Source organism: Mangifera indica, chromosome 14 (assembly GCF_011075055.1).
Source record: "Mangifera indica cultivar Alphonso chromosome 14, CATAS_Mindica_2.1, whole genome shotgun sequence".
Lineage (NCBI taxonomy): Eukaryota > Viridiplantae > Streptophyta > Magnoliopsida > Sapindales > Anacardiaceae > Mangifera > Mangifera indica.
In genome coordinates, this window is record NC_058150.1 from 14,438,173 (window position 1) to 14,502,774 (window position 64,602).

The 64,602-nt window shown below is 32.2% G+C and overlaps 4 protein-coding genes, 1 long non-coding RNA gene and 1 pseudogene across 17 annotated transcripts in view; 3 read left to right on the forward strand and 3 right to left on the reverse strand.

Moving 5' to 3' along the window:
* Nucleotides 1–13,395: 13,395 nt before the first annotated feature.
* On the forward strand, nucleotides 13,396–19,195 carry LOC123195451 (putative disease resistance RPP13-like protein 1). Of its 2 annotated transcripts, none has more exons than XM_044609138.1 (7): nucleotides 13,396–17,682; nucleotides 17,766–17,805; nucleotides 17,942–18,039; nucleotides 18,153–18,222; nucleotides 18,342–18,371; nucleotides 18,486–18,581; nucleotides 18,680–19,195. In XM_044609138.1, exon 1 carries the CDS (start codon nucleotides 13,505–13,507, stop codon nucleotides 17,633–17,635), a length of 4,131 nt encoding a protein of 1,376 aa, XP_044465073.1. In that variant the 5' UTR covers nucleotides 13,396–13,504; the 3' UTR covers nucleotides 17,636–17,682; nucleotides 17,766–17,805; nucleotides 17,942–18,039; nucleotides 18,153–18,222; nucleotides 18,342–18,371; nucleotides 18,486–18,581; nucleotides 18,680–19,195. The 2 variants fall into 2 exon arrangements, with proteins under 2 accessions (XP_044465073.1, XP_044465074.1); XM_044609139.1 differs by having other exon boundaries at nucleotides 18,699–19,195.
* Nucleotides 19,196–19,225: 30 nt separating this feature from the next.
* Nucleotides 19,226–19,775, forward strand: LOC123195452. The gene is made up of 2 exons (XR_006497458.1): nucleotides 19,226–19,315; nucleotides 19,402–19,775. It is a non-coding gene; the product is annotated as an uncharacterized LOC123195452 (long non-coding RNA).
* A 646-nt stretch (nucleotides 19,776–20,421) lies between these two features.
* On the reverse strand, nucleotides 20,422–23,330 carry LOC123195453 (poly(ADP-ribose) glycohydrolase 1-like). 6 transcript variants are annotated; one of them, XR_006497460.1, is made up of 4 exons: nucleotides 22,991–23,330; nucleotides 22,559–22,605; nucleotides 20,927–22,446; nucleotides 20,422–20,729 (listed from the first exon to the last, which is right to left on the reverse strand). XR_006497460.1 is itself a non-coding variant. In XM_044609142.1 (3 exons), the coding sequence occupies exons 1-3, from the start codon at nucleotides 23,129–23,131 to the stop codon at nucleotides 21,475–21,477; spliced, it is 231 nt and encodes a 76-aa protein (XP_044465077.1). In that variant the 5' UTR covers nucleotides 23,132–23,328; the 3' UTR covers nucleotides 20,422–21,474. The 6 variants fall into 6 exon arrangements, 3 of the variants coding, with proteins under 3 accessions (XP_044465077.1, XP_044465075.1, XP_044465076.1); XR_006497461.1 differs by having other exon boundaries at nucleotides 20,422–21,503; nucleotides 22,386–22,446; nucleotides 22,991–23,328; XM_044609142.1 differs by lacking the exon at nucleotides 22,559–22,605 and having other exon boundaries at nucleotides 20,422–21,503; nucleotides 22,386–22,446; nucleotides 22,991–23,328.
* Nucleotides 23,331–46,190: 22,860 nt separating this feature from the next.
* LOC123195701 lies at nucleotides 46,191–49,736 on the reverse strand (annotated as a pseudogene).
* A 5,403-nt stretch (nucleotides 49,737–55,139) lies between these two features.
* Nucleotides 55,140–60,006, reverse strand: LOC123195454 (poly(ADP-ribose) glycohydrolase 1-like). 5 transcript variants are annotated; one of them, XM_044609145.1, is made up of 11 exons: nucleotides 59,643–60,006; nucleotides 58,941–59,132; nucleotides 58,568–58,671; nucleotides 58,129–58,333; nucleotides 57,930–58,034; nucleotides 57,595–57,713; nucleotides 56,848–56,991; nucleotides 56,372–56,498; nucleotides 55,975–56,169; nucleotides 55,616–55,678; nucleotides 55,140–55,430 (listed from the first exon to the last, which is right to left on the reverse strand). In XM_044609145.1, exons 1-11 carry the CDS (start codon nucleotides 59,886–59,888, stop codon nucleotides 55,305–55,307), a joined length of 1,626 nt encoding a protein of 541 aa, XP_044465080.1. In that variant the 5' UTR covers nucleotides 59,889–60,006; the 3' UTR covers nucleotides 55,140–55,304. The 5 variants fall into 5 exon arrangements, with proteins under 5 accessions (XP_044465080.1, XP_044465079.1, XP_044465083.1 ...); XM_044609144.1 differs by having other exon boundaries at nucleotides 55,975–56,175; XM_044609148.1 differs by lacking the exon at nucleotides 58,941–59,132 and having other exon boundaries at nucleotides 55,975–56,175.
* Nucleotides 60,007–62,120: 2,114 nt separating this feature from the next.
* Nucleotides 62,121–64,602, forward strand: part of LOC123196894 (inactive glucose-1-phosphate adenylyltransferase small subunit 2, chloroplastic) — a 3,573-nt gene continuing 1,091 nt past the window's right edge. For 2 of the 3 annotated variants that reach the window (XM_044611041.1, XM_044611043.1), the window contains exons 1-7: nucleotides 62,121–62,693; nucleotides 62,784–63,074; nucleotides 63,178–63,447; nucleotides 63,535–63,702; nucleotides 63,801–63,904; nucleotides 64,030–64,141; nucleotides 64,265–64,363. In XM_044611041.1, the coding sequence (XP_044466976.1) occupies nucleotides 62,496–62,693; nucleotides 62,784–63,074; nucleotides 63,178–63,447; nucleotides 63,535–63,702; nucleotides 63,801–63,904; nucleotides 64,030–64,141; nucleotides 64,265–64,363 (1,242 nt within the window). In that variant the 5' untranslated portion in view covers nucleotides 62,121–62,495. Of the gene's footprint in view, nucleotides 62,694–62,783; nucleotides 63,075–63,177; nucleotides 63,448–63,534; nucleotides 63,703–63,800; nucleotides 63,905–64,029; nucleotides 64,142–64,264; nucleotides 64,364–64,592 lie in introns of all 3 variants that reach the window. The other variant, XM_044611044.1, reaches the window with a different exon arrangement.

The following is a 64,602-nucleotide window of genomic DNA, read 5'->3' on the forward strand; positions in this document are numbered from 1 at the left end:
TTGATCTTGACTTGTTTAAGATTTTATCTCTGAGAGTTTAATCTTTTTGTTTGTTTCTCTCCATGTTTTTAAAAACCAAAACATCTGACTGTGATGATGAAGTTGAATTGGTAAGTGAGACATGAAAAATTTTCCAACTATCTGGAATAGTTGTAAATAGTCATAACCTAATAACTTTATAATCAAATTCAATATTGATGTCAGACAACTGATTAACAATCCCTTGAAACTCATTTAAGTAATTCACTATAAAGGTTCCATCATTATATTTCAATTGCATCATTTTCTTAAAAAAGAATAACTTGTTGTTACTTGATTTTGAAACATACAACTATTCAAGTTTATTCCACAAAGAACAGACGTGTGCTTCATTGTGAATATGATTGTAAACATTATCATCAATATATTGCCTAAAGAAACTACACATTTGTTCATGCTTAAATGCTTACTCTAAATTACTCTTAGACTTAGGCTTATCAAAAGCAAATATCGGAAGATGCAACAGTTTCATAGACAAAAGATCTTTTAGCTTATTCTTCCATATGTTATAATTGGTGCCATTTAAACATGTTATCTTGTCAAAGTTTAATTCCATCATTTAGTAAAGTCAATCAATTGCAATAGAAAACAAATCTCTGATACCATTATTGGGAAGGAAATAATTAAACTAGAAATGCCAAAAACAAACTCTCCCCTACTTGATTGAATTATATGGCAACAAACAATCAACCAAAATATGATTTTATTATACCAAACAATCAAAAGCAAATATAATAGAAAAGAGCACCACAATTTAACGTGGAAACCTCTTCAATGTAAAGAGTAAAACCATAGGGTCTTGCCCAAATAAACCAATCCACTATATCCAAAATAATAGCACACTGTTTTCAGCCTACGAATGAGTACACAACTCTCTAAAACAACAAAACAAATAAATAACACAATTGCAAAAAAATAATAAATATCATAACAAGATTGAAAACCTATATCTCACATTCAAGGCAGTAAAATAAAATCTTCACCATCCAAAATATAACCTCAGATATTCCTAAAGGGAAAAGGACTATTTCCCACCCATTTTTTAGGCCTATCTCAAATTTATACCCACGAGAGATGAAAATCTAGTTTTCCCCCCCATGACCAAGCTGCTGTCCAATTTCTCAGTTAGGGACAGGGAAAAAATCGATATTTTATTGTTTATATTAAAAAGTTATAAAATTTATTACTTTTCACCCCCCTTAGGTTTTAGAAACTAACATTTGATCTTTAACCAAAGTTTTTAAACGTTGAAAACTAACATTTTCACCCCCAAACCTAAGGTTTCCAAATTTTTCAAAACGCAGCCGTCCCCCATAACTTTCAAAAGTAGTAGTTTCACCCCCATTCTTCAATTTCATCTTTCGACGTCATCACCGACTTCCTCCTTCTTCTGGTGCGACGGTGGTGGTGCCACGAAGGGATCTTCATCTCCTCGTTGCACGGTGCGACAAAGAGACGAAGATCTCTTTGTCGTACAATGAGACATAGATCTCTTCGTCATACGATGAGACGAAGAGACAAAGATCTCTTGGTCGCTCCATCCAGACGACGAAGGACGATGCTTCTTCATCCTTTGTCGCTCGTCAAGTCATCCTGACACGATGATGAAGGACGACAAAGCGTCATCTTTCGTCTGCTTTTCCAGATTTGGATGACGCTTTGTCATCCAGATCTGAGCGATGAAGGGTCATCTTTCATCATCCTTTATAGTCAGAGATACGAGATCGGTGGAATGCGTTAGTCATCGGTGGTGGCTGGAGAAGGAAGCAAACCCTAAGAGTGAAATCTCAACTTTTTAAACTTTGAGGATGGATTTAGTTGTCATTTTTTAAAACCTGGAGGGGGAAAATGGTGAAATTTAAAATTTTTAAGGTTTTAAACAGTAAAATATCGATTTTACCCCTGCCCCTAACTGAGAAATTAGACGACAGTTTGGTCATGGGTGGGAAAACTGGATTTTCATCTCCCGTGGGTATGAGTTTGAGATAGGTCTAAAACATGGGTGGGAAATAGTCCTTTGACCATTCCTAAAATACTATCAAAATTTGAGAGTAATCCAATGGTAAATGAAAGATAAAGAGACGTTTGTCTAAGAATCGTCTAAATAGAACTACACAACACAACCAGTTATGTTCCAACATAAATAACTGCTTACTTGAAAAGCAAAACATGATCTTCACTGTTCATAATGAATAATGGCGAGTCTTCTATTATCAGTCCAAAAATCAGAACAATTCAATAGTGAAATTGAGAGAACAAGAAAATCTCCCACAAACGCGCATTGAAAACCCAAGATTGCATTTTTGCCTTTTTTTTTATTTTGACTTCTGGGTGTTATTTATATGTATATACCACCTTTTATTTCGCACTATTTTATGAATTTAGTGGGTTAGACTTTGTCATTAAAAAATTTGGGTTTCTCCATATAGAAAGGGACTTAAAAGCCTAACAAGTTTGTAACAGTTTTCTTTTTAGGCTCTATGACCCATATACACATCTCTCTCATGCTTTGTTGGGATTTCCCTAATAGTCTTAGGTTGATTGCTTAATAAGCTAAGCATAATGGCTCTAATATAGTCTAACCCAAGGATGTTGTCCACTTTGGACACATAAATTGTCACGGTATTGTTTTTTAGAGACCTAAAACTCATCTTAACAATTTTCTAACTCATTGATTATTTGAATAATTTTGTCTTGACATCCTTAAGCGATATAAGATGTCCATACAAACCTAACATTTCTTATATACTTTTTCAATGTTGGATTCGCTTAGGGGTATTACATTCATCCCTCTTTTACAACTCAACATTCTAGCTATGATTTGCCCCGCTGTCCCTCAAGGAACAATGAAGTGGTTATAATATTATTTGTAATATTGTGAGATTATTAAGATATTGTCAGCTTTAGACATATAGTTTATCATAATTTGTTCCACTATCGCTCAAAAGAAGCAGTGAAATAATTTCAATATCATTTATAACATCATGGTAGATATTGTTAGCTTTTGACACAGTTTATCATAGTTTTGTTTTTTGGGCTTTGCAACTCAAAACATGTTTTAACAATTTAGAAGTTTACAAACTATTTAATTATTCGTCTAACATCCCTAAGTGAGGTGAGATGCCTATATATTTTACATGTTTTGTTCATGTGAAATTTGTCTAAAAGTGTTATAATTGGTTTTGTTAAAGTACTTGTAGATTCTGTTTCAACTCATTTTTGGTTGAATTTAACACTTGTGGGAAATTCGACTTATTATTTCATTCTTTTTTTGGCTCCAACATAGACATAATGAAATGTTCAATCTATACACTAAAAATAAATCATTTGTGGAATATAAAACTAACATACTGTCATTGCTTAGATTCTTCCTTTGAATGCAAGAACTTCCAAGTTATGTGACTATCAAATTCATTCACCAACATCCTTCTTTCAAGGATACAACTAAAGAGAAGAGTGAGTTAGGAGTTATGGTCCACTCACTTTATATCCATTCTCTCCCGGGTATGTAGGCATGAATTTGCCAAACCACAGAAGTTTGATGTTATTAAATGTTTGATTTTTATATTGCTTTCTTTACTTTTCATATTTCAGAAGTCTTATTACAGTATATGCTATCTTCAAATGGAAGAACACTTGATTCATTTAATTAAGGATCACCTGATTCATATCCTATGGATCTTGCAGAGCAAAGACTGTGTAGTCACCAGACAAATTCAGTCAAGTTTCCTCACCAGAAATTCCAAAGTGAGTTTTCTTTATTGTAACATCAACTGATAAGGTGATGGAGTCCACATGGCTTCCATATTAATATTGCAAGTTGGCAAAAGCAAACACTGTCCTTTGAAAAGGCAGGTGCGGGTAGAGTCCCACACTGTGGGTCCTCTTCGTAAGAAAATACATAAAGTTGTGTGACTCTATGTATAATGCCAGTCCAAATCTACTGTAATTAAAATCAATCAAGACTTGACACACAGAAGAAATTGAAAGCTGTCGGCAGCCTTAATTGACTCTAACATCAGCTGACGGTTCACCCTGTGGTGGTGGAGTCCACACGGCTTCCATCAACCCTAGTTGTAACTACATCACACATATATAAAATTATCTTTCGTTGGGTCTGAGATAAAACACTCGATTATTTTCTGATATCACAGAGGGTGAACGCAAATAAGGATAGACAAGATTAAACATGTCCAAGATCTCTCGTTGAAGGTGTAAAAAAGCTTAGTGAATTAGATAGGATTAAAAGAAACTTGATTCAAGTTATAAGAGTCCAAAATAAATGAAGTGAAATCACAGATAAAGAAAATATGCTCATCATGAGTCTCCATATATAAGCTGTAGAAAACACAATCGGTGAAAGCTAGAATGCCAAACTCTAAAGACGATCAAATATGCACAAGCAAATTAAAGAGGCAAACTGGAGAATGGAGTAGCGTGCGGCATGTCTCGAAAATCATAGAAGATGGTGAACAAAATTAACATTCCTTTATGCTAGTAACACATTCCATGAAGAGTTAATGGATAACTTGTCGAATGAGTGACCCTTCCAAACAAGCTGATCAAGAATCAAGTCGTGACCAGGTCTCGAATATGTTGAAAATCCAGACAACTCTACAAAAAGACTCACAAACCAGCTTGAATGATATATGATACTTTAGCATCCCAAAGTAACTATGACAATCCAAATTCTAAACTTGTTCAAATTGGAATGCTACTAATTTCATGACTTTATTCTAAAATAAAATTATTTCTACATCATAAAAGAATCTACATTCCTCTCAAATAAAAATTGAGAAAAAAAACATAATCAAAATCTTATACATAATTATTTGCAATTATACAATTTCATAAATAGTAAAATCTAGATATAAAAAACCTCAATCTCTCAACTGGCCTTTTTTGGATTTTATTCCACATCTCCGGACTAATCTAAAAAATTTATTCTATAAAATAATAGAAATGAGAAGTGAGTTATCAACTCGATAAATAAAAACAAACATAATAATTAACTTTTTAAATAAACATTGTAGTATAAAAATTTCTTTGCTTTCATAATCATGAATCATTAAGGAAAACCAACAATTATTTTTTGTTTAATATTCATTAGTCATAAGTAAAAGCAAGTATATTAAAAAAAAACTTTCATATTTATTAATCATACGGAAAAACAAGTATAATGTACAATTTCATTGATGTGATCCATGGAAGACCAAGAACATGTGATCTAACAATGAAGGACTATGACAAGAGTGTGGTTGGCTGGAAAACATTTAAAATGTTAAAGACACAGGCTAAGAAGCATGATGTAGTAGTCAAAGATGATATGGCAAATGATGTGGCGACCTTCAAACAGATAGGAAATGATGTGACACATCCTTGGTGACATTTTTACTTATCAAAATATGAAGTGGAAACTTGATTAGACAAAAATTCATGTGAAGAAAGCAGCGAATTCAATTGAAGTTCAACTTCCTAGTATTTCTAGTTTTTTTTAGTTGTTTTGGAGTTTTATTTATTTTAAAAGTCTTAGTTTTATTTTCTTTAAAAATTATAATCACATTAATAATATTATTATCTTGTTTAGATTTAGATTGAGATTGTTATTATCCTAAAGATTAGGATTGTTATCCTATTTAGACTAGGGTTATAAATAATTATGTGACCCTAAGATAGATAATAGACATGGGCATAATGAAATTGTGAGAATTTTTTTCTCTTGGTTCTTTTGAGAATTCATGAACTTATGAAGAATATTTTCTTGTGGTATTCAAATATAACTTACCATTCTCTTTCTTATCTATTCTAGAGTATGACGTCAACTTATATCTTTAGTTTATGTCAGTTATAGACATCGAGTCAATGTTTTTATGCCTTTGGTTCGTAATTATCCATAATCATTGGGTCAAAGATTTTTATACTTTTGGTTCGTGTCAATTATAGGGATTGGGTCAAGGTTTTCTTTAATTTGAAATTTGATTTAGCTCTTCTGGGGTTCCTAGATTCCTTGCTTGTGTGTAGAGTCTTATAGTTAATTTGTGAGGTTTGCATAATTCATATTCATTAATCATCAAGCAAAACAATATTCATCATTTTTGTAAAAATAATTTTAAAAGAATTCATAAATGTTTGTCACTTATAAATTGAAGACATCATATTCATATTTAGCCTTGCCATATAGTGTCACCTATATCTCCAATAACCTGATCAGATTCTTATTCGCATTTATCGTAAGTCTGTAAATTTTTTTTATCATTTATATTCATATTCGTATAGATACGCAAACCTTTTATCATATTTATATTTATAATAAGTTAGTAGACCTTTCATGGTATTCATATTCATAATAGATCTGCAGACTTTTCATCATTCATATTTATCATAGGTCTGTAAACTTTTTATCATTTATCATATGTCCCTAGATATTTTATAATTTGATTATATTTGTCAATTCATAAATTCGTCAATTCTTTATTTTACTATGAACATTCGATAAAAATAATCTTATAAAACTTTACTTACCAACAAAGATTTATCTTTGAAAAATGTTTGAAATTTTATTCAAGAAATTCATTTAATACATTCATCTTGACAACTAAATAAAACAACATAAAAAAAATCTTAGAAGACAATTTTGGAAATATATTAAATTAAAATGTTTGATAACATATTGTTATGTAATAAAATTCAATACATAAATCAACATTTAAAAAAAAAAAATACACACACACAATTCATTACCTATTATGTAAGTTTTACATACCTAGAAAGTAAGCAATTTCTATTTATGCATTTAATCGTCCAATAATATACTAGTATGCTCACGTTATCTTAGCAATCATAAATCAAACTTAACACTATCAAATCTTAATCTTAAAAGTATCCTCTAATAATATACTAGTATGCTCATGTTATCCTAGCAATACAAATAAATATATATAAAATATAGGCAAAAAGACTCATTCCCACCCAAGGTTTAGTCCATTCGCAAAACACACATGTGGGGTTTCAAAAACTTAAACACCCATTTATAAACTGTTAAACTTAACCAAAATCGCTAGTTATAGATGGTAAAACCATTATTTTACCACTAAACCCTAAAACTCTCAATGTTTATATCATTTTTGCCCCTTAGTTTGGAAAACTAACAATTATCCCCTAGTATTAAGTTTTGAAAAATTCACTTTTCCTCATAGGATTTTCTTTTCTTTCTCTGGCGATCAAAATCTGTTCTTGCCATTTGTCAGCCTTCCCACCACCTTATTCTCCTGCCATCAGCCATCCCATTGGTAACAATTTTTTCAAACGAAGATGGTAAGTCTTCATCCAATGAAGAGATAAAGACAATTCATTGTCTTCATCTTATTGATCAGACGAAGATGAATCGTCTTCATGTAACCAACAAATCAGCATTAGATGAATCTTCTAATGGAAATCTTCATTTCTTCCAGTGCGAGTGCGATTGATGGTTTAGAGCCTAAAGCCACCAAAGAAGAAATAGCCAATGATTTAGTGGAGAAGATTGGCCGACGATTGGATTCCACAAAGCCACTAGGGATGAAACCCTAGAAATGGGGGGATGAAAAAAGTTCAAAAAGTTTGGGGGTGGGGGGGGGGGGGGGTGACTAAAAAAGAAAAAATTTGAAAAGTATAAGACCCTAAAGTTCAGAGGAAAAGTAAAATTTTCAAAACTTAATCTTGGGGGGAAATTGTTATTTTTTCAAACCAAAAGGAAAATGATATAAAGTTGAAGGGCTTTAGAGTTTAGTGATAAAATGATGATTTTACCCCTATGACTAAAAGTTTTGATTAAGTTTAATTGTTTAGGGGTGAGTGTTTTGTTATTCAATCCTCGTGAGTGGGTGTGTGTGCATACCCACTTTGGATATATAAATATATACACATTTATATATGTCATTACATGATTGAGTGTTATTTTATTTATAATTTAAAGTCATATAATTATAAGATGACACATATATGTACACATTCATATATCCAAAATGATTGCACATAGTTTTATTTTTTGTGTGTGTGTGTGTGTATATATATAATTTTTAATATTTAAATTACAATTATTCCCTTTTTTTTCTCTTTTAAATTTCAAGCGCTTAATGCCCCTCTTATGCTATTCATATTTATCATAAATATGCAAACTTTTCATCATTCATATTTTTATAAGTTCACAGATCCTTTATCATATTCATATAATAGGTTTGCAAACCTTTTATCATTTTATATTTATCATAAGTCTGTAAACCTCATAATTTATAATATGTCTCTAGATGTTTTATTATCTAATAATATTTATTAATTCATAAATTCGTCAATTACTAATTTTTCTACGGACATTTGGTAAAAATAATCTTGTAAGATTTTTCTTTCCAACAAAAATTTATATTAAAAGAATATTTTAAAAAGCTTTATTGAAAAAATTTCATTAAATGTATTCGTCTTGACAATCATATAAAATAACATAAGTTTATTTATATAAACAAAACATGAGACAATTTTCAAAATATTTTAAATTTAAATATTACATAACATATCATTATGTAATAAAATTCAAAACATAAATCATTGTAACATAGAAAAACAATTTATTACATATTATGTAAGTTTTTATTTAGCTTAAAGTAAACAATTTTTAATTATATCTTTAATTGTCCAACGAATTACAAGTATCCTCACATTGTCTTAGCAATCATAAATTAAACGTAACACTATCAAATTTTAATCTTAAAAGTATCTTTTAATAATCTATAAACCTTACAAATCATAATCTTTGTACTAAAACATAAAAAACTTCACTAAAACATACTCTACATGTACAAACTCTTCACTAAGCAATTATCGTTACATGATTTTTAATAAATTAATTATTCATCATAAATTATAAATTAACAAAATTTGGACAAATTAATATAGACATGTAAGAACATTTTTATAAAAATTTTCAAGTAAAATCAATTTCCTCTTCAAAACGTTAAATACAGAGAGGTTATCAATAAGCCAAGCATAATGCTTCTAATATAGTTTAGCCCACAAATATTGTCCACTTGAATACATAGATTGTCATTGTTTTGTTTTTTAGAGTTTTGTAACCAAAACATATCTTGACAATTTTGTAACTCATTGATTATTTAAATAATTTTGTTTTGACATCCCCAAGCAATGTGAGATGTCCATACAAACCCAACATTTCTCTTGTGCTTTATCAATGTTGGATTCGCTTAGGCGTATTACATTCATCTCCCTTTTACGACTCAACATCATAGTTGAGATTTGCCCTGCTATTAGTTGAGAAACAATGAAATGGTTTTGATATTATTTGTAACATCATGAGATTATTAAGATATTGTCAGTTTTGGACACATAATTTATTATGGTTTGTCCCATGATCGCTCAAGAGGAACAGTGAAATAATTTTGACACCATTTATAACATCATGGTAGATATTGCTAGCTTTTAACTTACAATTTATCATGGTTTTGTTTTTTGGACTTTGCAACTCAAAATGTGTTTTAACAATTTAGGAACTTACAAGTTATTTAACTACTTTTGTCTAGTATCTCCAAGTAAGGTGGGATGTCTATATATTTTATATGTTTTGTTTATGTGAAATTTATCTAAGAGTATTATAAGTGGTTTTCTTAAGGCACTTATCGAGTTTGTTTCAACTCATTTTTGGTTGAATTTAACACTTGTGGGAAATTCAACTTATTATTTCAATCTTTTTTTTTCGCTCCAATATAGACCTAATGAAATGTTCAATCTATACACTAAAAATAAATCATTTGTGGAATATAAAACTAACATTCTGTCATTGCTTAGATTCTTCCCTTGAATGCAAGAACTTCCAAGCCATGTGACTATCAATTCATTCGCCCACATCCTTCTTTCAAGGATGCAGCTAAAGAGGAGAGTGAGTCGGGAGTTATGGTCCACTCTATATCCCTTCTCTGCCGCGTACGTAGGCATGAATTTGCCAAACCACATAAGTTTGATGTTATTCAATGTTTGATTTTTATATTGCTTTCTTTACTTTTCATATTTCAGAAATCTTATTACAATAAATGCTATTTTCAAAAGGAGGGACACTTGATTCATTTAATTAAGGATCACCTGATTCATATCCTATGGATCTTGCAGAGCAAAGACTCTGTAGTCACCAGCCAAATTCATTCAAGTTTCCTCATCAGTAATTCCAAAATGAATTTTCTTTATTGTAACATCAATTCATGTGGTGATGGAGTCCACACGGCTTCCATTAATATTGCAAGTTGGCAAAGCAGACACTGTCGTTTGGAAAGGCAGGTGGGGTCCCACACAGTATGTCGTCTCGGTAAGAAATGACATAAAGTTGTGTGACTCTATGCATAATGCCAGTCCAAATCTGCTGTAATTAAAATCAACGCAGGACTTGACATACAGAAGAAATTGAAAGCTGTCGGCAGCCTTAATTGACTTTAACATCAACTGACCCTTCACCATTTGGTGGTGGAGTCCACACGGCCTCCATCAACCCTAGTTGTAACTAGATCACAAATATATGAAATTATCTTTCGTTGGGTTTGCAATACTGATAGAACACTTGGTTATTCCTTTTATATCATTGACAGTGAACGTGAATAAGGATAGACAAGATTAAACGTGTCCAAGATCTCTCGTTGAAGGTGTAAAAAAGCTTAGTGAATAATCAAATAAGATTAAGAGAAACTTGATCAAGTTATAAGAGTCTTAACTTTGACTTCCCCCAAAATAGTGAATTGAAATCGCAAATAAAGAAAATATGTTCATCATGAGTCTCCATATCTAAGCTGTAGAAAACGCAATCGGTGAAAGCTAGAATGCCCTAACTCTACAGACGATCAACTATGCACAAGCGAATTAAAGAGGCAAACTAGAGAATGAAGGAGTAGCGTGGACCATGTCTCGAAAATCACAGAAGATGGTGAACAAAATTAACATTCCTTTATGCTAGTAACAAATTCCATGCAGAGTTAATGGAAAACTTGTTGAATGAGTGACCCTTCCAAACAAGCTGATCAAGAATCAAGTCATGACCAAGTCCCAAATATGTTGAAAATCCAGACAATTCGACAAAAAGACACACGAACCATCTTAAATGATGCATGATACTTTAGCATCCCAAAGTAACTATGACAATCCAAATTCTAAACTTGTTCGAATTGGAATGCTACTAATTTCTTGACTTTATTCTAAAATAAAATTATTTTTACATCATAGAAGAATCTACATTCCTCTCAAATAAAAATTGAAAAAAAAAAAAAAAACGTAATCAAAATCTTATACATAATTATTTGCAATTATACAATTTCATAAATAGTAAAATCTAGATACAAAAAATCCTCAATCTCTGCCTTTTAGTCCACATCTCCTGACTAATCTAAAAAGTTTATTCTACAAAATAATATAAATAAGGGGTCATCAATTCGATAAATAAAAACAAATATAATTGTTAACTTTTTAAATAAACATGGTAGTATAAAAATTTCTTTGCTTTCATAATCAATAATCATTAAGGAAAACCAGAAATTTATTTATTTTTTTCTTATTCATTAGTCCTAAGTAAAAGCAAGTATATATATATATATAAAAAAAGACTTTCATATTTATTAATCATACAGAAAAACAAGTATAATGTACACTTTCATATTTCTAATTACATCTTTAATTGTTCAACAAAATACAAATATCCTCACGCTACTCTAGCAATTATAAATCAAACGTAACACTACTAAATCTTAATCTTAGAAGTATCTTTCTATAATCTATAAACCTTACAAATCATAATCCTCCTATTAAAATACAAGAAACTTCATTAAAAACTTCATTGGACAACTATTGTTATATGATTTTTAATAAATTAGTCACTCATTATAAGCTAACGAAATTTGGACAAATTAATGTAGACATGTAAGAACATTTTTATAAAAAATTTCAAAAGAAACAAAGATCAATTTACTTTTCAAATGTTTATTAAAAAGAGAGTATCAATACTATCCAGAAAATCATATCTTTACTAGATATGGTTATAAAAAAATTAGGAAATTTTTATATAATGTAAGAGTCATATAATAAAACCTTCACAAGAATTCTCAAATCTAAATTAATTAAATTTCATATTCAAAATATTTGATAAAGTCAGAATACAAAATTATCCAAAATTTGTGAATTTTACTGGACAGCCTATGTTATAATATTATTAATAATTTATATAAGTATAAAAAATCTATGGAAATTTGATATAACTGAAAATACTTATAAAAAAAATTTCAGAAAAATGTAATAAACAATGGAAATAAAATACTTGACCAAAATGTTCAAGAAAGTCAAATCGTCAAATTTTCCAGAATTCAGAATTTTTACTAAACAGTCATTATTCTAAGATTTTTAATAATTTATATAATTAAAATAAAATTATAAAAATTTGACATAAGTGAAAAGACATGATATAAAGTTTCTAAAATATTTTTCAATTACAAATGAAAATAAATTTCTTAATCAAAATATTTAATAAATATAGATATCATACTATCCAGAAGTTCAATCCTGTAATAGACAATCCCTATTCAACGATCTTTAATAAATTCTAAACTCATCAGAACACTACTAAATTTTTATAATACATAATAAACAAATTAATTAACCTCTAAAATCTTTTCCAAACATAAATTAACCCAATTATATTTTTAAAACGTTTAACCAAGACATAGTATCAGGCTGTCCAAACTTCAAAATCTTTACTTAGATAATCTTTATTCTATAATTTTTAGTAATTTATAAACACATTAAAAAAATCACAAAATTTTGATGTGATTTAATAGAAATATTGATGATCCTTCGAGAAAAAAATTGCAGGATTGAAATTTAATTCAATTTTATTTTAAAAATTGAACAAAATGTTAATATAATTATCATTTAAAAATTCAGTTTCTGATATGCAAAAACACAATTTTATCTCTAATACTATGCTAGCAAAATTAAAAATCTAAATCATTAATAATGTAATAAAAGAAATCAAAATCCTAAAATTTAATGTAATTAAATAAAATAAAAGGAAAAATTAAAACTTTCTCAAATTTCGGGTCTCTAAGCCTATTTTTTAGTATAAAATTATATATATATGAATATATTAATATGTAATTAGATAATATTTTATTATTAATTTAAAATTATCTAATTATATGATTATATATTTATGTATATATATATTTATACATTAAAAATAAACACATGTAATTTTATTGTAAAAAAAAAATCTTACAGTAAACCTGTGTACTATTTAAAAATATTAAAATATTATCGCTACCAAGGCCTGTGACCATTTATAACTCGAATCTAATTTTCAGTCTTCTTATGCAATAATTATCTCATCTAATTTCTTGCTTCCGTTACTTGCATAATTGTCCATCGTTTTCCTCTTGCCATAGCAAAAGCAATGGCCGTCGAACTATTACTCTCTGCAGCGCTTCCCGTGTTGTTTCAAAAGCTTGCGTCCTCTGAGTTTTACAACTTTTTATTTGAGGAAGGGGTTCGTTCAAAGCTGGCAAATTGGGAAAGGAAATTGGAGAAGATTGATGCTGTGCTTAGCTCTGCCGAAGAGAAGCAGCTGATGAGCCGTCCAGTGAAATTGTGGCTGGAAGATCTTCAACACCTGGCTTATGATGTGGAGGACATTCTGGAAGAGTTTGCCTATGAAGCTTCAAGGCACAGCTCTACCCCTTCCTGCTTCAAGAATTTCACTCCGCGTGCTATCAAGTTCGATTACAGCATGCAATCCAGAATAGAAGATATAACTAGCCGGTTCGAAGAGCTCTACAGAGAAAGAGCTGAACTTGGATTAATACACGAGAGTTCTGGTGGGGCATCAAGCGCCGCTGCATCAGCTGCACAGCAGAGACCATCAAGTTCAAGTCTGCCAACTGGAAAAGCTTTTCACGGAAGAGGCGACGCCAAAGAAAAAATACTTGAGATGGTCTCAAGAGATGCCAACTTTTCTGTGATAGCAATCGTGGGCATGGGAGGAATTGGCAAAACAACGCTTGCTTGTGAAGTGTATAATGACAAGAAATTGGAGGATTTCAAGTTCGAGAAAAAAATGTGGGTTTCTATCTCTGAAGATTTTGATGTTTTCAGAATCTCAAAGTCACTTCTCGAGTCCATCAACAAAAACTCTGGCAAACTAAGTACTTTAGATGCAGTGCAAAAACAACTGAAAGAGGAAGTACGTGGAAGAAAATTTTTCCTAGTCTTGGATGATGTCTGGAATGAGAACCTTAGCTCGTGGGAAACCTTGAAGTCTCCATTTATTGAAGGTGCTCCGGGAAGTAAAATAATTGTAACTACACGCAGTAAAAAAATAGCACAGATAATGGGATCCTCTGAACCTTATGAATTAGGGCAATTATCTGATGAAGATTGTTGGCAATTGTTTATGGAGTATGCATTTGAGGGTAAAACTCCTCGTGCGCCTGAAGTGAGCGATTCACTTCGTAAAAAAATTGTTGGAAAGAGCAGCGGCCTGCCTCTGGCTGCAAAGACTCTTGGAAGCCTTCTACGCTCCATGGAGATTGAGAAGTGGGAAAATGTACTAAACAGCAAAATATGGGACTCAGCTGATGTAGGTGGGATTCTTCCGGTGTTAAAGTTAAGTTACTACCATCTTCCTCCACATTTGAAAAGATGTTTCTCCTATTGTGCAATTTTCCCTAAAGATTATGAATTCGAGGAGATGGAACTTGGACTTCTATGGTTGGCGGAAGGTCTTATTCAACCATTAAATCAACACCTAGATTTGGCAGGTGAGTATTTTCGTGATTTATGTTCAAGGTCACTTTTTCAAAAGTCAACCAGTTATAATTCTAAATATATAATGCATGACCTTGTACATGATCTAGCTCAATCGATTTCTGGAGAAGTTTGTTTTAGGCTTGATGAGGGAGCTAATACTAAGTCACCAAAAACATTTGAAAAGACTCGTCGCCTTTCTTATACAGCTAAAGGATGTAGTGGAAAAGATTTTTTGAAGGACTTGGAAAAATTTAAAAGACTCAGAACATTCTTTCCAGTATTCAAGAATTCTTATTCGAAACATTTTCTATGTGCAATGGTTCTTTTTGATGTGTTGCCACAGTTGAAGAAGTTGAGAGTATTGTCTTTAGAAAGGTACCAGATCACTTATTTGCCTGATTCAATTGGAGATCTGATGCATTTAAGGTATTTAAACTTTTCTTCATCAAGGATCAAAATTTTGCCTGAGTCAATAAGCCAATTATTGAACTTGCAAACTTTGATATTAAAAGATTGTTCTTATCTCAAGAAGTTACCTTCTAAGATGAGATGTTTGACTAATCTATATCATCTTGATATAAGTGGTACGGATTCATTAGAAGAGATGCCATCCAGAATGAAGGAATTGAAAAATCTCCGAATGTTATCTAATTTTATAGTGGGCAAAGAATTGAGTTCCAATTTGGAAGATTTGAAAAGCTTAAATTTTCTTAAAGGTGAGCTTCACATTTTAAAGTTAGAGAATGCAAATAATGTAAAGCAATTAGGTGGGCTAATATTAAATAGCAAAAAAGATTTAAAAGTGTTGATATTAGAGTGGAAGTCTCCATTTGATGATTTACGAGAAGAGGAAAAAGAAAAAAATGTTCTTGACATGTTGAAACCTCATAGCAATCTACAAGAATTGACAATTAGATACTATGGTGGTTTAGAATTTCCATCTTGGCTAAGCACTTTGTCATCACTTTTTAAATTGACAGTCCTTAGGTTAGAAAATTGTGAAAAATGCACAAGCTTGCCTTCACTAAGCCCATTGAGCTCACTTAAAGAGTTACAAATCGAAGGGATGCCGAAACTGGAAAGAATAGACATGCAAAGTTCTGACAATTCATTGGAGATTATTTATTTGGAGAATTTACAAAATTGTCAATGTTTGGACACCAAAGGGGAAAATGAGAATGGTGGAAGATTCCCAAATCTTCATAAGCTCTCCATTATTGATTGTCCTAAACTTACTGTAGAATTGTCTGATCATCTTCCTTCACTGAAAGTACTTTACATTGAAAAGTGTGCAAAATGGATGGTTTCATTCTCAAGTTTTCCAAAGCTCACCAAATTAAGAGTTTTTAATTGTCTATCACATTTACAACATTTGGAGGATATCAGTTCTACTTCTCTTGAGTCTTTGTGGATTACAAAGTGCAAAGTTCTCACATGTCTATCGTTACCTATGACACTCAAAGATCTTTTGATTGGTTCATGTGAAGATCTCACAACATTGTCAATACATGGAAAACTTGAATGCCTCCAGATTTGGAATTGTCAAAAGCTGAAGTCAATAGAAGTGGCAATTCACAATAGTCCGTCTCTTAAAACGATTGGTTTAGATGGTCTTCAAAATCTTGAATCGTTCAGCATACAGAATCTTACTAGTCTTCTAGACTTAACCATAAGAAATAGTTCAGTGTCATTGCGGATAGAAGATTTTCCAACCAGCATGAGCAATCTCAATATCATGGGAAGTGTGGAAATGAGTAAGGCATTAATTAATTGGGGATTGCACAAATTCACCTCTCTTAAAAGTCTTTCCATCAATGGATTTGAAGATCTGCAGCTGAGTCTACAGGAGGACCAACAAACGCCCCTTCCTCTTGAATCTTTGGCCATCTCTAATTTGGCATCATTCAGATCTATTTCAGACTTAGACAAACTCACCTCTCTTAAGAGTTTGGATATTCTGCTTTCAAATCTCAACTCAATTCCAGACCTAGGAGGCGACTCCTCCCTTGAAAAATTGAGTATTACTAATTGCACAGAGCTCGAATCAGTTGCATGCTTGAGAAATCTTACTTCTCTTCAAACCTTGGTGATTTTGAATTGCCCAAAGCTCAAATCCTTGCCAAAACCGCCACCCTCACTTCTGGAATTAGAGATTGAGAATTCCTTCCTTGAAGAATTGAGTATTACTAATTGCACAGGGCTCAAATCAGTTGCATGCTTGAGAAATCGTACTTCTCTTCAAACCTTGGTGATTTCGAATTGCCCAAAGCTCAAATCCTTGCCAAAGCCGCCACCCTCTCTTCTGGAATTAGAGATTGAGAACTCCTCCCTTGAAAAATTGCGTATTACTAAATGCACAGAGCTCAAATCAGTTGCATACTTGAGAAATCTTACTTCTCTTCAAACCTTGATGATTTCCAAATGCCCAAAGCTCAAATCCTTGCCAAAGCCGCCATCCTCACTTCCGGAATTAGAGATTGAGAACTCCTCCCTTGAAGAATTGCGTATTACTGAATGCAGAGAGCTCAAATCAGTTGCATGCTTGAGAAATCTTACTTCTCTTCAAACCTTGGTGATTTCCAATTGCCCAAAGCTCAAATCCTTGCCAAAGCTGCCACCCTCACTTCTGGAATTAGAGATTAAGGAATGTTCATCGCTACAAAAACATTGGAGGAGAGGTAAAGGGAAGTACTGCTCAAAGATAGCTCACATCCCTAGAGTTGAAATCGATAGAAAATTAATCTTCAATTCAAAGGAGGAAGAAATAGAGTTGAATTAATTGAATTCAAAGCATGGAGTCAGATAATCATCTCTGTTTCATTCAAGGTTTGTCGTTTTATCCGTAGTTTTTTATATTGACAAAGTAATTTTTATCCTCTATCTCAAGTTACTCTTGTTTAACTTGCCAGATGATCATCAACGAGACAATCACAGTGGCATTTTGGCCAGGTAGTTTCAGCATCTTGTATTTATTACATTAACTTCAATAATATACCTTGCAAAGTTGAAAAGATTTTGTTACATAATGTTATTATGTATATATATATATATTCGCTTAAGTTCCCTCATAATCTTTGGTTACCAGACTTGGGTTTCTTTTAAGATGATCAGTCCATTTTGTTGTTGAGGTGGATTGAAAGTGACTACGATTCAAAGATGCAAAATTTAATCCTCCAACTTCATGTAAGCAAAATTTGTAACATTTTGCACTAAATTTTTTAATAATTGATGATAGCAAATCATTTCAATTTCTCACATCTATTGTACATTTTGCTTCTGGTGTGTTATATATGGAGTCTGTCAAGTCTCAAGCTCAAATTACGAAACTCGGATTTGCAATTCTAATGGATGCATCTGTTAACTAAGGTGAACATATTTGCTTAGCTCTTCATTATAGCTTCAAGAAAGGCAGATTCAACTTTTTGATTTGAAATTTGTCAACTGAATCAATCTTTATTTCCTCATACGTGAATAAAACAATACAGGGCCATACAATGCAATGATTGAAGGATAAGGTAAGCACACTAAGAATTAATCATATTTGTAATAAGGTATTTTATTTTCTTAAGCAATTTCATTCAGCAAGATGAAGGTGTTGTTTTATTGTTATTGCTAAATTGATTTGTCAGCAAGATGGAGTTAATTACCTTGAAGTTGATATGTTATCCTCTCCTCACTTAAGCATAACCAGTCAAAAGCATTTGATGTTCGCCAGCTGCAGGCACGTGAGATATTCTTTCTTATTTAATGTAGACTTTTTTTATGCGTACTCGATGCAATCTTCCTTTTTTCATTTGAGGCTAATTTGTTTTTAACATTCAAGGTGATTTCTAAGAATGCAGTGTCGACAGGAAAAATGTCCTGAAGTCCTTAATACCAGTAAAGAGTTAAAGCAGCAATTTTAACCAGAAGAAAATGAAGTGATGTTGCTTGTGAAAATGAAGAGGCCTCTGTAACATGACAAGCTCACGTCTTTTCTGCTGAATCAGTGAGTGCAAAAATCTCCAATATCACATCTCTTGAACTTCTGAAGGTGAGAAGCTATCCTGTTCTTGAATCCTTTTCAGAGAGGGTTGCTGGATATGTTGATCTCTTTGTCACACCATTGCACCATGAACATATTGTGATGATAACAGAAATTTGAAGCCTGAAAAATTGCAGCGTGAAGGTAGCAAATGTAGGCTGTAGCAATTTGGCAAACTATTGAAAATTTGTGTTTATATCTTATTTTGATGTGCACACAATTATTATGCTATATGTGTGGACATGATTGCATTTTGTGTGAACATTTGGATTTTGATTTTCCATTTAAGTACAACTTTCAACTTCTTTATCTGTATTCGAATTTGTTCTTTCTTGTGTAAGTGTACTGTTGAGATTCTATACAGGCATTCATCCTTCTTGGGAAGTGGAGCTCGCTTCTTTCAATTGAGTTTTTCTGGTCTCGCATTAAATTTGAGTGAGTTCTTTGTGCTTAGGTCAATTGTTATTTTGTGTAGCTTCTTGTGTTTCTGTTCTTTGATTTTCTACCCTTTCTCTTTCAAGCTTGCTAGTTAGTTTAAATCATCAGATACAACTCTATGGTTGGTACTTGAAAGGAGTTCAAGGCCAGCAACTGAAAAAATTTCAGCTTGAAGTTTAAGGGTATCTTAAACAATCTGAATGAGATACTCGATGTATTTCAGATATAGGCATCAGTTATTGAAAGTATGAGGGCTTTTTTATTTATTCTTGTAAAAAGAAAGTTTTTGCCTTCTGTGTTTAATTTCAACTTTGTAACTGACAGTTGAGTTTTCGCTTAGTGATTTGATTTCACCTGGACATGGTCTCATGGATGTAGACTAAGATAGATCTTAGTTGAACCATGTAAAAATCCTTGTGTCTTCTTTACTTTCTGCACTTAATTTGTGCTTTGTTGATTTTGTTGTGTTTGAGAGTTAAGCTAGACGAATTCCCCCCACTCAATAAAAGTTGAACAACAAAACCTTTACCACAGACTTTCATGCAGTTTCTTTATCCAAGGAAAAGTTATTTGTTCATATCCTCCTTTTCAAATAATAGTAGTATAGGAAGCCAATATCGTGAACAAGACAATATCCCAAGTAAACATTGAACTCAATACTTCATTAGTAGAAGTATGACCGTCAGAAACTTCGAGGTTTAGTGTGTCAATAACCTGAATGAGTTTACAAGAAACATTTAATCTTTTATGGCAATTAAAGCACTAATGCTGTGTGAGTGGTTTCAAATAATTACAAGCAATAAGCAACTGAGAAACACTAAAGAAAATAATAAAAAAGAAATGATAAAAGGAGAGAAATATAAACATCATTGACGGAAAAAATGAATTAATAAATTAAATTATTAATATTTTCTCATGATCTGAGTTTTTACCCTAAACTGGAAATAAATATCAATCACATATAATCAATAAAATACACCTTATCCATGAAACAACAACCAAAAGCTCAACTCAGATTCAGGAAGTATTCATGAAAAATTATGCCCTTTCTTCACATCATACACCTCAACCATGGAGAACCCTCCCTTTGCAAACAAAAATTAGAAAGGTACAGGAGAATGCATTATTTAAATTTGCAAAATAATCCCAATTTGGCCGAACAACTACAGATTTCATTTTTCACAGGAACTTACAACTCAAAGAAAATGATTTACAGAAAAGAAAACAGTGCAAAGCTATCTCAATTAATCTTCCTAAAAATGAAGCTAACAAATATATGGGGAGTCAAATATCTTTGATTAATGAGATGTTAATGATGGAAGGAGCCAGTAAAGAACCCAAGATTTGTTTCATCCTTCAATCGTTGTGATGAGTATTCTGCCATCATATTCTAGAGGTCCCCAACTGTCACCTGTATATCAATGTCAAACAAATTCTCATCACAATACTAGCCATATATTTCACAAATTAGGACATGAACCAAGAAACAAATATCATAAAGCCACATGACATGATGTTATAAAACATCTAGCCATATACATGAATTATGCGGATTCATAATGATAATGAAAGAAGAATAAATTGCAATAGCAAGAACAAGATAAGTACCTGACCCAGGTTCTCTGATGCCTCAATGCTAAATGTATGGTATGACATAGAAGGTCTTAAAGCCAGAAAGAAAAATATTTAAATACCAGTGACAAAAACAAGAAAAAAAAATGAGGTGGGAGAGATATAGTTCTTCTATCATCATTTCTTTTCTAAAACTAAACTTCTCACATAAAGAAAAGAATCAGGAAAACCTGCACCAAAAAAATTTAGAAACTTCCCAGAAAATTAAGGCTTGGTCTACTAGCCCTTCCACCCAAGAGATGATGTATATTGAGTATCTTGGTAGAAATAATCATATATATATTTTCATAAGGTGGGAGTTTACAGCAATACCTTTACAAAGTAAGGAACTTTCTTACAAAGAATAGTTTACTGGTGAAGCTGCAAGCCACTGAATTACAGCCTTCAGTTCGGGATCTCCCCCAAAAGCACCACATCCCCAATTCCCAGTCACAATACACGGAAAATCCTTATGGTTCCGAAACTGACTACTCTTTGGGTCAGAATTTCTGAGCATTAGATTGATAGATGTTCCTTCATTTGTTTCAATGGCAGTTGAGGAAGCCCCGTGTAACTAAACAAATAAAACTGAATGTAGTAATTATATTGATAGAGAATCAGTGAAGAGATCTTCTATTGAGACTAAACTGTGTGCTTCATCAATATCTAAAAATTGTGAAACTAAACAAATACAACTGAACATAGTAATTGTAGAAGTATCTTGAATTACCTCAAAAGGGCAGAGGGGTACAATTGATTTGCTCCAAGCATCAGCATTGGTATAAGAGATGAATAAACAATGACAGTCTAAAGGAAGAACCTTTCGCTCAAATGAGACAAATCCAACACACATAAATGAAGATATCCTTTTAAAATAATGTACAATGCACTTTATTTTATTTTCCTGATTTTCGCTATAACTTTCATATAGACTCCTAAAAAAGATAAAAGTTTTACACAATTCATTTACTAGCTTCAAGAATTCTTTTTTTCAAAAAAAAAAGTTGACATTTGTAAGAGTTTTAAACAAAATAAACCAAATTGAAGAAAAAGTCGATTGATTTCATTAGCCAAACCCATGAAAATTAAATCAATCATAAAGCAAAATTGCTAACTCAGGAACTAAAAATTTTTGTTTGATGATAGCACCTGCTCATACTGAGACATTATAACCATCAGGTGAGCATGGAAATTCCTAATATTTCTTTACCATAACATATGATAATAATCTTTAACCAAATTTTAATTACTTTCAAATCTTAGCCATTGGTGCAAGACACTCTATCCATCACACTATACAAATCTCTACAAGCCTAAATATCACACATATTCAAATATCCATATTTCACTATGATATACCTAACATGCATGATATATTTTAAATGGTCCACTAAAAAGCTTAAGGTTACATATGCAAACAATTCATCAAAGTTGATGGTTGGAAGATGGTTTGAACCTCTATTAGTGACTGGGAACAAACAAAAGAACAAGCAAGCAAGAAGAGCACCAATCAATTCCTGAAAAGCAACATTTACACTATCATTGATTATACTGTATAAGAGCAACAGCCGAAAACAAAGAAGAATAAGCAATGAGACCAGTGGAAAAGGCCAAGAGCTTTTGACATACAGTGTGATTCCTAGCAAGTTCTTCATGATTGCACGGCATAACCAAACCTATCAGCCCAAAACTCATAAAATTAACTTCACATTCAAGCTACAAACATAACCATCAACACAGAGTTTATTAACTTCGCGTCACATTAACCACAAAAAAACTCAACAAACCGACAAAACTCAATGTAAAAACATACCGATTAACACAAAATTCACTTCACATTGAAACATAAACAACATAACTTCATCGAACCAAAAAAATTATCTGGTAAAATACATACCCATTAATCAACAGTTCTTAAAATTCTCTTCAAATTCCAACTATAACCCCAAAAATTCAAGTGAAATATACCCGTTAACAGAAAACTGATAAAATTTACTTCAAAAATTCAAACTACAAACCCAAATAAAAAAATATATACTTTTTCAGGAGAGAGAGAATTACATCATCAAAGGAAAGCACGCAATCGTTGAAGGCAAAAGGAGCGAGAGGTTCAAAGAGAGAGACCAAGCTTCGGATATCACAAATGGCAACAGAAAGCAGTTCTCCGGAGTTAATCCGGATGTGTTCGGGTCCTTTCGCCATTGATTTACGACTGCTTTGGATGGCCAAAACAGAGTTGATGCTCGAACCAACAATGGCAAGTAGGGTAGAATCGACTTCAAGTCTTCTGTTTTCTCCATTTTCTTCTTCGTTTTCGTGCTCCGCAGTCACTCCCTTCGATTAGTTATTTATGGTTTACTGGTAATTGGCGGTCGGATTGAAAAGTTATGCATAATTACGGAGGTTTAAGAAAAGTCATCATATTATTTTTTCAATATTCCAGTTTTATACTTAAAATATTTTGATGGAAATTTTAGTTACCCAAAATTTAGGGGTGCAAAAGAGATTACCCAATTTTTTGATTTTTAAACGAAAATGCCCTATTTTATTGTAAAGACAAAAATGTCATTTATGCCAAAATTGAAGAAAACAATGAATCATCGTTTTTAGGCACATGAAACCGTATACCTAGCCACACGTTTCACATACTCTCTCTGATCGGTTTTCTCAAACAATTTTTATGATGTTTCTAGCAACAAAAATGGATAAAAAAGTTAGTAAAACAATTCTTGTTATGTCTTTATGCATTTCGGTGCAAGATATACTCGATTTGATGTGAAATTTTGGTGTTTAGACTTAGGGTTCCGATTTAAAAGATTTGATAAAATTGCTTTATTTATTGATGATTTTGATAAATTTCCTTAGGGTTTTTGTGTTAGATTAATTGTAGAGTTGATTATTGTTAAAATGACGTTTGAAAAACAAAGTTTGAAAAGTAAAATCTCATCACACGAAATCGATAGTCACCATATGAATGTTTTGCTAATCACACGAATTCGTGTGGTGAGATTTCTTAGAGACAAGGAGATTTTGTGCATTTTTTAAACTTTTCGGCCCACACGAATTTGTGTAGTTAGGGGCCAAAATGCAAGTTTTTTAAATAGTTAAGTGGTGGGGGCAGAATTGTAAATTTAAAAAATTGGTTGACACGCGAATTCATAGGTCCACCACACAAATTCGTGTGGTGGAAGGCAAAATGCACTTTTACAAAGTTATTCGCCACGATAATTCGCATGCTGGGTTTTGGTAGGGCAAAAATATTTTCTTCAAAATTATGGGTTTTTTTTTTTTATATTTTCCATATAAAAGGGCAAATTGAAATTTTTGAATTTTAAGGTTTTTGGACGTGTAGAATTTGAATATGAGATTTTTTTTCTGAATAATACATCTATGTTCAAAATTGAATCATTTCTAATATAAAATTGATATAATTACAATTTAATTTTTGTACTGAGAGCTCAACAAAAGAGAAAAAAGGATGAAGGAAAAGATGAAATCAGATTCCTTATGGAAAAACACTTCAAAGCTCAAGTTATTACTTGTAGATATAGAGATGTGAGAGTTGTGATTAAGAAAATATTAATAGAGCGGCGGTTGCAAATGTTTCGGCATACCTATTTCAAACATTTCTTAGACTTTAAAGATAATTAATTCAGTGGAGTGGTAATGCAATTCTTCATCCTAAGAGTGGTAAATATGGTATCATGAGATTTCTACTAATGTTTCAAGTAATTATGATATTTATTAATTTTTAAAAAATTGTGATTAAAATATAATTGATTTAATACAATTGTAATTTTATAGAGTAACCAATTTAAGTTGAAATTGAAGTTTTGGATATACGATAAGTTAGACACACTACATCGATGGGTGGATATCACAACAGTTTTAGGATTTGTCTAGATGTTGAGGTGGCACACGAAAGATATTTCGGGATAAGATGTTATCCCAACTATCTTCACCGAAGATGTAGCAAGTAATAATTTGTTATTTATTAACATATGTATAAGGTATAATAACAAAGTTCACTCAAACAAAAATATACATGATGATGTTAATTTCCCACTAGTTTTATCTCTAGTGGAAAAAGCCGCAAAATGGTTTGACCACATTGTCTGATATACAAGGATGCTGGATAGTCAGTCTTCTTTGTCGACATTGCCCCCATCCTCATTAGGAGATGCATCATCATGTTCTTCTGACATTGCTTTTTCGATTATTGCTCTACCTCATATTGAGGCTCCTGTTTAGCCTCTGGTGATCGAGCCCACTCTTATTCACACACATGTTATGACCCCTGTCAATGAGTGTCTATCACGGGAGCCCTCTATTGTACCCCTTACCATTGAGCGCACGTCAAACGATCCCCTCGTCAGTGGACATGATTTCTCCATTTATTACTTTGATATTGTATTGGCTCAATGGGGTAATTTTATCTTAGATCGATTAACTCATATAGAGGATATGATGCGTCGTATAGAGAATATGATGACTTATATGGAGAATACACTATCTCATCATCACACAGATACTGTTGGGCAAGTAAAAAAGTTAATAATATACCACATTGTAACATCCCTCCCTAGTAGTACTACCCACCGAAGGAGAAATGTTACGAATTAATATTCGTAGTGTCTATTTTTTTTTTTTTATAAAAATACTTTACAATAAACGCATCATTAAAAGTGTTTAGGAAGTATTCCAAGAAAACTAAAAATCTGGAAGCGAACAAAAGATGTATATACTCATATGAAGACTCATCTGAAAGTATCTGAAAACAGGGAGTAATCATATGTAACTGTACCATAATCTCAAAAAGTCAAAAGTCGATAAAAACATGCCACTGTATGCATGTAATATAAACCAGAGATAACCTGCTCCAGCCGAATCTACCTACGCTGACCTGACCTTGTCTCGCAGCTACCCCGATCACCTGTACCTGCAATCAGGAAAGAAAAGGGAGTGAGTGATAAGAACACTCAGTAAGGGGAAAAATTAAGTAAACTATCCATTTTTCCTGTTCTAACTCACTTTTGGGACTCAACCTCACATCCTAACCTCTATAAGAGATTGAGGGGATAATTTAGTTCACTCTTTACTATTTGGGTCATACTTTGTCCCATCTGGTGTTTATTTAATACTTTCTGGAAGTTAACTATAGGGATTTGACACTTTTCTAAGCTCAAGCTCTTTTTCTTTCACTACACTATTTCTGAATCTGAATTGAGCTCTACTGCGAGCATGCTCTACTGCGAGCGGACCCTACTAGGGGTCTATGTCCTACTACGGACGTGTCCTACTGCGGACGTGCCCTACTACGGGCGGTGTAGTGTAAAGTGCCCCCTCATAGTTTATAGCATGCATGCGAGTCTTATATCTTACTAATTTCGCTTCCATCTAAATTTATTCATAACTCACCAGACATTACTCTTGGGACGACCCTTGAATCTTGAGTCCCAACCTTTTTTTTTCTTTTATTTCTTTTCTTTTTCTCTTCTTTCTTTTTTTTTTTTTCTTTCCTTTCCTTTCCTTTCCTTTCCTTTCTTTTCTTTTCCTTTCCTTTCTTTTCTTTCTTTTTCCTTTCCAAACTGTGAAATACTGTTCACAGCCCTGTTCATTTGACAGGGCAGCCTTCTTTTTCATACAATTTCACAGTCCAAATGGTTCCTAATTCATACAAGCTATATATCGTTGAAACGAGGATTCAAATAGATTTCTAACAAGCTATAATAGCACTCATAATTCATTCAATCAGGCAGTCAAAACAGCAGATAAATTCAGTGGCAAAAACTGCCTCCCCTGTTTATTTAGTAAAACAGTCCTTTCGGTTTATACAATCTTTAACAGTCCAAATGATCTCTAATTCATACAAGCTATATATCATTGGAAAGAGGATTTAAAGAGCTTTCCAACAAGATATAATAGCACTCATAATTCCATATATAAGGCAGTCAAAACGTGAGATAAACTCAGTGACAAAACTGCCTCCCCTGTTTATTTGATAAAACAGTCCTTTCGGTTTATACAATCTTTAACAGTCCAAATGATCTCTAATTCATACAAGCTATATATCATTGGAAAGAGGATTCAAAGATCTTTCCAACAAGATATAATAGCACTCATAATTCATTCAATCAGGCAGTCAAAACAGCAGATAAAGTCAGTGGCAAAAACTGTAAATATTATACAACTTTCTGTCATGCACAAAATCATACACATAGACATCCCAAATGGCAAAACCACATATCTCAACTTCAAAATCATCATTTATAACATAGATCCAAGGAATCAAAAGCCTAAAACATGCAACAAATCAAGGATGATTCCCCTTACCTTATTTCAAGCCAAATCTTTGAAAGTTGGCTTCCTCCTCTTTGTTTTGCTTCCTTTATCACCAAGATCACTTTAAATCAATACCAAAACACTCTAACATATTCACATAACATGCATATAAACATAGATGAAAGGAGAAGGAAGGAGATCTTTGGTTACCAAAGTTTCCAAGTGCTTCCTTTTCTTTTCTTTCTTCTCTTCCAAACTCCTTCCAATCCTTCCTTATTTTATTCAAGAAAGCAAAGAAAAGTATGAAGAATGTGGCTGCTGGAGCTTTTTACGGAAGAAGATGCAAAATGATGGAAAAGTCTTCTCTTTCTCTTTATCTAATAAGCCTTATCTCTTTCTCTTTTTCTTTTTGTCTTTTTCCTTTTCTTTTTTTCTTTTTTCTTTTTCTTTAGGTATACATATATATGTATATAAAAAAAACACACCCATACATATATATATTTAAAATGAGAAAAATCTCAAAATAGGGTCAAAAGACATAATTGCCCCTGAAATATACCTGAGGGTATTACACACATATTCTAGTTATTTAAATATGCAAATATGTAAACTCTATAATAGTTGTATATGTTATTACAATCTCCTTGTGACGATTACGATAGGCTATCAAAAGGAGGTCCAACATTCCCATCTCCACCTATTGTCAAGGTAAGTGTTAAACTTTGTAAGTATATTAGAAATGATATTTTAGAAATACTTTTAGTCTTATGTTAACTAAAGATTATTAATATTGTTACAGAGTCAATTTTTTTATGAGGGACCATCCAAAGAGGATTTTATATTGATTTTTGATGTGGGCGATAAGGATCCTATCTAATACCTCTAACATTTTTTATTGTAAAATATCATTTCACTCCTTACTACTATAATAATTACAAAATACCCATATAATTTTTATCAATTTAATTTTTATATGCAACTCTAAATTTATTAAATAAAACACTACATATAATTGCATTATCAATAAAATAATAACAATTGAAGATATAGTACATATAAATACCTCGATATCATGAATTTTTTTCTTTTTGCTTGAAATCTCGATCACAAACTTCTTTTCTCTCTCCCGAAATTTCTCCCAGATAATGAGTAAAATTATATATATTAATAGATAAAGGAAGAGATATGATTTGTATAGAATAAAGGAAAGATAGTTTTAGTATTTTCTTAGATATTTAGGGCATTGTCATTTAAATTTTTTAAAATATAGGTATTTTCATTTAAACCCCAAAATTAGGGGTAAATTTCTTATTACCCATGAAAAATGGGTAAATTAATTAATTTCGCTTTTTTTTAATATGCCTAGTGAAAATGAAATCTCACATACCCTTCGTTTTATGATTTGTACATTAATTTCATTCTAAAGACATTATAAACAAGCATTCCATTTAGTTAATAAATTTCTTCGGTTAAACTATAAGTATTTTAACTAATTTTACTGGTAAAAAATCACACAGTTTTTACACTTTAAATTCTAAAATTTTCAGTTGTGTAATAAAATATAGATAAGATTGGAGATTTATATCAACAATTATCTGAATTAGAATAAGTTTTCTACAAGATTTTGACAAAATAACCACTATTTTTTAGGTAAAGGGTAGACTGAAGCTAAAAGACGAGAGTAACTTGGTATTATAACTCACTTTGTGGTATATATGTATAATGAGAAAAAATGTGGATATATTTGTTTAGGGGATGGAAAATTATTGTAAAAATTTCAATTTCCCTTTATTATGTTGTATGTGTGGACACGATTTTATTTTGTGTGTATATATATATATATATATATATATACACACACACCTGCAAGTTTTCAAAAATAAAATACTCACCCATGTTTGGTTAAACTTAACCAAAACCGTTAGTTATAGGGATAAAAACATCATTTTACCATTAAACCCTAAAACCCTTAAAATTTATATCAATTTCACTTTGGTTTAAAAAACTAACAATTTTCCCCTAAGATTGAGTTTTGAAAAATTCACTTTTTCTCTCAACTCTAGGGTTTAAACTTTTCAAGTTTTTTATTTTGTAACCGCCACCAATCCACCCACCCCCCCCCCCCCCCCCCCCCCCCCCCCCCATATATATATATATATATATATATATAAGCAATATTATACATACTCACTTTAGGTACATAAATATATATACACTTATATATTACATTAGATGATTGGGTGTTACTTTACTTATAATTTAAAGTCACTTAATCATGTGATGATACATATAAGTGTGTATATATTGATATACCCAAAGTGGTTACACATAATTTGATCGTGGATGTGTGTATATATATATATATAATTTTTAATATTATTCCTTTTTTTTTCTCTTTTAAATTTTAGTGGCTTAATGCCCCCTTGCCCTATTTGTATAAATTCGTAGATCCTTTATCGTATTCATATTCGCAACAAGTTTGCATACCTTTAATAATTTCATATTCATCATAAGTCTATAAACCTCATCATTCATAATGTCTTTAAATGCTTTATAATTTAATCATATTTATTGAGTCATAAATCCATCAATTACTCATCTTACTACGAACATTTGATAAATAATCTTGTAAGACTTTTCTTTGAAGCAAATATTTATCTTAAAAAAAAAATTAAAAGGCTTTATTCAAATAATTTCATTAAATATATTCGTTTTGACAATCATATAAAATAGCATAAGTTTGTTTATATAAACAAAACACGAGATAATTTTCAAAATATTTTAAATTTAAATGTTACCTAAGATATCATTATGTAATAAAATTCAAAACATAAATCATTGTAATGTAGAAAAACAATTTATCGTATATTATGTAAGTTTTTACTTAGCTTAAAATAGACAATTTTTAATTACATCTTTAGTTGTCCAACAAAATACAAATATCTTCACATCATTCTAGCATCATAAATCAAAATACATGACTTCTAATAAATTAATTCGTCATCATAAATTATAAATTAACGAAACTTGGACAAATTAATATAGACATGTAAGAACATTTTTAAAAAAAAATTCAACTAAAATCAATTTCCTCCTCAAAATATTCAATATAGAAAGCGTAGCAACACTTTTTAGAAAACCAAATCTTTACTAAATATAGTTATAAAAATTTAAGAAATTTTAATATAATGTAAAAGACATATAATAAAATCTTCACAAAAATTATCAAATCAAAATTAATTAAATTTCACGTTCAAAATATTTGATGAAGTCAAAACACAAAATTATCCAAAATTTGTGAATTTTACTGGACAGCCTCTTATTATAATATTATTAATAATTTATATACGTATAAAAAAACTATAAAATTTTGATGCAACTGAAAAGATATATAATTAAATAATAAAAATTATGTGTATTTATTTTAAATATATATAGGTATCTATTTGATATATATTATTAATTGATTGAATAATTTTAGATTAAAAAAAAATAATATATAATCTTATAATAATATATTATGTATGTATTAAAAAATATATAAATATATAATATTATTCATAATAAAATTTTAGAAAAATGTAAGATATGATTAAATTAAAATACTTGATCAAAATGCTCAAAAAAGTCAAATCGTCAATTCATCCAAAATTCATAATTTTTATCTAGTAGTTACTGCTCTAAAATTTTTAATAATTTATATAATTACCATGAAATTATAAAAATTTGATATAATTGAAAAAACATGTTGTAGAATTTCTAAAAAGAAATTTAATCATAAATTTTTTAATCAAAACATTTAATAAAGGTAGATTACAAAACGGCCAGAACTTCAATTTTTTATTGGATAGTTCCTATTCAATGATTTTTAATAAATTCTAAACTCATTTAAACACCAACAAATTTTTATTATACATAATAGATTTATTAATTAACCTCTAATTTTTTTGTAAATATCATTAACTCAATTAAATTTTTAAAACGTTTAACCAACATATACTATTAAACTGTTCAAAATTCAGAATCTTTACTAGATAATCTCTATTCTATAATTTTTAGTAATTTTATAATTTCATAAAATCAAAAAATTTTGATATTACTTAATAGGAATATCGATAATCCTTCTAGAAAAAAAATTGTAGGATTGAATTTTAATTTAATTTCATTTTCAAAATTTGACAAAATTATAATACCATTATCATCCAGAATTTTAATTTCTAATATGCATTCCTAATACAATATTAACAAAATTAAAACCGAAATCATCAATAATCAAATCAAAATAATTAAAATTGTTAAATTTTACGAAACTAAATAAAATAATAGGGAAAATTTAAACTTACCCAAATTTCCAGCCTCAAACTGAATTGAAATAACTCTTACACGTCCTCCTTTCTTGCAATTGCAAAAGTGAAGAATAAAGTAAATAAATTGAAATTACACAATTGGGTATATAAATTATAGATTATTAGTTAATTTTGAATTAAGAATAAAATAATATTCAATAAATATATGCACCTAATTATATATTCAAGTGTATATACATAACATTCCTCCTGTTAAAATATGGCCAAAAGACTTATTCCCACCCCCAAGGTTTGGAGAAATTTTTAACTCCAATAAGCCAACTTTCAAACTCTCAAACACCCATCTTTTCTTTAAAATTTACTAATAAAGTCAAAGGTAAAATAGTTATTTAGCTACAAATATTAAAAAAATAAAAATTTATCATATTTTTCCCCATAAGTTTACAAATCTAACAATTTTCCCCCACCCAAAGTTTCCATAGTTTGAAAAGTGACCATTTACCCTCGAATTTTTTTCTTCTTCTCTCCAGCAACCATTTCCTTCTTGACCATTGGCGTTCTCTCTCCCTCAACATCTCTCTCTTTCCATCCTTAGCTATCTTCATCTCCAATGAAGACAATTTCGTCTTTGTCTCAAACAAAGACTCAGCCAAAGAAAGGGAACGAAGAGGGTGCTATGAAGAAGACCATCAGTGGGAGGAGAAGATGATTTTAGAAGGTCAGTTGACGGTTGTCAAAGAGAATAAGAAAAAACCTGGTCACTTTTCAAACTTTGGAAACTTTGAGTTGGGGAAAATTGTTAGATTTGTAAATGAAGGGGGGGCGGGAGGGGGGGAATATGATAAATTTTTAATTTTTTTTAATTTTTAATTTTTTCAGTTAAATAATATTTGTGTCCTTACTTTTAACAGTGAATTTTGAGAGAAGGGTGGGTGTTAGGGTTTTTAAAAATTAGTGGGTATGAATTTAGAATTTCACCCAAACTTGGGTGGGCAAAGTTATTTGGCCTTAAAATATTGTGGCCATTAAGGCCCGTGACTATTTATAGCTTGACTCTAATTTTCAGTCTTACACAAAAATTATCAAATTTCTTGCTTGTTTTGCCTTCATAATCAACCGTCATTTTCCTCTTGCCATAACTAAAACAATGGTCGTTGAACTATTAGCCTTTGTAGCCATTCTCGTGTTGTTTGAAAAGCTTGCGTCCTCCGAGTTTTACAACTTTGCATTTGATGAAGGGGTTCGTTCAAAGCTGGTAAGGTGGGAAAGGAAGTTGGAGAGGATTAATGGTGTGCTCAACTCTGCCAAAGAGAAGCAGTTGATCAACTGTCCTGTGAAATTATGGCTGGAAGATCTTCAACACCTCACTTATGATATGGAGAACATTCTGGAAGAGTTTGCCTTTGAAGCTGTTGTGATGTTAAACCAGAAGATTGAATTCAAATTCAAAAATAATTTAACTGAACCGAGAGAATGAAGAAAATGGAAGATAAAGTTTTTAGAAAAAAAAGAGTATGAAAGAGATTGATGACACCGTCATACAATGATGAAGGATATATATATATCATATCATATGGTACAAGCTTTTCACTATGCTTTAATAAATGTCAACTATACTTAATACAATAAAAAAGTCCATAATATCCTTAAAACCAGGATCATCATACATTTTAAACAAAACACAACTAATTTTCAACCATCATAGTTGACTTGGACCATTTAACAAAAAAATACAAATAAGCTCAACTTGCTAACACTCATTCTTTGAGCTGTTTGGCACAAGTCCAAGTCTCATTCTGAGTAACTCAAATTGAGCTTTAGGAAGTGCTTTAGTCATGATATTGGCTAGTTGTTCTTTAGAGCCACAATGCATCAAAGTTATTTCTCCAAGTCTCATAGCCTTTCAGATTGCATGATATTTGACATTGATGTGCTTTGTTCTTTCGTGAAGGACTGGATTTTTTGTGATAGCAATGGCTGCCTTACTATCTACATATATAGTGACACTTCCTCGCTGATCTTGATTCAAATGAGTAAGTAATTTCATCAACCATTTGGCCTGATTTGTTGTATTACAAGCTGCTACATATTCTGCCTTAGTAGAAAATTGAGCGATGACATCTTATTTCTTTGAATTCCAACAAAACACAACACTTCCAAAAGAGAAACAATAGCCTGAAGTACTCTTAAAGTCCTCTAAGCTTCTAGCCTAGTCATTGTCTGAGTATCCCAACAGATTACTACTTTCTTGTCTTGAATACCAGAGGCCAAAATTTTTAATCCCCTTTGTGTATGTAAGAACTCTTTTGGTAGCACACATATGATTCTTTCCAAGTGATTGCATGAACCTTGACAGAAAACATGTGGGGAACATGATATCTAGCCTAATAGAGCATAAGTACAACAAGGAACCTTGATAGCTTCTGTTTTCACATCTAATTCAGCTTCTCTAAATTTTTCATTCACCACTAGAGAAGTAGAGACAGGTTTACAATGCTCCATGTGAAACCTTTTAAGAAAATCATGCACATATTTTCTTCGTGAAATAAAAATACCATTCATTTTTTTATCTATCTCCATACCTAGAAAATATTTTATTTTACCCAGGTTAGTCATGTCAAACTCCTTTTTCATGCATTCAGTAAATTTGGCCACTGAACTTAAATCTCCTCCTATCACTAGGAGGTCATCGACATACAAAGAGACAACTAATACCAAGTCATTCCCTTTTTTCATCACATATAGGGTGGATTCATTCAAGCTCACTCAAATCCTTAATCCAACAAATAAGAATGAATTTTACAATACCAAGCCTTGAGGGCTTGCTTAAGGCCATAAAGGGCCTTATGCAATTTGTCTACTTTTCCTTCCTGACCTGGTATTTTGAAGCCATCAGATTGTTCAACAAAGATGTCTTCATTTAGAACCCCATTTAGGAATGTTGATTTAATATCGAAGTGATAGATTTTCCATTCCATTTTTGTAGCCAAAGCAATTAACATTCTGATTGTATCATACCTGGCCACAAGTGCAAATGTGTCAAAGAAATTTATGCCAATTGTTGAAGATATCCTTTAATAACTAATCTGACTTTAAGTTTGTTTATAGAACCATCTGGATTGTACTTGGTTTTGTAAATCCATTTTACTCCTATGACTTTGTGATCTTCAGGTCTATCAACTAAGCTCCAAGTTGTATTCTTGTTAATCATTTCTAATTATGATTTCATGGTTGTTTTCCACCCTTCTTGACTTACAGCATCATCAAAATAGATAAGTTTAGCAATTACCACATTACACTTGCTATAAACTTCATTTAAAGATCTTCATCTAACTGCAGGAATTTCTTCTTCATCACTTGAGCAAAATTCATCTCCTATTTTCGAAGGTTTAGGTTTTGACTCAATTGAGTTTCCTTTCTCACTCTTCCAATTCCAAGTAGCCTCCTCCTCAAATTTAACATTCCTAATGATTATCATCTTCTCAGTTAGGGGATTATATATTATATACCCTTTACATGTGTTGCAATAGCCAACAAATATTCCTGATTTAGACTTGGCATCCAACTTAGTTATTTTTTCATTGGGTATCTGTACATAGCTAACACACTCGAAGACTTTTAAATGTTCAACCAATGGCTTAAAGTCATGCCATGCTTCAAAGGTTGTTTTATAATCCAAAGCTTTTGTAGGCAACATGTTTAACAAATAAACTGAAGTATTGGCAGCTTCAGCCCAAAACATTTAAGGAAGTCTTTTTTCAATCATTAAACATCAAATCATCTCCATAATTGTCCTGTTCTTCCTTTCACTTACTCTATTTTGCTGTGGAGTATAGAGAGTTGTCAATTGGTGCAAAATTGCCTCATCCTTACAGAAGGAATTAAATTCATTGGAAGTGTACTCTAATCTATTGTTAGACCTAAGTACCTTCAACTTACAATCTGATTGCCTTTCAGCCTCTACCTTGAACATTTTGAATTTACTTACAACCTTAGATTTTTGCTTCAAAAAGTAAATCTAAGTGAGCCTTGAATAATCATATATGAAAATCAGAAAATACTTATTTCCATTCAAAGAAGGAGCGCTCATAGGGCCAACGAGTCTAAGTGAACTAGTTGAAGTTTTTCAGAGGCTTTAGAGGTGTTATTTAAGAAAAGAAGTTTGGTTTGTTTTCCTAGCTGACAAACTTCACAAATTTTGTCACATTCACTCATAATAGGTAAATTTTGAACTATATGCTGAGAATGCATCTTACTCAATGTGGTGTAATTAAAATGGCCAAGTCTTTTGTGCCAAAGAGTGGAATTCACTTCATTGAGTTGATAAGCATTATAACCAATATGTCTTCAATTAATGTTGAAATTTTTATCATGCATTTCTACAATCATTAATCTATTTCCTTCAGGATCAACTATAACACATGTTTTATTTTCAAAATGTAGGCATAACCCTTCTCAAGCATTTGAGTAACACAAGTTATGATTGATTTGAGGACCATAAAGAACATCATTGATCACTTTAATGCCTATTGGAGACTTAATGAGAACTGCACCTTTCCTTTTTACATCTAGTAGTTCATCATTCCCAATCTTCACTTTAGAAGTGTATGTGCAGTCAAGCTTCACTAATAGATCACTATCATGTGTCATATAATTTGAACATCCACTATCTATTAGCCAAATGGAATGCTCTTCTGTTGTGTCACAATTGGACACCATAAACAAATGCTCATTTGGTTCATTTTGTTTCTCCACTTCCTAGACTTGCTAACTTTGCTGAAATGAGCTGTTTCCTTTGCTTTTGTAGACTCTATCAACATGCCCAAATTGGTTATAGATCTTTCATTTAGCATTAGGTCTATACCAACAAAAATTTGGAGAATGGCCTCTCTTTTTACAGTGAGGACAAGGCTAATACCTTCTTTTCTTATCTCCAGATTCCTGGCTCTCACTTCCTACTTGTTTCCATTTTTTCTTTTTTTCACTAGAGAAGTTTTTGTAAGGACTATTGCTAGACTTCTTCTTATTTGCTTTAGCACTGAAAACACCTTCTATGGTGTCTTCTTGCCTCAAATCTCTCCTTTGGTCTTGAGCTTTCAAGGCATTAACCATTTCAGATAAAGTTAACTCTAAAAAATTTTGAGGGTCTTCAAGAGAAGATATCATGGCCTCATACCTTTCCAAAATGCTCACCAAGATTCTTTCAACAATCCTTTGATTAGATAATTTTTCTCATATCAATCTAATCTAATTAACAATTTACATGGTTTTGTCAACATATTCTTATATAGATTCAGTCTCCTTCATCTTAAGTACTTCAAACTCTCTTATGAGATTCAAGACCATCATCTGTTTTGACCTTTCATTACCTTAGGAGTCTTCTTGGAGCTTGTCCCAAGCCTCTTTGGCAGTTTGACAAGCAACAATCTTTGTGAATACTATATCAGTTACACCCTGATGAAGAACGGATAGTGTTCTAAGAACTTTAGTTGTCTCCTCTTCATGCAATCTTATTTGATTTAGAGTAGGATTCGACCCCAAAGGAAAAGGTTGCTTTTCCTCCTCAACATACTACTATAACCTAACTCTTCTAAGGAAGGCTTTCATCTTTACTGCACAAATATGATAGTTTTCTCCACTGTATATAGGTGGAATCAAGAAAGAAGAGGATGAAGCCATCAATCAAATCAGTGTGAAGAAAAAAAAGCTTATCAGAGAATTTAATTTCAGCTGACACAACAATCTAATAATGTTTTGATTCATGTTGTGATGCTGAACCAGAAGATTGAATTCAAATTCAGAAATAATTTAATTAAACCGAGAGAATGAAGAAAATGGAAGATAAAGTTTTTAGAAAAAACAGAGTATGAAAGAGACTGATGATACCCTCATACAATGATGAAGGATTTTTATACATATATATATCATATGGTACAATGTTTTCACCATGCTTTAATAAATGTTAGCCATACTTAATACAGTAAAAAGCTTCCATAATATCCTTAAAACCAAGATCATCATACATTTTAAACAAAACACAACTAATTTTCAACCACCATAGCTGACTTGGACCATTTAACAAAAAAATACGAACAAGCTCAACTTGCTAACAGAAGCTTCAATGCACAGCTCAACACCTTCCTGCTTCAAGAATTTCTCTCAGTCTGCTATTAAGTTTGATTACAACATGAGATCCAGAATAGAAGATATAACTAGCCAGTTCCAAGAGCTCTATAGAGGAAGAGCTGAAATTGGATTAATACACGAGAGTTCTGGTGGGGCATCAAGTGTTGCTACATTAACTATACAGCAAAGACCACAAAGTTCAAGTCTACCAATTGGAATAGCTATTCACGGAAGAGATGAAGCCAAAGAAAAAATATTTGAGATGGTCTCAAGAGATGCTAACTTTTCTATGATAGCAATCGTGGGCATGAGAAGAATTGGCAAAACAATGCTTGCTTGTGACGTGTATAATGACAAGAAATTGGAGGATTTCAAGTTTGAGAAAAAATTATGGGTTTTTGTCTCTGATGATGTTGATGTTTTCAGAATCTCAAAGTCACTTCTTGAGTCAATCAACAAAGAGTCTAGCAAACTAGATACTTTAGATGAAGTGCAAAAACAATTGAAAGAGGAAGTACGTGGAAGAAAAATTTTCCTAGTCTTGGATGATGCCTGGAATGAGAACCCTAGCTTGTAGGAAACCTTAAAGTCTCCATTTATTGAAGGTGCTCCGGGAAGTAAAATAATTATAACTATATGCAGTAAAAAAGTAGCACAGATAATGGGATCCTCTAAACCTTTTGAATTAAGGCAATTATCTGATGAAAATTGTTGGCAATTGTTTATGGAGTATGCATTTGTGGGTAAAACTCCTCGTGTGCCTGAAGAGACCAAGGAGTGTAAAAATTGTTATAAAGTGTAAAGGCTTGCCTTTGGCTGCAAAGACTCTTGGGAGCCTTCTATGCTCTATGGAGATTGAGAAGTGGGAAACTATACTAAACAATAAAATATGGGACTCATCAAATACAGGTGGGATTCTTCTGATGTTAAAGTTAAGTTACTACCATTTTCCTCCACATTTGAAAAGATGTTTCTCCTATTGTGCAATTTTCCTTAAAGATTATGAATCCAAGGAGAAGGAACTTGGACTTCTATGGATGGTGGAAGGTCTTATTCAACCATTAAATCAATACCTAGATTTGGTAGATAAGTATTTTCGGGATTTATGTTCAAAGTCACTTTTTCAAAAATCAACTAGTGATAATTCTAAATATGTAATGCATGACCTTTTACATGATCTAGCTTAATTGATTTCTGGAGAGGGAGCTAATACTAAGTCACCAAAAACATTTGAAAAGACTCGTTGCCTTTCTTATATAGCTAATAAATGTAGTGGAAAAGATTTTTCAAGGACTTGGAAAAATTTAAAAGACTAAGAACATTCTTTCCAGTATTCAAGAATTCTTATTCGAAACATTTTCCATGTGCAATGGTTCTTTTTGATGTGTTGCCACGGTTAAAGAAGTTGAGAATATTGTCTTTAGAAAGGTACCAGATCACTTATTTGCCTGATTCAATTGGAGATTTGATGCATTTAAGGTATTTAAACTTTTCTTCTTCAAGGATCAAAATTTTGCCTAAGTCAATAAGCCAATTATTGAACTTGCAAACTCTGCTATTAAAAGATTGTTTTTGTCTCAAGAAGTTACCTTATAAGATAAGATGTTTGACTAATCTATATTATCTTGATATAAGTTGAGGGAATTTATTATAAGTGATGCCATCCAAAATGAAGCAATTAAAAAATCTTCGAATGTTATCTAATTTTATAGTGGGCAAAGAATCAAGTTCTAATTTGGAAGATTTGAAAAGCTTAAATTTTCTTGAAGGTGAGCTTCACATTTTAAAGTTAGAGAATGCAAATAATGTAAAGCAAATAGGTGGGCATATATTGAACAACAAAAAAGATTTAAAAGTGTTGTTATTAGAATAGGGACCTCAAGTTAATGGCCTGCGAGAAGAGAGAGAAGAAAAAAATATTCTTGAGATGTTGAAACCTCCATGCAATCTAGAAGAACTAACAATTAGATCTTATGGGGATTTAGAATTTTCGTCTTGGATTAAGCACTTCGTCGTCACTTTCTAAATTAACCATCCTTGAATTAGAAAAATGTGAAAATTGCACAAGCTTGCCTTCACGAAACCTATTGAGCTCACTTAAAATTTTAAAGATCATAAGGATGTCAAAACTAGAAAGAATAGACATGCAAAGGTCTTACAAGTCACTGGAGATTCTTTATTTTGAGAATTTACAAAATTGTCAATGTTTGGACACCAAAGGGGAAAATGAGAATGGTGAAAGATTCCCAAATCTTTATGAGCTCTCCATTATTTATTGTCCTAAACGTACTGTAAAATTGCTTGATCATCTTCCTTCACTAGAGATTCTTTATTTTATGAATTTACAAAGTTGTCAATGTTTGGACACCAAAGGGGAAAATGAGAATGGTGAAAGATTCCCAAATCTATGTGAGCTCTCCATTATTAATTGTCCCAAACTTACTAGAGAATTGTTTGATCATCTTCCTTCATTAGAAGTACTTGTCATTGAGAAGTGTGCAAAGTGGATGGTTTAATTCTCAAATTTTCCAAAGCTCATCAATTTAAGTATTGATGAGTGCAAGGAAGTGGTTCCTACTAGTAGTTCTACTGATCAATTCATGTCATTTAAGTCTGGTGTGTCTCTTCCAAATATTGTAGATGCAAAGCCTAAAAATTGGTTGACTAAAAATTTTAATTGTGTTAAGCCATTAAAATAGAGTCATAGTCTCACCTCTCTTGAAAGCTTATATATTACATACTGTAATATCTCATTTCTAAACTCCATCTTTATTCCTAATTTGACTGATCTTGAGATTACAAGCTGCAAAACTCTAAAATCTTTACCGAAAAGATTGAAGCAATGCAACATAGAAAGATTGAGAATTGAAAATTGTGATTCTCTATTATTCATTGCTAGAAACACATTGCCTTTGTTGTTAAAAACACTTGAGATATCATTTTGTCATAAATTACAGTATTTGGAGAGTATTCGTTCTACTCTGCTTGAGAGCTTGGATATTGACTCTTGCGAATCTCTCACTTGTCTATCATTATGAGAATTGTTACCTAACACACTCAAACAACTTCTTGTTGAAGGTTGACCAAATGTCACGACATTGTCGTCAAAAAGCAGGAGTGTACTCGAAAAACTTGAATCCCTCAATATTCGTCATTGTCTAAGGCTGAAGTCAATAAAGGAGGCATTTCACAATAATTCGTGTCTTAAACATATTTCTTTATCTGGTGTTAAAAATCTTGAATTGTCCAGCCTCCAGAATCCTACTGGTCTTCAAAAATTAAGGATTACAAATTCTTTAGTGTCACTATCGATAAAAGGTTTTCCAACTAGCCTAATTGATATCTATATCAATAGAGCTATCCAAATGAGTGAGACACCAATTAGATGGGGATTGCACAAACTCACCTCTCTTAAAAGTCTTTGGATCAATGGATTTGAAGATCTGAAGTTGATTCTATCAGAGGACCAGCAAATGCCCTATTCTATTAAAGATTTGGTCATCTCTAATTTGACACCCTTTAGATCTATTTTAGATTTGGGCACGCTCACCTCTATTAAGAGATTGAAAATTAAGTATTCAAATCTCAACACAATTTCAGACCTCGGAAGCTTGGTGTCGCTTAAAAGCTTCCATATTATGCATTGCCCAAAGATCAAATCAATTCCTGGCTTTGGAAGCCACTACTCCCTTGAAGTATTGTATATTATTGATTGCCCAAAGCTCAAATCAGTTGCATGCCTGGGAAATCTTACTTCCCTTCAAGCATTATTGATTTGGAGCTGCCCAAAGCTCAAATTCTTGCCAAGCCCGCCACCCTCACTTCTGATAATAGAAATTCAGGAATGTCCATTGCTAAAAAAACATTGGAGGAGAGGCAAAGGGAAGTATTGCTCAAAGATAGCTCACATCCCTAGTGTTCTTATAGATGGAAAATTCATCTTCAATTCAAAGGAGGAAGAATAGAGTTGAATTAATTGAATTCAAAGCATGGAGTTAAATAATCATCTCTGTTTCATTCAAGGTTTGTCATTTTATCCATAGTTTTTTACATTGACAGAGTATTGTTTGATTCTCTACCTTAACTTACTCTTATTATGACTTGTCAGATGATCATCAAAGAGATATTCACAGTGGCACTTTGGCCAGGTAATTTCAGCATCTTGTATTTGTTAAATTAACTTGAATAGTCATGATTTTGATACATAATGTAATTATGAATACATATCCAATAGATAAAATCATGTTAAAGTGTTGTTATTATTGTTATTATTTTGCATGAATTTTGAAATTTTCATTTCTCTAAGATTTAGATTTGTTACATAACCACCATTGAGATAAAGAAACATTTGGGGACAGAAATTCGAGCCATTTTGTATCTCAAAATGAAGAATCGAAAAGAGAATTGTCTCATTCAATTCCAAGTTTGTTATCATAACATAATTTTCAATAAATTATGTCGTTATTCCACAAATTTGATGATAATATGAAAATTTTGTGATACAGCAGCCCTACATTTCTTCATTCTACAACTTCCTGCCCTGTTTACTCTCTTGAAACAAGTGCTCTGCCTCGACTTCATGTTTTCTATGGCAAGAAGCAAGTGAACCACTGATTAAATTCAAAGTTGGAGTACTGTATTTGGATACAAGAATACTTAAAAAAATGAATCTAAAAGTTCACTCATGTTTTTACCTCGAAAGATTTTTCAGTATTTTTTGTGCTTAAAAAGGTAATTGAAGAAAGTCCTCTATTCAAATTCCAATATTTTGCAATTATTGATACATATATTTGCTTAGGTTCCTTCATAATCTTCATGATCAGTCCATTTTGTTGTGAGGTGGATTGAAAGTGACTATGATTCAAAGATTCAAAATTTTCCTTCTCCAAATTCATGTAGGCAAATTTGGTAACATTTGAGTTACTCATCTAATTGCTTATGTTGCTCCTGGTGTTATGTATGGAGTCCATCAAATCTCATGCTCAAATTACGAAACTTGGATTTGCAGTTCTAATCGATGCATTTGTTAACTAAAGTGAACTTGATTGCTTAGCTCTATATATATATATTCTTCATTATATTTTCAAGAAAGGCAACTTTTTTATTTGAAATCTATGCAACTTACCAACTGAATCAATCTTTATTTCCTCTGACGTGAATAATATAATACAGGACCATAGCACCCTGGTTTTAAAGATTTTGTGATCAGAATGCAAAGATTTAAGAATAAGGTAAGCACATCAAGAATTAATCTTCCATGTAATTACGTATTTCATTTTTTTAAAAGCAATCTCATTCAGCAAGATGAAGGTGTTTTATTGTCATTGCTAGATTGATTTTTCAGCCTCAGCAGTTGCCTTGAAGTCAATATGTTATCCTCTCTTAAGAAAAAAACTAGTCAAAAGCATTTGACGTTCGCCAACTGCAGGCACGAGAGATATTCTTTCTTATTTAATGTAGACTTTTATGCTTTCTCAATCAAATTTCCCTATTGTTTTTTTTCCATGGAGGTTAATTCCCTTTAAATATTCAAGGTGATTTCTAAGAGTGGAAGTCTGAGATGGACATTGGTTCAATGAACTGATGTATCACCTTGGCTGAAAGACAAAAAAAATGTCTTTCAGTCCTTGTTGCCAGTAAAGAGTTAAAACAACATTTTCAACCTGAAGAAAATGAAGTGATGTTGCTTGTGATAAGTTACTATGCATATCGGTATGACTAATTTCAACTTGGATAAGCAGTTCTTGTTATGAGATCTCAGTCACATGACAAGCTCAGGTCTTTTTTGCAGAATCAAGGAGTGCAAAAATCTCTAATATCACATCTCTTGAACTTCTGGAGGCAAGGAACTATCCTATTCTTGAATCCATTTCAGAGAGGGCTTGTTGGATATGTTGATCTCATTGTCACACCATTGCACCATGAACATCTTATGATGATAAAAGGAATTTAAAGGCCAAAAAATTGTGGCAACAGAGCAGCTAATGCAGGTTGTAAGAATTTGGCAAACTATGAACATTTGTGTTTACATCTTGTTTTGATGAGCACACATTCATTATGCTATATGTGTGAACATCTAGAAGTTGATTTTCCATTTAAGTACAACTTTTAACTTCTTTATCTGTATTCGAATTTGTTCTTTGTCATCTAGATATACTGTTGAGATTATATACAAGCGTTCACTCTCTTTGGGAATGTAAGCTCACTTCTCTCGGCTGAATTTTTTTGACCTAAACATACATCCTGTATTGCACTAACGTTTGAATGAGTTTTTTGTGCTTAGGTAATTTGTTATTTTGTGCAGTTTGTTCTACGTTTTTGTTCTCCAATTTTCTAATCTTTGTCTTTCAGGTTTGCTAGTTGGTTCAAATAGTGGGATATGACCTTACAGCTGGTACTAGAAAGGAGTTCAAGACCAGCAACTGAACGTATTTTAGCTTAAAGTTCAAAGGGAGCTTGAACAACCTGAGTGACATACTCGGTGTATTTCATATTTGTGCATGTTTAATTTCAACTTTGTAACTAATAATTGATTTTTTGCTTAGTGATTTGATTTAAGCTGGACATGGTCCCATGGATGTAGGCTAAGATAGATCTTAGCTGAACCATGTAAAAATCCTTGTCTTTATTACTTTCTGCACTTATTTTGTGTTCGGGAAAATGACCATTTCCCACCCATTTTTTAGGCCATTCTCGAACCTATACCCACAGAAGATAAAAAACCCATTTTCCCACCCATAGGCAAACTTATGTTAATTTTTTCTGTTGAAGGGAGGGGTAAAATAGTCATTTTACTGTTTATATTAAAAAGTTATAAAATTTATTACTTTTCACGCCCCTTAGGTTTAAGAAACTAACATTTCACATTTATCTAAAGTTTTTAAATTTTGAAAAGTAACATTTTCACCCCCAAACCTAGGTTTTCCATATTTTTCCAAATGCAGCCGACCCCCATAACTTTCAAAAATAGCAGTTTCACCCTCATTCTTCAACTTCATCTTTCGACGTCGTCACCTGCCTCCTCCTGGTGCAACGGCGGTGGTGCGATAAAAAGATCTTCATCTCCTCGTCGCACGGTGTGACGAAGAGACGGAGATCTCTTCAATGCATGATACGATGAAGCGACGAAGAGGTCTCTCTTCGTCATTCCACCTAGACGATGAAGGGCGACGCTTCGTCATCCAGATCTGGGCAACGAAGGGTCATCTTTCATCGTCCTTTGTAGTCAGAGATGGGAGATCGGTGGAATGCGTCAGCCATTGGTGGTGGACAGAGAAGGAAGCAAACCCTAAGGGTGAAATCTAAACTTTTCAAACTTTGAGGATAGGTTGAGGTGTTAGTTTTTAAAACTTGGAGGGAGGAAATGGTGAAATTTTAAAGTTTTAAGGTTTATAATTAAAATAACAATTTTACCTCTGTCCCTAACTAAAAATTTAGACAGTAGTTTGGTCATGGGTGGAAAAAGGTGTTTTTCATCTTTCATAGGTATAAGTTTGAGAATGGCCTAAAAAATGGGTGGGAAATAGTCCTTTTCCCTTTGTGTTTTGATGACTTTGTTTGAGAGTGAAGTGAGACGAATTTCCCCAACTCAATCTAAACTGAATGACGAAGCCCATATCACAAACTCCTATAGGCACTACAATAAGGGGATGTTTGGTTAAAAGAGATTAAAAATTATTATAATAATCTATCTTTTATTACATATATTATTTTATTCGGTTTATAAGTAATATAAGTGACGATTTGATTACCACATCTATCTTAAGTATTAAAAGACTACCAATGTAATCTTGATTTTATTATAATTATACTCTTATTTATTAATTTTGTTAGAGCAAAAATAATCTTATTTTCAATTAATATAACAAATAATATAAAAAAATATTTTAGAATAATTATACCTAAAGATATTTAAGTAAAATAATATACTAGTATTCTTTTATTAACTCTAATCAGACATTTTAATTTTGGTAATAAAACATTTTTCAGAGCAAGTGCCCCTTAAAAGCAGGCTCTTTATCCAAATAAAAATATCTTTTCATATGTACTCTTGATTGTTGGGAGTTGTGAGGTATTGTTAGATAATAAAAATACAGTAGGGATGCAAGAATTAAACAAAATTAGTAGAAGTATGACCATTAGAAACTTCAAGGTCTAGTGCATCAATAACTTAATGAGTTTACAAGAAAACAATACAAGAACATCTAATCTTTTATGACCATTATGCACCAAAACAATTAAAGGAATAATGCTCTGAGTAGTTTCAAATAATTACAAGGAATAAGCAACAGAGGATTATCCATGAAACATCCTCAAAAAGCTCAACTCCGATTCAGAAGTATTCATAAAAAATTATGCTCTGCAGTCAGATCACACTTCAGATTTCATTTTTCACAGCGAAAATTAGGATGATACAGGAAAACAAAGTATTTAAATTTACAAAATAGTCCCAATTCGACCAATCAACAGCTACAGATTTCATTTTTCACATGAACTTACAACTCAAAGAACATGATTTACAGAAAAGAAAATGGTGAAAGCTAGCTCAATTAATCTTCCTAAAAATGAAGCTAACACATATACGAGGAGTGAAATATGTTTGATTAATGAGAAGTTAATGATGGAAGGAGCCAAGTAAAGAACCCAAGATTTGTTTCTCCTTTTAATCGTTGTGATGAGTTTTCTACCATCATATTCCAGAGGTCCCCAACCGTCCATTCATGAGAAAGAATACACTGTGTCACTCGTAATTCAATGTCAAACAAATTCTCATCACTATACTACACATATATTTAGCAAATTAGGATCATAAACCACGATACATATGTCATAAAAGCCACATGACACAAGGGTATAAAAGGTCTAGCCATATACATGAATTATGCAGATTCATAATGATATTGAATGAAGTAGAAATGGCAATAGCAAGAACAAGATAAGTACCTGACCCAGGTTCTCCAATGCCTCCGTGCCAAATGTATAGTATGACGTTAAAGGTCTTAAAGCCTGGAAGAAACATATTAATTCTTTTTCAAAATACCAGTGACAAAAACAAAAATTAGGCAGGAGAGATATAGTTTCTCTATCATTATTTCTTTACTAAAACTTAACTTCTCACATAAATAGAAGAAACAGGAAAACCAGCTCCAAATAAGGTTAGAAACTTCCACAAAAATTAAGGCTTGGTCTACTAGCCCTTCCACTAAGGAGATGATGCACATTGAGTATCTTGGTAGCAATAAGCATATATATATACTTCATAAGGTGGGAATTTAAACTATGCCTTCATAAAATAATGAATTTTCTTATAAAGAACAATTTACCTGCGACGCCGCAAGCCACTGAATTATGGCCTTCAGTTCGGGATTTCCCCAAAAGGCACCACATCCCCAATTCCCAGTCACAATCCCCGGAAAATCCTCATGGTTCCAAAACTGACTACTGTTCGGGTCAGAATTTCTGAGCATTAGATTGACAGATGTTCCTTCATTTGTTTCAATGGCACTTGAGGAACCTTCATGTAACGATTAAAATGTGAATTAAGAAAACAGTTAGCTTTTTAATCTTTATGCAGTAGTACAGCAGAAAGTCCAGTTGATTCTACATTTGCAGATTATAAAAGTTAGTCCAACATGTCTGCCAACATCCTATTGACATTCCGATAAAGGATTTTGAACTAATTAGAAAATTAATAGACAAAGTAATTAAGAACTCTCACCAAAAACTTATTCCTTGGTATGTTGTCTTTTTCCTTGGATTTGTGAAGTCCCCTGTCTGGAAAAAGTCTCTCACATTGGCCAAAATTAGACTGATCAATAAACCCACAAAGTGCCTTATTTGTCTCCCTCTCAAAACAAAAAAGTCGAATACAAAATAGTATTTGATTAACAAAGGGAGAAAAAAAAAAAAAAAAAAAGAGAAAGAGAACCTGCAGATTTTACAGAATGAAATGGCATAAGCCCTTTTAACTTTTGCCTCAAGTGCCTAATGCGTCTAGATATAGGAACAAATAGCATAAACCCTTAAGAAAAAAAGGAAAAGCCATTGAACAAGATAATTATGCCAGATGTGATTTGAGAGCAACATCACTCAACAAATCAGTAACTTGGATGAATATTTTGACCAATCTGCGGCATCTAATGAAAGTGACATGTGTTATTGTGGTGTGTATTTGAGGCGTTCAAAATGAAATTTTGCATAGCGAAGGAGGTATTTTATAGCATAGTGTTTCATTCCAGGCCAGCATAATGCATCTATAGCAATTATCCTCATTTTTCGTCTCCCAAAAACATCAACATTCCGTTTATCCACACGATCACCAGAAAAACGAAATGACAAGGGATACGATACCTACACCACAAAAAGATGATACAATGAGCATAAATTAACTACAATACAAGTCGATTAAAAATAATTATGTACATATGCTTGATGCAGCTAACTTTCAGGGATATAAAAGATTTAAATCATTCATGCATAATAAGAAAGGATGAAAATCAAATAAAATGCTTAACCTAATAAATGAAGACACAACATATCAAGATAGTATCTTGATATTCAGGATTTACAATTATCAATTAATGGATAATTCCCAACTACACGTTGTTGCAATATAAAGGATTTCTAAACTGCATAGATTTTACATTTATTTACAATGGTCATTCATAAATGAACGAGAAGAATTAAAAGACTCTACTTTTTTGACAAAGTGCTATTTTAGTTTCATATAAGCATTTTAGAAAATTTTATTTTAACATTAAACACATGGTTGGAACCATGATTAGATGGCTTATTATGTAAAACTTAGTATATCCACACAACATAGGTTTTATTTCAATTACATAAAATCAGCCAATATAATTAAATAAGAAACCTATAAAGTCAGTAAAGCATCATATTATATGTCTGTATCCCATTGAATCAAATCTTGGATTTACCTGTTCACTGAGTAAGACTTACCCATTATAATCCGAGAATCTTGCTGCACCAACAATTTCTATAGCCTCATTGTCAGCCATGGAAGGCAAGAAAAGCATTTCAGTCATCATGTGATTTAATGATTTTGAATTAAAAATAAAATAACACTCAATAACATTATAACACATCATTTGTGTATCTAAATTATGTATAAAAAATGTGTACACATAGTATTACTGTTTAAACAAAGCAAATCAAATTGAAGATGAAATCAATTGATTTCACCAGCCAAACCCAAACCCATGAAAATCAAATCATCGAAAAAGCGGAATTGCTAACTCATGAGCTAAAACTTAACCTGTCATTCTGAGACATTAGAACTACCATGCCAGCATGGAAATTCCTAAAAGTTGTTTATTACAACAACTGATAATAATCACTAACTAATTTTAATTACTCTCAAATCTTAGCAATCGGCGCAAGACACTCTATCCATCACCCTATGCAAATATCCATAAGCCTAAATATCACACATATTCAATATGATATATTTAACATGCAATATATATTTCAAATGGTCCACTAAAAAGCTTAAGGTTACATACGCAAACAATTCATCTAAGTTGATGATTGGAAGATGGTTTGAAACTCTATTTGTGACTTGGAACAAACAAAAGAACGAGCAAGCAAGAAGAGCACCAATCAATTCCCGAAAAGCAACATTTACACTATCATTGATTATAAAGTATTAGAGGAACAACTGAAAACAAAGAAGAATAAGCAATGAGACCAGTGGAAAAGGCCGACAAACAATACATATGATGATAAGGTTGTGTCTTATCTAATAAGATTAAATGACACAAGAACCACTTATGCAACTTATATATAGCATTTTTTAGTAGACCTAAAATATATCTTAGCTTTGACAGAACACTGAATTGTTCACCTAACAATGTATAGACCAAATATAAAGATACCTGGCTGAGGAACACTATGTCTGCTTCTTGTTGACCCAATATGCGAAGGCCCATTTTGTTGCCACATCTTTCAAGAAAATCGTTTGCATTTTGATAGGGACTTTCTAATAGAGAGAGCAACTGCAAGAGAAAATTTGCTAGTGCTGGAAGAACCTCTTCAAACCACTTTGTTGATTCTACCCAAGATATAAGTTGCATAATCCTCCTTATTCAGCTTGAGAGATAATAATGTCATTATGTAGTTGGATACTCGCTAATTTGCTCACTAACATCTTATGGTTATTCAAATTCTCTTCAAAAGAGAGCTTTTGACATACAGTATGATTCCTAGCAAGTTCTTCGATGTGGTTCAGAATTTTCATCATGGTTAAGGACTTCGTCATCACTCTCTAAATTGACGGTCCTTAAATTGAAAGATTGTAAAAATTGCACAAACTTACCTTCCCAAAGTCTATTGAGCTTCCTTAAAGAGTTAGTAATCAAAGGGATGCCAAAACTGGAAAGAATAGACATGCAAAGTCCTTTTAATAGATTGGAGATTCTTTATTTTAAGAATTTACAAAATTGTCAAAGTTGGGACACCAAAGGGAAAAATGAGAATGTTGAAACATTCCCAAAACTCTGAGAGCACTCCATTATTGATTGTCATGAACTTATAGTAGAATTGCATGGTCATCTTCCTTCACTAGAAGTACTTGTCATTGAGAAGTGTGCAAAATTGATGGTTTCATTCTCAAGTTTTCCAAAGCTTGCCATATTATGAATTGATGAGTGTGTGGAAGTGGTGTCTACTTGTAGTTCCACTGGTCAGTTGATGTCCCTTAAGTCTAATGAGTCTCTTCCAAATATTGTAGATGTAGATTCTGAAAATTGTTTGAGTCAATTTCAGTTGTGTTGAAAAGCCAATAAAAGGGAGTGATAGTCTCACCTCTCTTAAAAGCTTATATATAAGAAATTGTAGTAGCCCATTTCTAAATGTAATCTTTCTTCTTAATTTGAGTGATCTTAAAATTGAAAGTTGTAAGGCTCTAAATCTTTACCAGAAAGATTGAAGCAAAACAACATAGAAAGATTGACAATTCACAAGTGTGGTTCTCTATTATTCAATGAGAGAAACATTGTGCCTTTGTCTCTAAAAATGCTTGAGATATCATGGTGTAAGAATTTACAACATTTGAAGGATATCAGTTGTACCCTTCTTGAGAACTTGAAGATTGAACAATGCGAATCTCTCTCGTGTCTATCATCGCAAGGATTGTTGTCTAACACACTCAAAGAACTAGAGGTTAGTGACTGCACAAATCTCAAAACATTGTTGTCAAGTTGGTGCGAACATAAAAAACTTGAATACATCTATATTTGGGATTGTCCAGAGCTAAATAAAAGAGGCATTGAACAATACTTCATGTCTTAAAAAGATTGATTTAATTGGTGTTGAAAATCTTGAATTATCAGGCCTACAGAATCTTACTTGTCTTCAAGAATTAAGCATAGCAGATGGTTTGGTGTCGTTGCCAATAGAAGGTATTCAAACCAGCCTAATCAATCTTGATATCATAGGAGATGAAGAAATGAGTAAGAGACTAATTAGATGGGGATTGCACAAACTCACCTCTCTTAAAAGTATTAGGATCAATGGATTGGAAGAGTCGCAGATGATTCTATCGGAGGACCAACGAATGCCTCTTTCTCTTGAATCTTTGGAAATCTTTAATTTGACACCCTTCATATCTATTTCAGAGTTAGGCACACTCACCTCTCTTAAGAGATTAGAAATTCGGTATTCAAATTTGAACTCAATTTCAGAGCTAGGAAGCCTCGTATCACCAAAAAGCTTCAAGATTCATAACTGCCCAAACATCAAATCAATTCCTGCTTTTAGAAGCCACTGCTCCCTCGAAGAATTGCATATTACTGAATGCCGACAGCTCAAATTAGTTGCATGCCTGAGAAATCTTACTTCTCTTCAAACCTTTGATCTTCCATATTGCCCAAAGTTCAAATCCTCGTCAAGCCCGCCACCCTCACTGTTGGAATTAGAAATTTACAGATGTCCATTGCTAAAAAAACATTGGAGGAGAGATAAAGGGAAGTATTGCTCTAAGATTGTTCACATCCCTATTGTTAAAATCGATGGAAAATTCATCTTCAATTCAAAGGAGGAAGAACTGAGTTGAATTCAAAGCATGGAGTTAGATAATCATCTCTGTTTGGCCAGGTAGTTTCAGCATCTTTTATTTATTAAATTAACTTCAATAATACACCTTGTGAAGTTGAAATGATTTTGCATGAGTTTTGATCACGTTAGATTTTTTGGTTTTCATTTTCCTATGATTTAGAAGAGTTACATATGGACCATTGAGAGGAAGAAACATTTGGAGGCAGAAATTTGAACAATTTTGTATCTCAAAATGAAGAATCAATAAGAGGATTGTCTCATTCAAATCCAGGTTTGTTAATTTCAAAAATCTAAACTTTTTTCTAGATTATCGTCGTAACTTAGTATTCAATAAATTATGTGTCGTTATTCTACAACCTTTTGTCCCCTGTTTATTCTCTAGAATCAAGTGGTCTGCCTCAATTTTATGTTTTCTATAGCAGGAAGCAAGTGAACCGTTTGATTGAATTCAAAGTTGGAGTACTTTATTTGGATACAAGAATATTTAAATAATGAGGCTAAAAGTTGGCTCATGTTTTTACCCTGAAGGGCTTTTCAGCATTTTTTTGTGCATAAAAAGGTAACTGAAGAAAGTTCTCAATTCAATTCCAATATTTTGCAAAGTATTGATACATATATTTGCTTAAGATCCTTCATAATCTTTGGTTACCAGATTTGGGTTTGTTTTAAGATGATCAGTCCATTTTTTTGTTGAGGTGGATGGAAAGTGACTACGATTCAAATATTCAAAATTTAGTCCTCCAACTTCATGTAAGCAAAATTTGTAACATTCTGCACTAAACTTCTTAATAATTGATGATAAAAAATAATTTCAGTTTATCACATCTAATTGTACATTTTGCTTCTTGTGTGTTATACATGGAGTCTGTCAAATCTCATGGTCAAGTTACAAAACACGGATTTGCAGTTCTAATTGAAGCATCTGTTAACAAAGGTGAACTTATTTGCTTACCCATACATATATATATGTATATATATATACATAAATATATATATGTATATATATATATATATATATATATATATATATAGATTTTATTTCCTCTTACCAGAAAAATACAATACAGAACTGTAGCACCTTGGTTTTAATTATTTTGTGATCACAATGCAATGATTGAAAGATAAGGTAAGCATCGTTAAGAATGAATCTCTTACGTAATAAGGTATTTCATTTTTCTAAAAGCAATTTCATTTGGAGAGATGACGGCGTTTATTATTGTCATTGCTAAATTGATTTGTCAGCTTCAGCAGTTACCTTGAAGTTGATATGTTATCCTCTCCTGTCTTAAGCATAACCAGTCAAAAGCATGTGATGTTTGCCAACTGCAGGCACGCGAGATATTCTTTCTTTTTTTATGTAGACTTATTTTATGCGTACTCGATATAATTTTCCTTTTTTCCTTGGAGCCTAATTTGTTTTTCACATTCAAGGTGATATCTAAGAATGCAGTGTTGACAGGAAAAATGTCTGTAGTTCTAAATACCAGTAAAGAGTTAAAGCAGCAATTTTAACTAGAAGAAAATGAAGTGATGTTGCTTGTGATAAGTTACTATATATAATGGTATGACTATTTCAACTTGGATAAGCAGTTCTTGAAGTGTTATGAAACCTCTGTAATTTCTGCAAAATCAGAGAGTGCAAAAATCTCAAATATCACATCTCTTGAACTACTGAAGGCGAGGAACTATATATCCTGATCTTGAATCCATTTCAGAGAGGGCTTGCTGGATATGTTGATGTCATTGTCACACCATTGCACCATGAACATATTGTGATGTTAACAGGAATGTGAAGGCTGAAAAATTGCAGCGTGAAGGTAGCAAATGTAGGCTGTAGCAATTTGGCAAACTATTGAAAATTTGTGCTTACATCTTATTTTGAAGTGCACACAATTAGTATGCTATATGTGCGGACATGATTGCATTTTGTGCGAACATTTGGATGTTGATTTTCCATTTAAGTAGAACTTTAAACTTCTTTATCTGTATTCGAATTTGTTCTTTGTTGTCTATGTGTACTCTTGAGATTATATACATTCATATTTTTTGGGAATTTAAGTGAGTTTTTTGTAGTTAGGTCATCTGCTATTTTGTGCAGCTTGTTTAGTATTTTTGTTATCTGATTTTCTACTACTTCTCTTTCAGGTTTGCTTGTTGGTTCAAATCGTAGGATACAACTTCATGGTTGGTACTTGAAGGGAGTTCAAGACCAACAATTGAAAAAATTTCATCTTAAAGTTTAAGGGGATCTTTAACAATTTGAATGAGAAACTCGATGTGTTTCAAAGCTGGGCATTAGCTACTGAAAGAATGAGAGTTATTAAATTAATTTAGTTAAAAGAGATTTTTTGCCTTGTGTGTTTAATTTCAACTTTGTAACTAACAGTTAAGTTTTTGGTTGGTGACTTGATTTGAGCTAGACATGATCCCATAGATATAGGCTAAGATAGATTTTAATTGAACCATGTAAAAATTTTTATGTCCTTTTTACATTTTGCACTTAATTTGTGTTTTGATGACTTAATTTAAGAGTGAAATGAGAGACGAATTTCCCCAACTCAATCTAAGCAGAACAACCAAGCCCATATCACGGGCTTTCATAGGCACTCCAATTCATGCAGTTTTGTTATCCAAAGAAAGTTTATTTGTTCATATCCTCCTCTTCAAATAATAGTAGTATAGCATGCTAATATCATGAACAAGACAATATCCCAAGTAAACACTGAACTCAAAACTACATTAGCAGAAGTATGACCGTCAGAAACTTCAAGGTCGAGTATATCAATAACTTGAATGAGTTTACAAGAAAACAATACAAGAACAGTCTAACCTTTTATGGCAATTAAAGGACTAATGCTGTGTGTGTGGTTTCATATAATTACAAGCAATAAGCAACTGAGAAACACTAAAGAAAATAATTAAAAAGAAATGATAAAAGGAGAGAAATGACTCACCACCCTCTTCTTCTGAAAATCCTCACTACACCCAGAGCTCAGCTGCTCTGTTCATGGATAAGGTGCGCTCCTTGAGGTACTTTATTTTCACATAAAGCTTTTGTTTTCTTCAAAAATATCCTGCTATTTCTTTATTTGTTTTTTAGACTCTTTCATTTATATTTTATAATTAAAAAAAAAAACTCATTGAGGGAAAAGATGAATTCATAAATTAAATTATTAATATTTTCTAATGATCAGAGTTTTTACTCTAAACTATAAATAAGTCTGAATCGCTTATAATCAATAAAATACATGTTATCCACGAAACATCATCAAAAACCCCAACTCAGATTCAGGAAGTATTCATTAAAACTTATGCTATGCATTCAGATCACTACACTGAAGCCATTGAGAACCTTCCCTTTGCAAGCAAGAATTAGGAAGGAACAGGAGAACAAAGTATTTAAATTTACAAAATAATCCCAATTTGACTAATCGACAACTACAGATTTTATTTTTCACAGGAATGTACAACTCAAAGAACATGATTTACAGAAAAGATAATGGTGCAAGCTAACTCAATTAATCTTCCTAAAAATGAAGCTACTAGATATATGGTGAGTCAAATATCTCTGATTAATGAGAAGTTAATTATGGAAGGAGCCAAGTAAAGAACCCAACACTGGTTTCTCCCTTCAATCGTTGTGATGAGTATTCTACCATCATATTCCAGAGGTCCCCAACTGTCCATTCATGAGAAAGAATCCACTGTGTCACCTGTATTTCAATGTCAAACAAATTCTCATCACCATACTAGATATATATTTAGCAGATTAGGATCATGCACCAAGATATGAATGTCATAAAGCCACATGACACAATGGTATAAAAAGTCTAGCCATATACATGAATTATGCAGATTCATGGAAATGGCAATAGCAAAAAAAGAAAAAGATCAGTACCTGACCCACGTTCTCCAATGCCTCCACACCAAATGTATAGTATGACATTAAAGGTCTTAAAGCCTGGAAGAAACATATTAATTCTTTTCTAAATACCAGTGACAAAAATAAAAAAAATGAGGTAGGAGAGATATAGTTTCTCTTTCGTAATTTCATTTCAAAAACTTAACTTCTCACATAAATAAAAGGAAAGAATCAGGAAAACCTGCACTGAAAAGACTTAGAAACTCCCCAGAAAATTAAGGCTTGATATACTAGCCCTTCCACCCAAGAAATGATGTACATTGAGTATCTTGGTGGTGGGAATTTATAGAAAGGCCTTTATAAGATAATGAATTTTCCTATGAAGAACAATTTACCTGCGAAGCTGCAAGCCACTGAATTATAGCCTTCAGTTCAGGATCTCCCCCAAAAGCACCACATCCCCAATTCCCAGTCACAATACCCGGAAAACCCTTATGGTTCCGAAACTGACTACTCTTCGGGTCAGAATTTCTGAGCATTGGATTGACAGATTTATCTTCATTTGTTTCAATGGCAGTTGAGGAACCTTCCTGTAACTATTAAAATGTAAATTAAGAAAACAATTAACATTTTAATCTTTGAGCACTAGTTCAACAGCAAGTTCAATCGTTTCTAAATTTGCAAAACTACAAACGAAATTATTAGATTATAAAAGCTAGTTCAACATGTCTGCCAATAAATGATTTTAAACTAAGTAGAAAATTAATAGACAAAGTAATTAAGAACTCGCACCAAAAACTTATTCCTTGGCATGTTGTCTTCATCATTGGCTTCGTAAAGTCCCCCGTCTGGAAAAAGTTTCTCATATTGGCCAAAATTAGACTGATCAATAAACCCACAAAGTGCCTTATTTGTCTCCCTATCAAAAGAAAAAAGTTGAAATACAAAATAATATTTGATTAACAAAGGGAGGAAAAAATTAAAAAAGAGCAAGGAAAACTGCAGATTTTACAGAATGAAATGGCATAAACCTTTTTAACTTTTGTCTTAAGTGTCTAATGCTTCTAGATATAGGAACAAATGGCATAAACCCTTAAGAAAAAAAGCAAAATCCTTTGAACTAGATAATTATGCAAGATGAGATTTGACAGCAACATCACTCAACAAATCAGTAACTTGGATGAATAGTCTGATCAATTTGAGGTTTGTAATAAAGTGACATGTATTCTTGTGTGTATTTGAGGTGTTCAAAATAAAATTTTGCATACCGAAGGAGGTATTTTAGTTCATATTGTTTCATTCCAGGCCAGCATAATGCATCTATAGCAATTATCCTAATTTTCCGTCTCCCAAAAACATCAACATTCCGTTTATCCACATGATCACCAGAAAAACGAAATGACGAGGCATACCTACACCATAAAAAGATGATACAATGACCAGAAATTAACTACAACACAAGTCGATTAAAAATAATTACGTACATATGCTTGATACTGCCAACTTTTAGGGATATAAAAGATTTAAATCATTAATGTATAATAAGAAAGGATGAAAATAAAAAAAATGCTTAACCTAATCAATGAAGACATAACATATCAAGATAGTATCTTGATATTCAGGTTTTATAATTACTAATTGATGGATAATTCCCAAGTTGCTGCACTATAAAGGATTTCTAAACTGTTTAGGTTTTACATTTATTTACAATAGTCTTGCATAAATGTACGAGAAGAATTAAGAGATTGTACTTTTTTGACAAAGTGCTATTTTAGTTTCATATAAGCATTTTAGAAAAATTTTATTTTAACATTAAACACATAGTTGGAACTATGATTAGATGGCTTATAATGTATAACTTAGTATATCCGCACAACATAGGTTTTATTTCAATTACATAAAATCAGCCAATATAATTAAATAAGAAACATATAAAGTCAGTAAAGCATCATATTATATGTCTGTATCCCATTGAATCAAATCTTGGATTTACCTGTTCACTGAGTAAGACTTACCCATTATAATCTGAGAACCTTTCTGCACCAACAATATCTATAGCCTCATTGTCAGCCATGGAAGGCAAGAAAAGCATTCCAGCAATTAATTCAGGATTGATCATGAAATGGATCTCTTCCTACATAAGATCATAATAAAGATGAAAATTTTAAGAATCACAGATTCTACAATTGAGACAGTTTCCAAGAAGACAATGAGAAGGTAAATATTGCACATGCCAAACAAAAATATTCTAGGAAAATAAATTGAAATATAGGTTATGAAATATACCTTATCAGGCACAAACAATGAAGGACTCTACAATCTTAATATTTAACCAAAAAAAAAAAAAAACCTGCACACAGCCCCTACGAAGTGCACCACCTCCAATATACTTGTTTGCAAAATCCACTTGAAGAGAATCAGTGGAGTGATCTTCCATTAAGCCTAAACTGTGAGCCTACAAAGTATATAATTACCTTATCAACAGCTCAAAATAGCAAAACTAAACAAATAAAATTAAACACAATAATTGTAGAAGTATCTTGAATTACCTCAAAAGGGCAGAGGGGTATGACAGATTTGCTCCAAGCATCAGCATCGGGATAAGAGATGAATAAAGGATGATGGTCTAAAGGAAGAACCTTTCGCTCAAATGAGACAGATCCAACAGGCATAGATGAAGATATCCTTTCAAAATAATGTACAATGCACTTTATTTTATTTTCCTGATTTTCACTGTAACTTTCATATAGACTCCTGAAAAAGATGAAAGTTTTTCACAATTCATTTACTAGCTTCAAGAAATTGAAATAAATAGTTGTCAAAGTTGACTTTTGTAAGAGTCATTGGTGCAAGACACTCTATCCATCACACAATGGAAATATCCACAAGCCTAAATAGCACATATTCAAATTTACAAATTTCACTATGATATTTCTAATATGCATGATATATTTTAAATGGTCCACTAAAAAGCTTAAGGTTACATACGCAAACAATTCATCAAAGTTGATGGTTGGAAGATGGTTTGAACCTCTATTAGTGACTGGGAACAAACAAAAGAACGAGCAAGCAAGAAGAGCACCAATCAATTCCTGAAAAGCAACATATACACTATCAATGATTATGCTATATTAGAGAAACAACTGAAAACAAAGATGAATAAGCAATGAGACCAGCAGAAAAGGCCAAGAAACAATGCATATGATGATAAGGTGGTGTCTTATCTAATAAGATTATATGACACAAGAAGCACTTTATGCAACTTATACATGGGATCTTTTAGTAGACCTAAAATATATCTTAGCTTTGACAGAACACTGAATTGTACGCCTAACAATTGATAGACCAAATATAAAGATACCTGGCTGAGGAACACTATGCCAGCTTCTTGTCGACCCAATATACGAAGACCCGTTTTGTTGCCACATCTTTTAAGAAAATCATCTGCATTTTGATAGTGACTTTCTAACAGAGATGGCAACTGCAAGAGAAAATTTGCTAGGGCTGGAAGAACCTCTTCAAACCATTTTGTTGATTCTGCCCTTGATACAAGCTGCATAATCCTCCTTATTCAGCTTAAGAGATAATAATGTCTTTATGTAATTGCATACTCCATTAATTTGTTCACTAACATCTTATGCTTATTCAAATTATCTTCAAAAGAGAGCTTTTGACATACAGTATTATTCCTAGCAAGTTCTTCATGATTGTATGCCATAACCAAACCTATCAACCCAAAACTGATAAAATTTACTTCACATTCAAACTATCAAACCTAACCATCAACAGAGAGTTCATTAATTCCATATCACATTAACCACAAAAAACTCAACAAACCAACAAAAGTCAAGTGAAAATCATACCCATGAACAAAAAATTTACTTCACATTGAAACATCAACAACATAACATCATCGAACCAAAAAAAATCCAGAAAAATACATAAATCGACAGTTGTTAAAAGTCTCTTCAAATTTCAACTATAACCCCAAAAATTCAGGTAAAAAATACTCATTAACAGAAAACTGATAAAATTTACTTTTTCAGGAGAGAGAGAGAATTACATCATCAAAGAAAAGCGCGTAACCGTTGAGGGCAAAAGGAGCGAGAGGTTCCAAGAGAGATACCGAGCTTCTGATATCACAAATGGCCACAGAAAGCATTTCTCCAGAGTTGACCCGGCTGTGTTCGGGTCCTTTCGCCATTGATTTAAGAGCTTCCACTACTTTAGAAGGCCAAAATAGAGTTGATTCCCGAACCAACAATGGTAAGTAGGGTAGAATTGACTTCAAGTCTTGTCTTTTATCCATTTTCTTCTTCTTCTTCGTGTTCGTGCGTCGCAGTCACTCTTCTTAGATTAGTTATTTATTTATGCCTTACTGGTAATTGGTGGTAGCTTTGGTTAGTGAGTTCGTTGCGTATACTTTGGGGGTTTATTAAAATTCGTATTAACACATTTTAATGACCATAATACCCTTATATGCATTCTTCCTGTCCCATCCCATCAACGTGAGGCCTTTAGATTGTTTAATATACGAAAATTTGGCGGTGATTTTTTTGATAAAGATTTATGAACCATGCTAGGCTAATCTAATCTAATCGGATTTGATTGGTTGTATTGGTATATATATAGAATTATAAAAGACCAAAATGGTTTTATTTCCTATCAAAAACCTTAAGAAGATCATTCGGTATTTATTTATTTATAAAATAACAATTTGTTTGATTTACTTTTATATTAATTGTTGTATAATATAACAATCAAAAGAAAGAAAGAAAGGAAACTATTATCAATAAATCATTTCTTCCTTCTAATATTTGTGATTTTCTTTTAAAATTCCTATTCTCATTCTCTCTAAATGTAATAAGAAATATTATTACATATAATAATAATAATGGTTATAAATTAAAGATTCATATAAAATTATATTATCATATAATTAAATATTACTTTATAACTAATTTAAAAAATATTATCAATATTTATATTCGTATTTATACTATTATTATCAATATATTAAATATTATTGAAATGAAATCTATATAATAACTAAAGAGGATTGTTTTTAAAGGTGGATCCAGATTGACTCAAAATCAAATTGGCAAAAAAATATTATTAGGATTTTGGCAGGTAAATAATATTTTTATAAAAGAAGAATAATAAAATTAATAATATTATCAATTAAATAAAATAAATTAAATTTGAATTGAATTCACCTCCAATTATCATAAATATACTGCTCATTTTGAAGAAGGATTGCAAAGTTTACTATATATAATAATGTAACCGAAAGTGAAAAAATCAGTTAACCCCGCTAAATTTTGTTAATTTAATCATACATACAGGATTTTATTAATAAATGAAATGTGTTTAGTAATTTTAAGATTCAATTGCAGGATGCATCTTGTCATTAACTTTATCATACAAAGCTTCAATTTTGTTTTGAATGTGCGCATCACTACTTGGCACTACATCTTCTTCAGTTTCATGATGCAAATTGAAGCTGTTTATTATTTTGTTTGTAGGTAGGTGTTCCATGCGTATTTGGTGTCCTTACTTACTTGTGAGGACATGGAGCAGGTAAGTTATCGTACAATAGTTTATATATGAGACTGTGCTGCATAAACAAGGACTTCAGAGTTTCTTTTTTGATGCTATTGATAGAGTATGGTTCATTACTGTTGCCTTGCATTATAATTACAGGCTTTAAACCGTGCTGGCGGTAAATCTGGGCATAAGGGTTCAGAGGCTGCTTTGACTGCTGTAAGTTTTTGCTGAAGTTAATTTTCCCCTATAGGATAGTATGTAAGTAATTGCTTCTTAGTTGGCTAACTACATTACATACATTTGAATTCTTTAAAAAAAGTCTTTAGAGCTGGCTTGAAGATTTAAAGTATAAAAAATTAAATTTAAAAAAAGAATAAAGACCTGGGATATAATCTTCTAGCCGTTTCCTTAGAAACAATTCTTAAATAATTCATCTGATCGACATGCTGACATTACCCTAGAGAATAAATAAAGTTAATTGATGAAATTGTTAACCTGTGGGTAGATTGTGCACATAATTTTGATTGCTAATGATTGGAAAGAGAATGAAATTGGCACAATTTAGGCTTGAATTTTGCTGATACTAAAGTTGAACAATTTGTTATCATATGTTATTGCAAGGCCTTATCATGTTATTCACATGGAGTCGTGCTTTTTCACTGATATATTAATGTAAACATTAAAGAAGCTCTTTAAAATGGCAATACCTCCATGGGGCAAAAAGCTGAGACAATTCCTGCCTTGAAATGTACTTAATTCCAAAGTGCTAGTGCTTGGTGTTGGCTATAAGCTTCAATCTTCAGGCTTCATTCTTACACTAATTGACCCAATTGCCCTAACTCAACAGACTTGAAGAGCCTATGGCCATGGCGTTCAAAAAGTGGTGATTATAAAATTGATTTCTGAGCCAATCCCCATCTCTTTTTCTGATTGTTCTGAGGGTATTGTGGGAATTCTGTGGCTCTTTTTTATGCCATCTAAACTATTTCTGGTATTGCCAATCTTGTGCACAAATCTTAAACATAAATCACATTAAATTCTGAGCAAGCAAGGACAAGACAAATTGCATCGAACCAAAGAAGAATAAAGAAAAAAGCAATAAGAAGCTTGGAATCGAAGTTAAACATCCTGGTACAAACAAAGGTCTCTGACAGCTGATTATTAACTTGATTTTTGTCATTGTTTAATAAATTCACATGCCATTCTGTCTTCAACAACCAGACACTCATGGAAGACCTCTCTGCAGTTGCCACGAGGAAGACGAAAGCAAAATATTCCCCTCTTGTTCCCTCTATTAAATTTCAATGCGACATCAAGACTTCATAATATTGTATAGTTGCCTACCAAGACTTTTGCACTCTCTCTTGTCATGGTAGCATTGCACCTTTCTTTTCCTACCACATTCAATCACCAGGCAAAGCTTCCCATTCAAGGATTGGCTAGTAGTCGTCAAAAGCACGTGTCAAAGCTTCATTCTTCCATTTCTCCAGGGTGTTTGTTCATATGCAACTCAGAGCAGCTTCAGCATCCGACGAATCCCATATCACTATTTCCACCAGTAGACCAGGTCTCATTACTTATCAGCTTACATATAAATTTTTTAATGTTTCATGAATATTTACATAATGTGAAGTTGATGTTTAAGACTTCATGTCAGAGTGTTGCAGCAATAGTTTTCGGAGATGGATCAGAGTCGCGACTTTATCCATTGACAAAGAGAAGATCAGAAGGGGCTATTCCTCTGGCAGCAAACTATAGACTAATTGATGCAGTTGTAAGCAACTGCATTAATAGTAACATAAACAAGATTTATGCTCTGACACAATTCAATTCTACTTCTCTCAATTGTCACCTCTCAAGAGCCTATTCTGGAGTGCTTCGTGGGAAAGACGGATTTGTCGAAGTCATTGCTGCATATCAGAGCCCTCAAGATCAGGGCTGGTTCCAGGTTTCTCAACAATCATTCAATTACTAGAGTCTTGATTTTCTTGTATAAATGTATCTTTACATAAAGATTTGTTTTAGTGTTGCATGTTTGCTTTCATTGTCAGGGCAATGTTGATGCTATAAGAAGATGCTTGTGGGTGCTAGAAGAGTTTCCTGTGGACGAGTTTCTTGTCCTTCCAGGCCACCATTTGTATAAAATGGATTATCAGAAGCTAATTGAAGCTCATCGAAACAGAAAAGCCGATATAACCATTATGGCTTCAAGTGCTATAAGGGATCAAGACCCTGGTCTAGGCCTTCTGAAAGTGAATACAGAAAATCAAGTCATAGATTTCCGCATAAAGTCAGATAGAGAACCAGCAAGTTCCATTTCAGTAAGTTGCTTTCAGCAATTGCATCTTCATAAAACTTGATTTTGCTTCTTCAGATGTTCATTTGAGAAGCTTTTATCTAAATTTCAGGCAGAAGCTTTAAGAAGATCCCGAAATAGTACTTACGAAAACATTTCAAGCATGGGAATATACCTCATCAACAGAGAAGTAGTGGCAAGGCTTGTAAATGAACACTTTCCAGAAGCGAACGATTTCGCAAATGAACTAATACCAGGAGCAATATCCACTGGCATGAAGGTAAGATTTAGCTGATTATGTCAAAACTTTCCACTACATTCCCATCCAAATTAAGATATGCAACATCTATTATTTTGATCCTCAACTTCTGATGGCAGGTTGAAGCTTATCGATTCGATGGATATTGGGAGGACATGAGGAGCATAGAAGCATTTTACCAGGCAAACATGGAGTGCATAAAGAAATCAAATATTAGATATAAGTCAGTAATTAAATTCCTGGGAAAAAAAAAGGCTGAAAGTATAGTGCAAGTGAATGGCATTAGTGAATGTTACAACAATAATGGCTCCTCCAACAACTAACTCAAACTTCCTCCTTTCATGGCAGCTTCTACGACAGAGACTCTCCTGTCTACACAATGCCTCGATGCCTGCCACCATCTCTTATCAGAGATGCTGAGATATCAGATAGTGTCATTGGAGATGGTTGCATAATCAATGTAAGTACACATGAATGGAAGTACTAAAACACAAACAAGTTGCACTTGCTTTGCATCTTAGCCCTGAGTAGTGTTCTACTTTTTATTTTCCCGGAAATATGTTTTTGATATGTCTAAGAATAGAGATGCAAGATCAAAGGTGCAATTGTCGGTATGAGGACGAGAATCGGAGATGGAGCTGCAATACAGGATTCTGTGATCATGGGATCTGATATCTATCAAGTAAGAGGAATGTGTATTCTTGATTTTTTCTACTTTATAGAGCTTCCAAAAACACACAAAAAATCAACTCTTTTCGGCTTTCCTCAGCTTTACTCATGAAAGTTCCTGAAACTTTATCACAAAGGCATTTCAGGATTCTGGAAATATGGCATTTGCTGATATTTAATCCTTGTTTCCTGATATTTAATCCTTGTTGCTTCTTTTATGGTTTCATTAACAAAATTTTAAGATTGAATGGT

Coding starts and splice junctions, on each gene's coding strand:
- LOC123195451 (XM_044609138.1), top strand. CDS start 13,505: ATGGCCGTCGAACTATTACTCTCTGCAGCGCTTCCCGTGTTGTTTCAA.
- LOC123195453 (XM_044609140.1), bottom strand. CDS start 23,131: ATGGCGAAAGGACCCGAACACATCCGGATTAACTCCGGAGAACTGCTT. Junction 21,504..22,990: donor GCGTGCTTTCCTTTGATGAT/GTAATTCTCTCT, acceptor TTATTTGTTTAG/TTACACGGGGCTTCCTCAAC.
- LOC123195454 (XM_044609144.1), bottom strand. CDS start 59,888: ATGGATAAAAGACAAGACTTGAAGTCAATTCTACCCTACTTACCATTG. Junction 58,035..58,128: donor TACCCCTCTGCCCTTTTGAG/GTAATTCAAGAT, acceptor TATACTTTGTAG/GCTCACAGTTTAGGCTTAAT. Junction 56,992..57,594: donor AGGTTCTCAGATTATAATGG/GTAAGTCTTACT, acceptor TTTATGGTGTAG/GTATGCCTCGTCATTTCGTT.